The sequence below is a fragment of the Ovis aries genome, chromosome 2, assembly GCF_016772045.2.
Source record: "Ovis aries strain OAR_USU_Benz2616 breed Rambouillet chromosome 2, ARS-UI_Ramb_v3.0, whole genome shotgun sequence".
In the NCBI taxonomy this organism is placed as follows: domain Eukaryota; kingdom Metazoa; phylum Chordata; class Mammalia; order Artiodactyla; family Bovidae; genus Ovis; species Ovis aries.
Window position 1 is genome coordinate 245745854 of NC_056055.1, and position 68631 is coordinate 245814484.

The 68631-nt window shown below is 50.5% G+C and overlaps 2 protein-coding genes across 3 annotated transcripts; both read right to left on the bottom strand.

Annotated features, from left to right (window-relative positions):
- Positions 1–367: 367 nt before the first annotated feature.
- Positions 368–26964, bottom strand: CDA (cytidine deaminase). 2 transcript variants are annotated; one of them, XM_027965575.3, is made up of 4 exons: positions 26770–26964; positions 15280–15391; positions 10291–10348; positions 368–4497 (listed from the first exon to the last, which is right to left on the bottom strand). In XM_027965575.3, the coding sequence occupies exons 1-4, from the start codon at positions 26921–26923 to the stop codon at positions 4381–4383; spliced, it is 441 nt and encodes a 146-aa protein (XP_027821376.1). In that variant the 5' UTR covers positions 26924–26964; the 3' UTR covers positions 368–4380. The 2 variants fall into 2 exon arrangements, with proteins under 2 accessions (XP_027821376.1, XP_060266727.1); XM_060410744.1 differs by lacking the exon at positions 368–4497 and adding an exon at positions 6870–8497.
- Positions 26965–59849: 32885 nt separating this feature from the next.
- On the bottom strand, positions 59850–62407 carry FAM43B (family with sequence similarity 43 member B). Its single transcript, XM_015093730.4, has one exon. The coding sequence runs from the start codon at positions 61917–61919 to the stop codon at positions 60948–60950; it is 972 nt and encodes a 323-aa protein (XP_014949216.2). The 5' UTR covers positions 61920–62407; the 3' UTR covers positions 59850–60947.
- Positions 62408–68631: the final 6224 nt, after the last annotated feature.

Below are 68631 nucleotides of genomic sequence, written 5' to 3' on the forward strand. Positions count from 1 at the left end.
GGTCACACAGAGTCAGACTCGACTGAAGTGCTTAGCATGCACTCATGCATGTGAGACTTATTAGGTCATTCCATTATTTATTCTTGAACAGCATTTTCTGGCTTTCATTTCAGACACAGGCACCCAAAGTACCCCTGGCACCTGGGAATCCCATTTGTTCCCTCCTCCCTGCCAAAAGGAAATCCTAAAGAACCTTGTAGTTTACATAAGAAGTTAGCAGCAGCTGGCAAGAGCGGCAGAGATATACATGCTTCTATTTATGTCCACAGGAATCTGGGACTTAGCTTTAGGGTCCTAAAAAACACAGACAGCCGTAAACAATAGAACATGTGCCGCTCTGAAATCACAGCCCTCAGGACAGCAGGACTGCAAAATGAAAGTGCTTTTATTTAAAACAAACATCCCAGCCTCTCTGCAGCCAAATGAGTGCCGTTCTTCCAAGGGGACATTGTTCGAACAATTTCTGGAATCCTTTGAAAAGTGCTTTCCCCAGTGTGTTCCCATGAAGTGGTAAAGAACCTGCCTGCTGATGCAGGGCATGTGAGAGATGAGGCTTCGATCCCTGGGTCAGGAAACTCTGCTGGAGGAGGGCGTGGCAACCCACTCCAGTATCCTTGCCTGAAGAGTCCCACGGACAGGGGAGCCTGATGGGCTACAGTCCACGGGGTTGCAAAGAGTTGGACACGACTGAAGCGACTTAGCATGCACGTACCCACAAAACAACACTAGGCTTGGTCCTCCAGTCTTCATTCTTTGCCTCCCCTCCTATCCCACTCCCTAACTGGCTCACCTTTCTTGTACCCCCACTGAAATATCTCCTCCTTAGGGTTGCCCTGCCCATTCTCAGGCTAGCTCCATTGCCCCTGCGACTTGCTCCCAGAGCACTTACTTCCCCTTGGGTGGCCCTTGTCATGATGGACAGAATCATTTATTTTTTAAAGATTTTTTAAAAATGTGGATGGATTTTTAAAAGTATTTTTTAAAATTTGTTACACTATTGTATCTTTTTTTATGGTTTGTTTTTTTTTTTGGCTGCAAGGCATGTGGGAATCTCAGCTCCCCGATCAAGGACTGAACTTGCACCCCTTGCACTGGAAGGTGAAGTCTTAACCACTGGATCACCAGGAAAGTCCCTGGAATCATTTAGATCAGGGATCTAATGCCTAATGATCTGAGGTGAAACTGATGAAATAGTAACAGAAATAAGTGCAGTGCATGCCTGCTCAGTTGTATCCGACCCCATGAACTGTAGCCCACCAAGCTCCTCTGTCCATGAGATTTTCCAGGCAAGAATTCTGGAGTGGGTTGCCATTTTCTACTCCAGGGGATCTTCTCGACCCAGGGATTGAACCCGAATCTCTTGGGTCTCCTGGCAATCGAAGGCAGTTTCTTGACCACTGCCCTATCTGGGAATTCCCAATAGAAATAAAGTGCACAGTAAATGTAATGGGCTTGGCCCATCTCCCACCCTCCTACCCCCTGGTCCAGGGAAGAACTGTCTTCCATGAAACTGGTCCCTGGTGCCCGAAAGGTTGGGAACCGCTGACTTAGATGTCTTTCCCACAGGTAGTCAGAGCCCCGTGGGGACAGTGATTTTATCTGTCTTTACTGCTGCAACCCCAGGGTGTGGCCCCAGCCCTCCAACACAGTAGGAACTCAATTAAAAAATTATTAAACAAGTGTAAAAGACTCTTTGCAAAAATCACATCCATCTGCAAAGGACCCAGGTTTGTCACCCTTCATAAGAGGAACAGCTGGCATGTATCAAGAGCTTACAGAGGGCCCAGCACAGGGCTCTCAATAAGGCATTCTTTCCTTTGATCCATAGACAATGCTGTTCCCTGGGAGCTGTCACCGCTGCTTTACAGATGAGGAAATTGAGACTCGGGGTAATGAAATCACAGTTTGGTGGTCACACAGTTTGGAGGCTATTTAACTCCATTGTGCCATGCCATCTTTTTTGTTGTTTTTGTTAAATGAAAAAGAAATATTTGGGGAATTTGAAAAATCTAGGTATGTACAAAGGAAAATAACCCACTACTCTAGATTCCCATTGATCAGAATTTTAACTGATGTTAATGTCTTGGCCCATTTTCTTCCTGCTTTCTCTCTTCTTCTTTCTTCACTTCTCCTGGTTGAGAACACTCAGAAGAGTGTGCTGAGGTTCTCGGCAACCATTTCTAGAGAAAGGCAGGGTGCAATCTTGCATCATGCAGAATGTTGGAAATATGACTTTTCTGTCCCTCGAGATGGCAGCAGGTAAGTCCGGGTGGGTAACGGAAAAGCCAGTCTTACCAGACAGTAGGGCTTCCTAGGTGGCGCTAGTGGTAAAGAACTAGCTTGCCAATATAGGCAGGTGTAAGAGACACGGGTTCGATCCCTGGATTGGGAAGATCCCCTGGAGGTGGGCATGGCAACCCACTCCAGTATTCTTGCCTGGAGAATCCTGACAGAGGAGCCTGGTGGGCTATAGTCCATGGGGTCACAAAGAGTCAGACACAATGGAAATGACTTAGCACGCATGCACCAGTAATCCCTGCAGATGCTCTGATCTCAAAAGAAAGGACTCCCAGGGAAGGGGTGAAACAGGAAACCCATGCTGTATTCTTACCCCAGCCACAAAGGCTGGCCCCAAGGCCAGTTCCTCCAGGGAGGATACCCAGAGGTGCCAGCCCCTTTTACAGAGCCAGCCCAGCTCCTTCCCTTTTCAGTCCTCACCTTCCTAATTGCACTAATGAAACAGACTCCCTCTCTGACCCTCTTCACTCCCCAGAAGGCAGCGTGCTGCCCCCCTGCACTTGCTACCAGCCTAGATCACAGTATAATTTCTGGCGTGAGTCCTGTTCACACCTCTCTCCCTATCAGATTGCAAATTCCTCAAAGGCAGAGACTGTTTCTTATACATCTTTCTCTGCAGTATTTGGCATGTAGAAAAGACTCAGTAAATAAAGGCAGCCAGACGTCAGCTGCGGGAAAAGTGGGAAAAGACACTCATAGTCAGGCCTGGTTCAGATTCCAGGTTTGCTACATCACAGCACATGGCAAAGAGCAGGCCCTGTTTCTAGATCCTAGGGGTGAAGGAGTCTTTGGGCCTAGAAAAGAAAACAACAGTCTCAAAGGCCCTTGCTGAATCATCTAACTTCGGAGAAAACAAAACAGAACTTCAGGTCCCGCCCTGATGCTCCAGGCTGGTTGTATCTATCTGGGACTTATCACCCCCTGTCCAGAAACCTTCCACCCCCTACACCTGCCCAGAAGACTTATCAACCCCTGCCCAACTACAAGTGCCACCTCAACTAAAGAATACCCAAAACATCCCGCCTGATTAACGTTTCCCTTATCGCTTCCACAAACCTCCCTATAAATACGGAGCCTCCCTGATCCCTCTTGGGGCTCAGCCTGGTCGACTGTCGCCCCTCCTTGCCTAATAAAGGTAACCTACTTCCGTTGAGGTCATCTTTCCTTTTCTGCCTCGGCCCGAACTATACCTTACAAAGGGGAAGTGATGGGACCTGGATTTTGGTTTAAACTTTGCTGTGGTCCTAAAGCAAGTTACTCAACCTCTCTGAGGCCCAGGGCCCCCAAACTGTAAGAAGGGGGAGATAGCTACTTTACTGAGTACTTTAAATACAAAATAATCCAGGTAAAAACACTGGACACACAGTAGGTCCTCATAGAGATGTTTGCTCTGCCATCTAGACAAACAGCATCCCCCTTTATACATGCGGGGGTGACGGCCTGCAGGGCCCAGGTCTGACTTGGCTCAGAACAGATTCTAGAAATGGCTGTTTGCAGTAAGACCCAGCCCAGCGGCCCCCATCGGAAGAAGGCACGAACGAGAGACCTAAAGACTTATCTCTCCACACCAGCTACACAGATCCAAGGTGCCTGATTCTTTTCCTGGCAGAAAGAGTCCAGGTCTTTCTATTTAATATAAAGACTGCCCCTCCTGAGAGCTATAGCAAGGATTGAGATGGAGCTAAATGCCTCTCTGGAATGTTTTGTGATGTTTATCATTAGAAAAGTCACCCAGAGCAGGACAGAACCTTGGGAAGGCAGATGGTGAAGCAGTCCAGACTAGGTTGTAATTTGAAAGAGGGCCCACGGGAAGGAAAGAGAGGGACGGGGTGCCCTGAGTTCTGGGGAGGACGAGATGGGTTGCAAGGAGGGCTGGAATGGAAACCCTGTATCACTTCAGTAGAAACCTGGTGCTCCAGTGTTAACTGGAAAAATAGTCTCTGCCCAGTGCCTGGGGGTTTGGGGCCCATTTGGCAGGTGCCCAGGTCTGTGAGAATGTCTTCATGAAGTCCTCCAGGTGGTTGTCCCCTTTAGCCCGTGTAGGAACGCAGGGGCTCCTCGGCAGAGGGTGCTCTCCGTCCCTCACTGGATCTTCTGCAGGTCTTCGGGCCCAAAAGATTCAGGCAGCAGCTCCCGGACTGTCCTGACAACATACGTGCCGTCCAGCTTGGTCATGTAGACAGCCCAGTCGGTGCCAAACTGGAAAAAAGGCAAAGCCAGCGTGAGCGAGGCGGTGTGGCTGAGGGGTGAGGGCTGCCCTGGCGTGAATCTGGCCTGGATTGAGTGCCTCTTACTGTCTAATGTACCTCTCTGTGCCTCGGTTTTTCTCTCCTGTAAAATGGGAATGATAATAATCATACCTGGTTGATAGGGCCTGAGGGAGGAGCCAGTGAAAGATGGCATAAGCAGTTAGCACAGTGCTTGGCACATTGCTAAGGGGCAGTAAATGCTCTGTTCTATGATTAGGACTCAATACTTTGGCCACCTGATATGAAGAGTTGACTCATTGGAAAAGACCCTGAAGCAAAAGGTGAAGTGGGTGGCAGAGGATGAAATGGCTAGATAGTATCACTGACTCAATGGACATGAGTTTGAGCAAACTCTGGGACATAGTGAAGGACAGGGAAGCCTGGTGTGCTGCAGTCATGGGGTCACAAAAAGTCTGATTCGATTTAGCAACTGAACAACAATAGGGCTTTATAAGAACAGTATCTAACCCCTGGGGCCAGAGCCCCTCCTGTTGTGACAAACAACAACTCATATCTTCCTCCCTTGGGGCCTCTCGATAACTCCTGAGAACCTGGAGAGGTTGCATTCCTGCCCCGTCACACACTGTACAGTGAACATGCAGGATTGCACCATTTGCCCTTTGAGGCAGGTAGATATTATTCCCATTTCACGGACAAGAAAACTCAGGCTTTGCAGAGTAACATAGGGCAAATGATGAAACTCTTTGGGTCTCACTGTCTTTTGATATGTGAAATGGCTTTAGAGACAAAAGACTTATCAGGCAGGAAGATAGGTGTCCTGGGTGGACAGTTAAGTTAGCAGTGTAATGGAGAATATCCTGGGGAGTTGGAGTCAACAGCCTGAGGCTCTGTCTGGCTAGATGCTGTGAATACTGGAGGTAATGGGTGGAAAGGGCCTGCACGAAGTGCCTGGCATATAGTAAGTACCCAATGGGAGCCATTTTTACTGACAACTAGCAGTTCCTAGTGACTGCTCAGGTCTGCAGCCTGCTGTTGATGCTTTGGCCTGAATCACCAAGTTATTATTGGGCACAATGCATCTTTTTAAAGCTAATGTTTTAAGGAAGTAATTTTTCTGCTAGGCGGGCTCTGCCTGAGGGTGTGGGTAAAAGTTGAGTGGAGGCGATTTAAGTGCCAGGCCTCCAGCCCCCAAGCTTCAGCTCTTATTATTTGCATTTTGGTTTCCGTTTTGCTTCTCTCTCCTTCAGCTTTTCCATTTGCCATCTCTCATTTGCCAACATCTGATCTGCGTGGAGAAAACAGCCTTGAGCAATTAGATGGAGGCAGGGCCTGGGGACTCAGGGAGCTGGCGTCCTGATGTGCTTGCTGTCTGTGGCCTGGGACACGCCATGGTGCTGAGCGGCCATTTGCGCCCCTCTAATGGGGGGTGAATCAAGTCCCTCATGTGAATTCAGAGCCTTCCCAGTGGCACTTTTCATTTAGATTTGGGAAATGAGTCCTGCTAACTGTGCCTGATTTGCAGGCCTGGCGAGCAGCAGGAGGATGAAGATGTCTGTGTGTTCTAGAGATGCTAGTGACCCCTCAAGACGCAACAGCAAAACTGAAACACCCCCTGCCTCCCCCCAGATTTCAGCAGCTCCCAAAGCAGAAACCCCCGTGGAACAAGCCACTCCGATTCTGCACAGCATCAATTAATCTCCACTGTGGCCAAAAATAATTCGTCCCTTTTGTAGGACCGTAAAGGGAGGGAGGAGGCCTTTACGAGGGGAGTGTGGGCTTTGCTGTTGGCGGGAATGGCTACCGTGAGTGCCGGCTTGCCACTGACTGGCTGGCTGTGTGTTCTTCCCCAGGTCACTTGCTTCTCTGACAAATGGGGGTAACGACCCACCCTGCCCTCCAGGCGGGGCGTGGGGATTAAATGAGATGCTATATTTAGAGGGGTCAAGGATGTCTCATCAGAGCTCAAGGCCTGGGGACTCTTCAAGTTGGTGGCTTTAGCCTTTGGCGGCTCTGGTGGGCACAGGCCCCTTGAGAGTCCACCAGAGCTATTGACATCCCTCTTCCTCAAATGTATGTATACACATCAAAAACCTCACTGAGCCCAGATTCAGCAGAAAGGATTGAATTCAGCCCCTTGCTTTTTAGAATTGAAGAGACTGAAGGCTTCCAACCAAGATCTTTGTAAAAAGTACATCAGATCCTTTGAGTCTCTTCTTAAAAATAGCCACTGAATTCCCTTTATTCTTTTCTTCCCCCCGTTTGTGTTTTAATATCACAAAATATACATAAGATTTATCATTCTTGTTATGCACCGAGCCCGTATCTCCAAACCAACCGAGAGAGCGAACAAGTCCACCGTGGTAATGCAAAGGCAAGAAGGGAATTTTTTATTTCTAGCGCGCTAGGGCTCAAGCCTCATCCGACGCAGCGGAATCAGACGAGAGCCCCGAACAAAGCAGTATGGCGGTTTATATACAGTCAGCTCTTTGTCTCAGTTACAGGGTACTTGGCGATACCTGATTGGACAGGCAGAATGAGCTCATGCAACGCCTTCCTTATGCTATCACGTATAGAAATTTTTCCTTATTTGGTTAAGGAATGTTCTTCAAGAAAACAAGAAACATGACTCAGGTCCCCGGCGCTGTTATGTACCTCATTGAGCCGACCACCCTGCCTAACATTCCCCCCTGTTCTTAGATCATACAGAGGAATCCTCCTCTGGGTCCTGAGATACTGTTTGATATTGCTGCCGAAGCACGAACAGCTGTACTGTATTAATGCGCTCTTTTACAAAGGCTACAAGTCTACTGATAATACAAGGGCCGAACGTAAGCATTATTAGAAGGATTATCAGGGGTCCTAGCAAGGTAGAGATTAAAGTAGTCAGCCAGGGGGATTGTTGAAACCAGGACTCAAACCATCCCTGTTGAGCCTCACGCTCTCGTTTACGCTGGGCTAGCCCCTCTCTCACTTTGGCCATGGATTCCCTAACTATTCCAGTATGGTCTGCATAAAAACAACATTCTTCTCCTAGGGCGGCACAAAGTCCCCCCTGTTGCAGAAATAGCAGATCTAGCCCTCTTCTATTTTGCAAAACTACTTCAGACAGAGAAGTTAAAGATGACTCTAAATGACTAATAGACTGTTCTATACGAGTGATGCCTTCATCTATGGCTGCTCTTAAAGAGTTAAATCCTTGACTTTGCACGGACAAAGCTGTTATTCCAGTTCCGGCCCCGGCTATTCCCAGACTGAACATAGTTGCTATGGTTATGGCAGTAATGGGCTCTCTCTTAACTTTATAAGCTCTTTCTTGTTGATTAAGAGTCAATTTGTAGGCCCAATAATCATATACAGCTTCTTCTGGTCGATACAGTATCTTTGGTATCACAGCCACCATAACACAAAATTCTTTTCTCTAGGATCAAAAATGGAGCGATGTACACAGGGAGTCAACCCAGTGTGAGAGCACACCCACCATCCTCCCATCTGTGGAACTGACCACCTGGCTACAGGCAGACTCATGAGTTCAACAGTCAGGGCACACAATGAGGATCCGTCTGGCAGCACTCTGCCCATACATAGTCCCTTTCCCCACACGTCTCTCATTGTAAGGCCTACTTTTCGTCCTGTTTTTCTTCTTTTTCTTCAGAAGCTTTCATGACTAACACCTGTGGGTTTAGCGAGGTTGGAGTCGGGGAAGAGGGACGGGGGGGGGGGGGTTTAGGAGGTTTAGAAGGAGCGAGAACAAAGGGTTTAAGCCATTCCCGCGGGTTTCTCACTAGATCCTGCCAGACCAGAATGTAGGGAGTCTGGTCTGGGTGCCCGGCAGGACTAGGGGTAAGCACCCTCTCTTTAACTGCCTGGATAATTTGGGGATTGAAGGTTCCCTCTTGTGGCCATCCGACGTCAAAGGTGGGCCACTCAGCGGAACAGAAAGTCACCAATTTGCTCTTCTTCACCAGTAACGAAAGATTCTGAGCTCTAGACTTAAAATCAGAAAAATGGTCTGTCATCAGAGACAGCGGAGTAGAAGTAGATTGCCCCATGGGTACAGAGAACACGGACAATGACAACAAGACTCACACGGACAGTGCCCGCACACAGAGTCACAAAAATGACCCAACAAACAGATTCCAACTCTCAATATTACTTTCAGTCTCCTTTATAGCACTAGAGACCCCTTCTCTACTTGCAAGTGTCTTACCGTCAGGACGTCCTCAGTGCCAGCTGCCCTCCCGGTTTGCTACCGGGGACCCGGCCTTACGCTGGGCTTGCCTTTTCACTTTACACCTAGATGCCTCCCCAGTACGATACTGGGCCCCGGACTTAATCTAGGCCTCTGCACTGCTAGCACCGGTGCTCAGAGCTCTCAACTCCTAACGAGATTATTCCCTTCTACCAGGAGAGTTGTCCTCCCCGGTAGGCCGGAGCCTCCCGGACGAGCCCCCAAATGTTATGCACCGAGCCCGTATCTCCAAACCAACCGAGAGAGCGAACAAGTCCACCATGGTAATGCAAAGGCAAGAAGGGAATTTTTTATTTCTAGCGCGCTAGGGCTCAAGCCTCATCCGACGCAGCGGAATCAGACGAGAGCCCCGAACAAAGCAGTATGGCGGTTTATATACAGTCAGCTCTTTGTCTCAGTTACAGGGTACTTGGCGATACCTGATTGGACAGGCAGAATGAGCTCATGCAACGCCTTCCTTATGCTATCGCATATAGAAATTTTTCCTTATTTGGTTAAGGAATGTTCTTCAAGAAAACAGGAAACATGACTCAGATCCCCGGCGCTGTTATGTACCTCATTGAGCCGACCAGCCTGCCTAACAATTCTGACCGTTTTTAAGCGTACGATTCAGTTCCCTTTATTCCTGGATGAAATATACCCCCCATCCACGGACCACTGGAGCCTGCGTGATGCGGCCCTGACCGCCTCTCTGTCTTCACCCGTCACCACCCCCTAGCCTTGCCCCGTGTTCCAGCCTCTTTGGCTTTCATACTGCTCATGCAACTCACCAGGCGTGTGGGCATTAAACTTGCTGCTCCCTCCACCTGCAAATCTCGAGCTCTTGGTCTGCCTCATCTTTTCTCCTTAATTATATCTCTGATCAAATGTTATCTTCAAAGAGAGGCCCTTCTCGGCCATCTAAAAGCAGGGGTTGGCAAGCTTTTTCCCATAAAGGGCCAGATAGTAAATATTTTATGCCTTTAGGTCCATGTTGTAACCCCTCTCTCTCCCGTGGTAGGACCCAAGCAGCCGGAGGGAACGTGTGAATTGGTGTGTGTGGATGCATGCCAGAAACACTATTTGCAAGCAGAAGTCTGGATTTGCCTGTGGGCTGTTGTTTGCTGACCTTTGACCTAGAGTCAGCTCCACCTTCAGTCACTCTCAGCTCCTTTCCTCTGCATTTTTTCCCTCTGTAGCCCTCATCACTCTCAGCAACTCTAACTGTTGATTTATTTTGCTCCTTATTCGTCTGTCTTCCACACTAGACTATAATGCCTGTGAGTGTAGGGCTTGGCCTGTCTTTTCACCACTGTCTCGCCAGAGCAAGGTCAATGCCTAGCACAGAACAGACACTCACTCAGTAAGTATTTGCTGAATGAAAGAATAATTTCCAGTGATTCATGCAAGCTTGGGAAGGCCTTAGGAGTCAGCCAACCCAGCTAACAGGAAAGTCGCTGTGTCTCTTCACTTGGCCTGGCTTGGCTCCCGGGGCCCGGAAGAACAGGGAAGAGTCTGGGAGATCCATTCCAGAAATAAAGAGAAGTCGCTTACCTCTCTCATGACCTGTCTGCAAGCCCCGCAGGGTGAGATAAAATCATCTTGCAAGTCACTGCGGAAGCAGAGAAAGCATGGATCAGTCTCTTTGGAAACATGAGAATAATTGCTTAAATTCAGGAGTCCTTCCTGCCTGCAGATTAAGTCAAATCCCTCCAGGCAGTTCCTGGTTCACAGATGAGCCATGGCCTAGAGGCTGAGAAGAAGTAGACAGAACTTTCCACACTTGCAAGAGGCAAGACCATGGGTAGGACTATTCTTTCCATTGGTGTGTTCAATGAATGTTTAGTGAACACTTACTGTCACCCACAACCCAGGGACACAAAGGTTAAAGCGAATTTGTCTCTGGCCTTCAGCCCAGTGGGTGACAAAGAAAACTAGATGAGTTATCATTTCAAACAACACACGGTAAGAACACACAGTAAGCAGGAGCTGATTCTTGACTAGGGAGGGAGAGAGAGTGTTCCATGGAGGAGGTGACATTGACCTGGTCCTTGGAGGAAGCGTAGAGTTCGTAAGTCATCATTAGTGAGCACCTGATCTGCTCCAAGCTCTGGACCAGGCACTTACAGACATTATCTCATTTAATTCTCAGTATAACCTGAGCATCCAGATGACCATTTCATCATCAAGGACACAGGTTCACTAAGATGAAGCAACAGTGCTATTCTGAAGCTCTGGGTTGTCCTCTGTTGCAGACAGGATGTAGTAAAGGTCCTGAGGCATAAAAAAATAAGACACATGCGAGTCCTTGAAAGAACTGGGCAGCTTGCATCTGAGAAAGTTGGAGAAGAGAGGCTTACAGCCAAGGGGTTGTCTCTGAGAATGAAGGCACCCGCAGGCAGCCCTCCAGTTCTGAGCAGGACAAAGGATGGTGTTTAAAGAAAGAGGAAACTGTAGGAACCTCCAAGCCTGATGAAGCATCAGAGGTTAAGCCAGTGGTCACCATCACCTTTGCGCTTCTAAGACCCACAGTTCTCTGATGTCTCTGGAAGATCGCAGGATTTAAAATCCAGTTCTTGATCAGTTCCTCCTTTTGTTAATTATGTGTGATTTTGACCAAGTCAGTTTAACCCGTGCAAGGGTCATTTCTTTGCCTATAAAATGTGGGGAATGTCATCCACATTGTAGAAATGCTAGGATAAAATGTGCCAAGAACTTCCTAAACTTTAGAATGCTATACACACATTATTACTGCCTATACTAGTCTCTGGGCATTATTCCTTTAGATAGATAAGCTCTGTCATAAATTTCATACCTTGTCATATATAGTTTTTTATACACTATGTGCTTTATGTGGTATAATATTATATAATTAATTTACCTATTTTGTATTAATAATAATTATCATATTGTTTAATAGATGCCTAGAATGTGCCAGAATCCCTCCAAAGCATCTTATAGTGTTTCTCATGTTAACTGACAAACAGTTATTTACTGAGCACCTACTATACATCAGGGACTGTGCCGGGGATAGAGTGGTGAGCAAAACAGGTGAAATTCACTGCACTCGGGAGGTTTTGACTAATCAGGTGAACCAGATAACCAGCAAAACCATCAGCCTATCAGCCAACCACATACCAATTACAGCTAGAGACAGATACTGTGAATTGAATAAAGCAGCTGAGGGGAGAGAGAGTGGAGGGCTGCTGCTTTATTTAACCCTCATGACAACTCCCTTTTACCTGTGGGGGTCTAGGCAAAGAAAGTGTCTGCTCATGGAAAGGTGGGTCCTCACTGAGCACACTCACACTCCTAGCTATAGAGGGATCCCTTGGGGACCTGAGAGGGTGGGGACCCCTGTCCAGGATGCACGCTGAGCCAGATGAACCCTTCTGGTTACCAAGCGGCTGATGTTGCAGCCAGAGCCTCTCGTTAGCTCTTTGGAGGCTGTGCTTGGGTTTTTTTGGCGGCATCGTACAGCGTTCAGGATCTTCCCCCGACCAGGGACCGAACCCGTGCCCCCTGCATTAGAAGCACAGAACGTTGACCACTGCACTGCCAGGGAAGTCCTGGACTCTGTTACTTTGGATTTATTTATTTCTGGCCGTGCTGGGTCTTTGTTGCTGCATGGGCTCTCCTCTAGTCGTGGGGCGGGCTCTAGTCGTGGGGCGGGCTTCTCCCCGCGGGGCTGCTCTTGTTGTGGAGCACAGGCTCTGGGGCGCCCGGGCTTCAGCAGCTGTGGCTCCCGGGCTCTGGAACACAGGCTCAATAGTTGTGACGCGGGCTCAGTGGCTCCAGGGCGTGTGGGATCTCCCGGGATCAGGGATCAAACCTGTGTCTCTTGCATTGGCAAGCAGATTCTTTACCACTGAGTCACAGGGAAGTCCACCAAGTTTTTTTTTTTTTAAATTAATTAATTTGGCTGTGTGGGGTCTCAGCTATGGCATATGGGATCTAGCTCCCTGAACGAAAGTGAAAGTGAAGTCACTCAGTCGTGTCTGACTCTGCAGCCCCATGGACTGGGGTCTGTAGACCGTAACCAGGCTCCTCCGTCCATGGGATTTTCCAGGCAAGAACACTGGAGTGGGTTGCCATTTCCTTCTCCAGGAGATCTTCCCGACCCAGGGATTGAACCCGGGTCTCCCACATTGTAAGCAGACGCTTTACCGTCTGAGCCACCAGGAAAGTTCCCTGACCAGGGATCAAATCCAGGCCCCCTGCATTGGGAGCACAGAGTCTTAGTTACTAGACAACCAGGGATGTCTCTGCTTTTTATTTCATTGCACGCATGTTGGCTGAGAGCTTGCTCTACACTAGGCAAGCCTGGGAGGGAGCAACAAAGACCCGTCAGAGAATCCCAGCCTGCAGGGACCTTGATGTCTCAAAGGGAGATCAAATCTGTGTGTAAATGTCACAACTACAGGCAGACAGTGGTTAAGCTCAGGGGAGAGCTGGGACAAGAAGCATCCCAGAAGGTGCTGGGCACACAGGGACCTTCCTTCCTCTCATCCCCCACCCCTTTCCTCCACCCTCTGCCTCCCCTGCCTCCTGCTGGGTACTGACAGTTTCCTGTGGTTTGTGCTGACCTTGGGCACACACTGAGGCCAGCTCATCAGACCTGACGGGCTGGAAACCTATCGACTTTGATGATGACAGCAGGGACCCCAGGGGGGCAAGCTCATCTCCTCGTTAGCCAAATCCCCCCTGAGCTGTGCACACCGCATTTCACAGATCTCGAGGGGGCTCTCTGAGACGGTGCACACCCATCAGCGCTAACAAGGGAGCTGGCACTTCCCATTCACTCTCTAAATCCACACTCTCAATTTAACAAATCATTAGCACAATAATGACTGCTTTTCCGGCTTGGGTATGCCAGTGCAGGCTGAGCACCCAGAGAGGAGCGGTTGGGCACTGGAAAAAATGCAGTTTTTGTGTCAACAAGGACATTTACTAATCATCACAAACAAAACCCAGTCATGTTGAAGAGCAGACAATGACCAAGAGAAAAAGTCTTTCAACTGGAACGTTCTAAACAGAGCAGGGCCACCTCACCATTCTCCTTTTGTTGACTTTGGCCTCCTTTTCCGCAGAATATCATTATTTTCTTGGATCAGCTTTGAAATTGAGTTATCCCCCCCACCTCTTTTTTTTCCCCTGAAGTGTAATTCACATCCTGATCTCTGCTCATCCGCACAGAATGTTCCCAGGGTGGCCTCATTTATTCCTCCCAAAGCCGGAGGGAAGTCAGGACAGACCTTGGTCCCAGGGAGAGCTCTCGGAAGCTGGGGCCCTCCTCCAAAAGCGCTTCCTTGGCTCCAGTTACTCAGGGGAAGAAACCTTCAATAAAGTGGATCACCTCAGGGGCCAGACCAAGCCCCACTGAGGATCTTATCAAAGAAATGGAGGCTGGTTTCTGTCATGCAGACCCCATCAGCCTTGCTCCTGGTCCTCATATTTCTGCCAGAAAAGGCCTGCATCTCCTCGACAACGAAGAGATCATTTACTCCTAGTCCATGACCCATACACCCAGATGTCTCTAAAGACCAACACCGGGTCAGCCTTGTAGTCTCTTTCTGGGTAGATTCAACATTTCCTACCTATTTTCCCTGTACCGTTATCTTGCTAAGAGAACTCTCTCTCACAGACGATGCAACGGTACACACAAGAACAATTTATCATTAAATCAGAAGTGTAATGGGGTCTGAATTAATAAGACAGCCCATTCATATCACTTGAATCCTGAAGCCACTGAGTCTGGGTCCATAGCCAGAACTCAAAGAATTCCCTTCTAGGGCACAAGCGGGAACTTGGATATTTCTGTTTGGGGCATGTAGAGAGAGTTGATAAGTGCTCTTGTTCAGCCAGAACTCAGGCTGGAATCTGATCAGTTTAGACCATAACCTGGGTTGTCTGGCTGTCACCCCAACAGCCTGTCCTTTTATCCTGGTTCTTGCACCTAGGGGTGACTGATGCCAAGCAAAGGTGTCACCTCGCACAGTGAAGACGGGATCCCTGGATCGGCTCAAGGAGAGCAGGGAAGAGGGTCTCCTTTCCCGTCACAGCACAGCAAAGTAGAATGAGCTCTGGAGTCGGCCTCTAGAGATCTATCTGTCCCAGCTTTGCCACTAATTCCTAGGAAAGCTACTCATCCTCTCTGGATCTCAGTTTCTTCAACTGTAAAATGGGCACAGTGGCCAGGAAGTCTAATCAGGTGACTTTTAGGTCCCTCTCGCTTTAGGTTTCTTAGTGGCCTTCTTATTGTATCTTGTAGGGATGCTATTGTACTTTGCACTACTATCAGAACAAGAACACACCTCCCTTTGTCTTAGAGTTGTCCTGATTGTTTACCTGCTCTTTAGGCTTACCAAGGGCAGAGTCTGTTTCTTATTTATCTTCTACTTTTAGCCCAGCCCCTAGAGTGCCTGGCACATAGGAAGTTCAGAATAAACGCCGCAGATGAATGAATGAATGAGTAACAGGTGTGTGGTGGACGCTGGCTGAAGAGATGAATGAATATTGCCACGACTGGCCTTTCTCACTCACCTGGCAATAGCGATTGCCCTGAACTCTTTGTACCCTTCCGAGATGGCCTTCTGGATGGCAGTTCGTTCAGCACAGACGCTCAGCGGGTAGCAGGCATTTTCTATGTTGCACCCTGAGAAGAGAGGAGAGCCCAGTCGTGTTACCAGCAAAACCACTTCCTGCTGCATGTATTGAGTAAGAAGCTTGCCCCATTCCAGAGCTGGGAGGGACCCGCTACTCAGAACAAGGTAGGGGAAGGAGAGGGCAATTTGACCAGAAGCCCTGGGAGGCTTGTGACTCACTGGTGTGGTGGCTTTGCCCAAGGACTTCCCACTCTCATCACTTCCTCAGTGCTGGCATTTTGAAGCAGAACCTGGGAGCAGGCGCAGCCTCACAGGGCTGATGAACCCACCCTCATTTTCCCAGCAGAGGTCAGGGCCAAGGGAGACGCTGAGGCTTAAGTAGGTGAGCAGAGCCCCCGCCTGGGTCTCAGAGACAGAAACCACAGCGTGGGGCATGGTGGCGATGCTGATTCAAAGATCGGGCCTGGGTCAAATTTTTGATGTGGATACCAGCTGTCAAAGTTCAACCAGGGTTCTCTGTGAGTTGATTTGCAAAACGGAAGTGTCAAAAGCAACAAACTAAGAAACAAAAAGCTCCCAGGCTTTGCAAAGGGTGTCTGTGATTATACAAGCCTTAAGGCCATCAATTTCCTCCAGTGAAAGGTGGGCTGCCAAGGTGGCACAGTCCGGAGTAAGGGAGTCCTCCCTGGTGGCCCTCTGTGGAGTGTCCCTGGGGACAAATGGACAAGGGCGCTTCCCAGGAGACAAAACACTGGCATAGCCAGAGTGGCTGACCAGTAGACTCCCCCTTCACAGGCAGGTGAGGCCATGAACCGATGGCCACAGGAGCTGGACTCTCCCTGGACCATCAGGGTGATAGACAGTATGTCACCCTTCACAGCTTGCCCTTCTCCCTGAGGCAGGATATTCATTGTTCCTCAGTATTCATTTTCTCCTTCTTCCTTTAAGTAATACAGGTGATTCCCATTCCAATATGGCTGACCCCATGGCCGCTCAGAGACTACATTTCCCAGCCTCCCTTGCAGCATTTTGCCTAATAGGATGTGGCACAAAGTGAGGTGGGAAACTCCTGGATCACATCTTTTGTAAAGAGACTGTTTGCCTCGTCCTCTCTCCTCTCCTGCAGAGACTGGGGTGGGGTGGGACAGCTTTGACCATGTGCTTTATGCTCATGCTCATGAGGATGGAATGGAAACAAAACAGAAGGACCTTGGAAACCTGGTCAACTCCTGGAGCAGGGTTGAGTGGCCTGCTTGCCCTGGTGCGTGTGTGCCCAGTTGCTTCAGTCGTGTCCGACTCTGCGACCCCATGGACTGTAGCCTGCCAGGCTCCTCTGTCCATGGGGATTCTCCAGGCAAGAATACTGGAGTGGGTTGCCATGCCTTCTTCCAGAGGGACCGTCCGGACCTAGGGATCGAACCCATGTCTCTTAAGTCTCCTGCACTGGCCGGCAGGTTCTTTACTACTAGCGCCACCTGGGAAGCCATAACTTGCCCTGGACCAGCTCTCATTATGGGAGAGGAAAAGAATTCGAGTCTCTGCATTTTGGGATCTTTTGGTTATAGTAACTTAACCTTTTTCCAACTAAAACAGAAATTTGCAGTAAAAATAAGATGTAGCTTTGACAAAAAGAACAAAACCAAAACTAAGTGGCCTTGGCTTAGCAGTTGGGAATGGGACTTCCCTTGTAGCTCAGTTGGTAAAGAATCTGCCTGTAATGCAGAAGGCCCGGATTTGATCCCTGGGTTGGGAAGATCCCCTGGAGAAGGAAATGGTGACCCACTCCAGTATTCTTCTCTGGAGCCCCCCATGGACAGAGGAGCCTGTCAGGCTACAGTCCGTGGGGTCACGAGAGTTGGACACGACTTAGCAACTAAACCAATGTGAAGGAAAGCAAACATATGGCAAGAAGGAAAGCTGACGGCCCTTGATACTCCTGGCAGATTATTTGATAAAGCCCCAACTTGTAATAAACTAGAAGGCAAACTATATTACTGACTCAGAGGATTTTTCTACCTGGCACCGTGAGACAGCCCTGTGGCAAAGATCTGATTAAGGCTGTCATTTCCACCTAGCCATTGTTTCGGGTGCTTCAAGGTAGCCATCGTTCAAATGAGGCAGCAGGGTAGGGCTGGGCAGGGAAACCAGTTAGTAAAACAGGGGAGTTGGCAGGCTGAAGAACTATTGCACAGAAAGGATTCTTTGGGTGAGACAATTGAATAGCCAACGAAGCCAAAGGTCTGGCCTATAAAAGCCTGCGATTGTTCAATCCCTAGAGAAATCCAGGGCCCCCCCCAGACCCTACCATCAGAAGTAAGCTGAGAGAGCTGTGTGCCCTCCAGGAGGGCATTCTCTTGGACACCCACTTTGGCTGTATGGCCGAGGATGATAAATGGTCAAGGAAGAAGCTCCCAGAGGGCAAAGCCAGCAGCCTCAGTGGACAAGGGAGTTATCCCCAGGACGGAAAAGGGAGGCAAGGTGTACTCCAGTACACCAGTCTTCACACTTCTTGCCCCACAGACTTGGTAACTGCATGGACTGGTGGTCCACAGGTGTTCTGTTTCCCTAATGGGAGATTTGATGACCGCTAGTCTTTCCTGCTCCACATTGTGTGGTGCCTGAGCGGGTATGAAGTGAGGGGCAGATGACTATTTCTTAGTTTTCAGGCCCCTGGATTATCAGGGCCACATCTCAACCTGAGAAGGGGGACTGTGCACCACCAAGGGATCCTGCTGCTAGGGATGGATGCAGCGGCTGGGTGAACTTTGGGTTGTCACCCTCAGGAAGTTGTAAGTGGGTCCAATGTGTATGAAGAAAGAAGTACACAGATACAAGCCACAGGGGGTTTTATGGCAAAGACTTAATTGTTCTCAGTGTTCACACTCCCAGTAGAACCCACTGAAGTTTAGGGATTTCTCTCTGGCAATCCTGTGGTTAAGATTCGGCACTTCCAATGCAGGGGGGATGGGTTCGATCCCTGGCTGGGAAACTAAGATCCCACAGGCCAGGAGGTGAGGCCAAAAAAAAAAAAAAATCTACTGGAGTTTAGTTGGGCACATCCCTACCTAGCTAGAAACTGCTTTCCCAGCCTCCCTGGAAGCTTCGTAGAGTCCTATAGGTTTAGCCAATGGGATGTGAGTGCAAGTGTTGGATGAAACCTGACCCGCATTGGATCAATCGGAGCAGAGCAATTGACCCACACTGGGCCAATCAGAGCTGAGCACCGGACCTACCCTGGGCCAATCAGAGCTGAGCACCTGACCTACCATGGGCCAATCAGACTATGCTTCTCTGAGGGAATTTCAGTTGTTCTAACATCGTGAGTTGGGCCTGGGTCCTGTTGGCGGCCTAGTTTCTGTTGTTTACAGAGGAGACCAATAGGAGGCAGTGAAATGAGAATCAACTCAGATGAGAGATGGTGGCAAAAGAGTCTGGCCTTCTGCTACCGGTTGCCCCTGAAGTACAGAAACACTCCACCGTTTAGCTATCGGAACCAACGTACCCTCCTTCTGCCTAAAACAGTTTACATGCCTTAGTATCATTTGCAACTGCGCAGAAATCAATTAATACAGTTGGGATACAGGACAGCGAGCAGCCAGGGAGTTGTATCGCCGAAAGGAGCGGTTGACCTTTACGGACTGCCTGATTTGGCAAAGCACGTGTTCATATTCGCATGTGAGTTACTGCAGTCTGGAAAGCCGGCGCCTGAATGCTCAGCCGCTCTGCTAGGTCAGTGAATAAATGACTGAGTCCTTCTTGCTCCCTACCTAGTCTCTCCCCAGCCAGGTTTCTGATGCCTGCTGGAAATGACTTCCTTTAAAGATGTCCTTGCCTGCTCGCACCTGCCTGTCCCTCCCACCTTTGTGACCTGTGACCTTGTTTAAACACCAACTCACCTTAAAACACAGCCTCACTGAAATGCCACAAAGAAAAAGAACCACTCCTTGTGTCTGTCAGGCCGGGTTGAGAGTGGGCTCCCTTGCGTTTGACGTTTGCTGCTCCCAGAAGCAGAAGAATTGCTCCCCACTCCACTTCGGTCTAGCAAGCTTCCCAGCCCTTGCCTTGTCCCTGACTCAGGAACACTCTTCCCATTAGACATGATTCACATACATCTTGGGTTTTGCTGAGGTGCTCTTAAAGCAAATTGTCAGACTGCCGGAGGTCCAGACTCTGAAGACAATTGCCTGCGTCTGCTTTTGAAGTTCAGAATGACCTCTTATAGAGAACCCTTCCTTCGCTGTGTGTGAAAATGTCAACAATCCAGGTAAGGAGACGGAGAGAGTGTTTTAGAAGGGAGCGTGCTCACATACCCTACTGTTCAAATAGGATTTTGTAGAAAGAGTCCGTGGGTTCTGTTCCGCCTTGGGACCCTCTGTCCTCTGGCTCTGAGAATTTGGGAAAGGGACTGAACCTCCTTCAATGTCTCATTTTCAGTTTGTAAAATGAAAATGACAGCACCTTCCTCTCAGGCCTCTAGTGGGAATGAGTTGAGTTCACGCAAGTAAAGCAATGAGCACAAGCTTTGGCACAGAGTAAATGTCCAGCAGCTGGAGCTGCTATTCCTAATCGCATGAACGTCAAGGCTCTGGTGGTGGTGGGACTGAGTTTCTGCTGCTTCTTCTCAAGGTGTGACAGTTACCCTGTCTCTGCCCTTCAGGCCACTTTGAAATCCTTTCCATGATTACAAAAGTCCCTCGTCATCTGGTGCCAACCTGCCTAACCTCTTGGACTTCATCTCCTTTTGCTTGCCAGCTGTTTCCCAAGTATACACCTGCTACAGGCCTTTGCACTGGCTGTTCCAACTGCCTGGGACTCTCTTCCCCGCTCTAAGCACATGGCTCACTCTACCTAGATCTCTGCTTAAATGTCACCTCCTCAGAGAAGCCTTCCCTGATTACTCTATCTAAAATTGCTTCCTCCCTCTACCACCTCCAGCTCTCTCAATCCATTTCTCCTGCTTTAACACTTAACACTTCCCTGGAGTGTCTCTGCTGTCTAATTTCCCCATTACTCCCCAAGTGTAAATTCTCGAGGGCAGGGACTTGGTCTGTATAGTGCATTACAGTACGATCAGGGCCTGGAACAGTCACTGGGCCCAGAGCCTAAAACAGGGATGCTCAGTTACTTACGATCAAAGGACTGGATTTTTGCACTTTGATGCTAAGTCTCTGAGGTCCAAAGGAATAAGTGTATTTGAGGCCTCTAGCAAGTTCAAGTGTAATTTCCCAGTCTTGCTTTAAAAAACAAAAAGAGGAAGAAGGGAGGAAGAAAATCCTTGGCTGGGAACTGTAATCCTGAAAGGCCAGACAATTTTGTTTTGCTTCCCTGAGCCCAAAGAACAAAAACGTCATCTATCCAGGCAAACCAACTCCATTCCTGGTGTTCGCCTCACTGACTCAAACATACAGGAGAGACGGCCTGGGATGGTGCCAAGTTAGGGATCCATACTTAGAAAAGATTATTCCAAAAATAATACAATGAAGATAGCGCTATTACTACTAATTGCTTTCTTTTAATCTTTTCTTTTATTGCTTTCCTTTGGGCTTCCCTGGTGGCTCAGCTGGTGAAGAATCCGCCTGCAATGAGGGAGACCTGGGTTCGATCCCTGGGTTGGGAAGATCCCCTGGAGAAGGGACAGGCTACCCACTCCAGTATTCTGGCCTGGAGAATTCCATGGACTGTGTAGTCCATGGGGTCGCAAAGAGTCGGACATGACTGAGCGACTTTCACTTTCACTTTATCTGCCAGGCACTCCGTGGAATTTTTAACAGTTCTGTAGGGCAAATGCTATTACAACCCCATTTTACAGAAGGTAAAAGCTGAGACTAGGGGCAGGAAGCCAACTCATGTCCTGGCCTGACAGACACAGAGAGTGTTCTTTTTCCTTGTGGTATTTCAGTGAGGCTGTGTTCTGAGGTGTTTTGGTACTTAAGGTACTTTGGTACTTAAGGTAGAGCTGGGGTTGGATATCATCAAGACAACAGCAGGGAAAAGAATTCACAAGGAGGTGACTGGGACCAGTCCCCAGAGAAGCGAGCACTGTCCCCACTCTCTGCATCCGCTCTGCCTTCTGAGGGATCTTCAGATTAGAGCAGGGCTTCCCACATTCAAGCAAGTGGGCATCTCCTGGAGGGCTTCCTAAAAGATTTCTGAAGGACTTCCCTGGCGGTCTGGCGGCTAAGACTCTGTGCTCCTGGTGCAGGGACCCGGGTTCAATCCCTGGTCAGGGAACTAGATCCCACATGTCGGGAGGAAGAGCAAAGATTCCTCGAGCTGCAACTAAGACCCTGCACAGCCAAACAAATAAACATTTTTTTTAATTAAAAAAACAACAAGATTTCTGAGCCCCACCCCCTTGAATTTCTGCTTAGCATTCTTGATCAGAGCCCATGAACTGAAACTTCTAACAAATTCCCAGGAGGTGTCAGAGGCTGTGGGTCTGGGCCACGCGTGAGAACCGCTGCACTCGGCAAGTGTCACGGCCACATGTTTGCGCACTCCTCTCTCTCCGTGTTCCCGCCTCCCTGCCCACTGCAAATGCAACGCGGCGGTTTCACTAATGAATTCTATCCTAACTCAACCAGAAAGCTGAGGGGTGTTAGCCAAGCCTGTCTTTGTGATAAGCTGCTTTTGAGTGACAGTGGAAAGGACCAGTGGATGAGGCTGGGATGGGAACGGGTGGGCAGGGCTATACGGAGAGAAAGCTGGTTAGGGAACCTGGAGGCCTGGGGAGCAGGCGGTATAAAGCATAAAGAGTGGTCCTGAGGGAGAAAGGGAGCCCCGGGAGGGAATCTGGAGGGCAGGAACTGGATGGGGGAAGACAGATGAAGGATCAGGTTTAAAGGTTAAGTCAAGACAAGCTGCATTCAGCAGTTAACCAGAATGTCCTTAAGTTTTTTTTTTAACATGGTTTGTCCCTCCCAAATTAATTACAGCTGATCCAGTAAAGTGACTCCATGACCTCCCCGCCTCCATCCGCAGCAACGACACATATAGAGTGCTACAGTCGCTCTAAGAGAGGAGGAAAGGCAGGGGCAGACCGTCATTCCAAGAGCTTGAGCTGAAGAAGAGGAAGTCCCCCATCCGTTGGGTGGTGCCCGCCGGGTGGTCCTCCGTGAGTCTCCCCCAGCCCCTCCCGCCTGGCCAGCCACAAATGCTGGCTGAGCACTTAACTCCAGGGCAGCCCTGGCTGGCCCCACCCCCGCCCCCTTGTGTTCCATCCTAGCTCTTCTCCGGGTCCTCACTGCCCCAGTCCCCCAGCAGCTCTCTCTCCCCCACGAGCACCTCCTCCTCTCCTCTCCCCATGGCAACGACAGAAGGTAATTGTTGGAGTTATTAATTACCATCCTGGTGGCCCAGCTGCAAGGGGCACAAGGCCCTGGCCGGGGTCAGGGGTAACAGAGGAAATAAAGCCATAATGACGAGATCATGATGGCAAGGCTATCAGACTTGCTTTTGAGTTGGCCAAGACACCGGCTGCCCCTGAGGGTGGTAACTCCACGGAGGGCTAGTCTTTGGTGAGGCTGGAGAAAGTCACAGAACTGGGCCGACCCATCCCGCTCTGAGCTATAAACTCACAGTGTCTGAGTTCAGCTGTGCCCTGTCTTCTCAGTTCAGTCGCTCAGTCCTGTCTGACTCTCCGTGACCCCACGGACGGCAGCCCACCAGGCTTCCCTGTCCACCACCAACTCCCAGAGCTTGCTCAAACCCATTTCCAGTGAGTCGGTGATGCCATCCAACCATCTCATCCTCTGTCATCCCCTTCTCCTCCTGCCTTCAGTCTTTCCCAGCATCAGGGTCTTTTCCAAAGAGTGAGCTCTTCGCATTAGGTGGCCAAAGTATTGGAGCTTCAGCGTCTGTGTCCCAATCATCTCTGATTCACCCCCTGATGCCCTACCAAGTTTCCTCTGGTTGTTCAAGGTCCCCTCCTCTCCAAGCCTGGCCTTCCTGCCATCTGCTCTCCCTTTCCTTCTAAGTAAGGAGACCCAGGGGTTCTGGTGAATCCCCTCCATCGGTCCCCTCTCCTCAGCACAATTCTCTCTGCCCCCTTCTGCACACCCATGCTGCGGTGAGGGGCAGCAGAAGGAGCAAGGAACTGATCCTCCGTTATCCCATTTGTAAATGTGCATTTGGCTCTTGGTTAGGTCTGCTTGTTACCTCCACACTCCTTCTTGTAGTAACAGATCAACCCCTCTGCATCGAGGAGGAACGTGTGTATGAATCAGATGGCCCCATCATACTATCCCACTGTGACAACAGTGATTGGCCCAGGGATGTGCATGTGACTGGAGAGGGACCAATCAGAGCCCTTCCCTGGAATTTTTCCATCTTGAGCTAGTGGGAAAGAATTCTTCCCTCTCTGCTTTTAAGACTGGAAGAATGTAAACTAGGGATGCCTGAGCTCATGTTCCCTGATGCCTGGAGAAAGCCTACCTTTAGATGAGAGAAAGGAACCAGCATCCAGGATAAAGAAGGGCATGGTGGTGTTTGAATTCCTGGATCCAGCTGTCCCTGAGGCAGGATCTACTTGTGCCCATTATGGTTCTGGTTGGTTTCTGGCATTTGCAACTCGAAGTGCTCTAATGCATGCAACACTCATTGTCTCCTCTCGTGTGGTGGCTGTGAAATTGCAAAAGATCTTTCATAGAAGTGTTTGTGTGTGAGTGTGTGTGTGTGCTCAGTCACTCAGTTGGGTCTGACTCTTTGTGACCCCATGGACTGCAGCCCACCAGGCTCCTCTGTCCATGGGATTTTCCAGGCAAGAATACTGGAGTAGGTTGCCATTTCCTCCTCTAGGGATCTTCCTGACGCAGGGATAGAACCCACCTCTCCTGCATCTCTTGCACTGGCAGGCAGATTCTTTACCCCTAAGCCACCTGGGAAGCCCCATAGAAGTACTTAGAGAAGGCTTAATCCACTGTAGTTATTAATATGACTGTTGGTTCCTGCCCACGATGTCCCGAGCACCACTGAACTCTGTCTTATCCTTCCCCTGGTCTCCCTGGCTGGAAACCCTAGAATGCTATTTTTTCCTTTTATTCTCATATGGCCCACCCTAGGTCCAGTCCATGTGCCCCATACAACCCTCCCAGATAATTCCTTCCTCTTCACCCCACTTGCCAGTGACCTAGGCCAAACCACTCTCTCATACATTCAACGAACCTGAACCACAGGCCAGGCAACATGCAGTCAGCGAGCAAGACATACATCACCCCCTTGACACTCTTTCCTCTGCCCCCGCCTCCTTGGGTACCTGTCAGACGCACTGTCCTCAAACCCCACTTTCATGTTACTTTTCTTGGCTCCCTACTTTCTACCTCATCAAATCTCAGTGTCTCCACTTGGCCTTCCAAAGCCCTCCACAATCTGCCTCTAAACCGTCACCATCATGCCATTAATGGTAGTAGTAGCAGAAGCAGTCACCAGTGGTGACAGTCCTATCGTGGGCCAGAAACTGTGTGCTAAGCACTTTCGACCCCTTAAAGGCATTAGCTCATGGAAAGCTTCACACCCAGGGGTGAAATCCGACATCCTTCATGACTGAGGCGGCAGGGGCGCCACCCATCAGGGAGGACCGCTGGGCCAGGAACACCAGCTCTGCTCACAGCCATCCTGAAAGGCAGGCCCTGTGATCCTCCATTTACAGATGTGTAAGCTGAGACTCAGGAGGGTTAGCCCAGGGTCACACATAGCCAAGAAACAGCAGTGCCAGGATGTAAACTCAGGAGTCTCTAACTCCTCCAGGGCCTGTACCCCATCCCATGATGCCTCCACGAATGCCCACCGCACCACCCTTTTCCTGGTGACGTCAGCTCCTTCCCTGCCATTTAAACAGGTCACACCTCTGCTCACTTCATCTGTTCCCTCCTACAGTCATTGGCTGAGGCTCCCGCTTGGAGCCATGGCCTGTACAAGAGGAGGGGAGACCTCTGTGGGGGCAGGGACCGTCATTTCTGCTCCCAGGGGCATCTCTAGCACCTGATACATTACCTAGCACATAATTGGTGCTTGGTAAACATGTGTTGAATGAATAGATCAATGCAAGGATGGGGAGGGCCCCTCTCTGTACACCATCCAGAGGGGATATGGAGGTGCTGGGGGAATCAATAGTGGATTGCACGTTCAAGGCCCTGAGCCTGTGGGTTGCAGTGTTGTTTGAGGTAGCGGTTAATGTTTAATGCTCATCTGAGCCACTGGGCCAGGCCTGAATTTCCACATGATATTCAGAGATTTTTGTATCCCCCACAGGAAAGCAAACTTGGGAGTCAGGGAAACTCTAAGTTCCAATCTCAAAAGGGAAGGGATGAGATGAACTTCAAGGACAGCCCAGAAGGGCCACCATAGAAGGGGAGGTGTGGGTCTCCAGCCAGGCTCCCAGCTGAACAGCGGTGGGGGCAAGAGGCTCACATTTGACCCGGGGGGTGCTTGGGGTGGGTGTGGGCTACCAATGAGATTACACATGTGAGCCTCTGGTCCTTCAAATGGCTGCTGCCAGGTGGAAGGGGGAGTCTGGGCGGCAGGACTGGGGATTCGCATCTATTGTCTGGAACAGTCCTCATCTGTGTGGGGCAGCGGTGGGAAAGTGGGGGGAGGGGCAACTGGCGTTTCCGCTTACCCGCCACCTCCACGCCCCGTTCCCCACTGTCATTAAAGGGGATGTCCCTAAGCTTAGCAAAAACAAGTCTGAATTATTGTTCAAGTTAGTTTTTCTATGAAGCCAGCAAACCAAAGAAAAGTCGCTTAGGAACAGATTAGTGCCGGCTCAGATTCCTGTCTCTCTCTCCCCAGGCAGGCATTCAATACTGGCCACCCGAACCCCACCTGGCTCCTTTTCTGCAAGGCCCACGCTCGACTAAGGAGTCAGCCCTGGATTCCTCGATCTCACTCCCAGCCAGCCCCCTGGGTGGTGGGTGACAGGAAAAAAGCAGGGTTTGGGGCGCCCTTAGCCCTGGTCACCGAAACCCGTGAGACCTCGAGCAAACCATGTCACCTCTCTGGACCTCAGTTTCTTCACTACAAAAAATAGGCATAACTCTTAGGTTGATGAGTGGGGTGTGGGGTGGTGAGGACTTGCTGATGTAGCCTTGAAGTCTTTGCAGGGTGCCAGACACAGAGGAGGGGCTCAGGAAGTGTTAACCCTCTCCCTCCCGGCTCCAGCGGGAGCTGCCCGAGGCTCTGCATGTGTGGCCTCCCCTTCCCCGCTTCCTTCCCCATCTTGCCTCCGCTTCCCAGGCCCCCCAGGAATGGAAAGCCGTGGGGCTTGAGCAGTATATTCATCCCGGCCGTCTGGAACAGCAGGCAGGGCCGGGGGGCGTGGCGGCCTTGTCCAGCGGAGGGGGGAGACGGAGCACCCCTGTCGCCCGTCCGCGTCCTCCTCTGACCTCCCGCCCAGGCTGCCGCGAAGGGGACCCCCAGGCGCCGCCCTTACCGGAGAAGATCCTGCCGTCCCCGGTGAGGAGAGCAGCTCCCACGGGGAAGCGGCTGTAGGGGCAGTAGGCGGACTTCTTGGCCTCTTGGCAGGACAGCAGCAACCGCTGGACGTGCTGGGGCTCCAGGACGAGGCTCGGACGCTCCTGGGCCATGTCGATCCCCCGGGGCCGGCGGAGAAGCGGAAAGCGAGCTCGCAGCCGGTGTGGGCTGGGCCCCACCGCGACGGCAGCTCCTCCCCGCGGGGTGTGTCCTTGCCGGGAGGCGGCCAGGTGCGCGCCCCTGGGGGTGCTGGGCGGGGCGGGTGAGGGAGAGGGCTGGGGACAGGGTGTGTGTGTGTCTGTTCGTCCCAGCGTGGATGCCCAGGGTCCACGGGTGCTTTATACGCTCCCTTGGGGACCACTCCCATTGCTGATGAGTCAGAGGGTCAGGGGACGGGTGCCACTGTGTAGGACGTGACTGTGGGCACTCTGGCTTCAGGGAAGAGGCCCTGGCGTGGTCAGTTTGTGGTCTGGGAAATCCAAGCTCCAAGTGTTGACCACCCTGTTTGCTGAATAACTCCCTCAATGAGGGGTGTGGTGAGACTGAAAGGGCAGGGCTGGAGCAGCCCCACTGGCTTCCTGAGTCAGGGAGTGTGAGGCGGAGCCGTAAGGCCAAGTTGCTCCTTTATTTACACTCATCCTCCTTCCAATTCCTCTTTGTCTCAACCCAGAGTGTAAAAAGATCTCAGCTGGAGAGAACCTCTGAGCTCATCTACTTAGGATGCCTCACTTTTTGGTTGTTGTTGTTGGCAAAATAGACATCGGGCTGCTGGTAAAAGAAGTGAGTTTGCATCCTGGCTCCACCACTTCCCATTGGTACAACCACTGGCAGTGACTTGACCTCTCCGAATCAGTTTCCTCATCTGTACGGTGAGGATAGTGATCATCTCTTTCCTCCATTCTGGGGTTATAGCAGAACTCACATTCTGGAGCTGAGTTGAATTCCAGCTCTGCCATTAATCAGTTGTATGACCTTGAGAAGTTAACCCCATCTAAGTCTCAGTTTTCTCCTCTGTAAACTGGGCGCACTAACAGAATCTTGTAGGGTTGTAATGAGGATTGAATGAGATATAATGTGTTACGGTGAGCATGGCTGGAGGACCCCATGAGGTCATGAAGTGAACACCCATGCAAACTGGGTTTCTATCCTTAAGTGATTTGATCAGGATGACGCAGGAGGGGCAGAATGCAGCTGGGGTATTCAGAGGCATTCACGTGTCCCCAGACCCCCAGCAAACAGGAGTGAATCTGCGTCTTCTCTCAGCTTAGATGGGTGGTGTGGGGAAAAGGAAAAGGAAAGGGGAGGGGAGGGGGGAAATGAGGCAGCATCTTCACGCTCCGCCTGCTGACATATCTGGTTCTGTGGCTCAGCATCTCTGTGTCCTAGGTCTGGGGCGCTCAGCCTCATGAAAGCACAGGACCCCCAGCCACAGGGACTCCTCTTCCCCTCCCCCTCCCCTTCTTCTGGTCCCCCACCCCCTCCTACACATCCACCTTTGCATCTGGAGTGGCCTCTAGATCTGAGCCAAGGCTGGCCCAGAGAAAAGAGCAGGTGGGCTCCCGTGCCCCCTCTATCCCTGTGCAGCCCAGGCGCCCCAAGGCCCTACCCTCAAGGCTGGAGGGAAGAAAGCAAAGCTGTTCTGAGACCATGTGTGCCCACTTGATGTGGGAGTAATTCTAAAACTTGTGGTGGCCAAGTAGAATCCCAATTGGGAAAAGAGTTATGCGCCCTGCTGGCCTGCCAGGCCTGTTAGAGACCTCATCCCTGTTCCTGTCTCCCACCCTGTCTTAACTCACCCCAGCTCAGCATTTTTGGCCCTACCCAGGCCAGGGGCTGGACTCCTAGGCTCCACAGTTCCAAGAGACCGTGGATGACCTCCAGCTACTTATGGCTCTTGGAGCCTCCAAAGCTCATTGCCTACCCATGGTCATAAACGGAGTCAGTGACCATTCATACCCAGCTGTGTGGAGCTTGGCGGTTCTAGAATTCCTTATAGAAGGGGCTTGGGGTGATCAACTAGATAGAAGCGGGGAGTAGGACTGGAAATTTGCTTAGAGTTAAGTTCTAGATCAACAATATATGTTTTTGACTGTGCCACGGAGGTTGCAGGATCTTTGCTCCTCAACCAGAGATCGAACCCAGGGCCCTGGCAGTGAAAATGCTGAGTCCTAAGCACTGTGCTTGGAAGAAAAGCTATGAACAACCTTGACAGCGTATTAAAAAGTAAATATATTACTTTATCCATCTAGTCAAAGCTATGGTTTTTCCAGTGGTCATGTATGGATGTGAGAGCTGGCCATAAAGAAAGCTGAGCATCAAAGAATTGATACTTTTGAACTGTAATGTTGGAGAAGACTCTTGAGAGTCCCTTGGACTGCAAGGAGATCCAACCACTCCATCCTAAAAGAAATCTGTCCTGAATATTCATTGGAAGGACTGATGCTGAAGCTGAAACTCCAATACTTTGGCCACCTGATGTGAAGAGCCAACTCATTTGAAAAGACCCTGATGCTGGGAAAGATTGAGGGCAGAAGGAGAGGGGGATGACAGAGGATGAGATGGTTGGATAACATCACGACTCAGTGGACATGAGTTTGGGTAAACTCTGGGAGTTGGAGATGGACAGGGAGGCCTGGTGTGCTGCAGTCCATGGGGTCGCAAAGAGTCAGACACGACTGAGTTCCTAAACAACAAGGCCATACCAGAGTAGGGTGGACTCCTAATCCAAAATGACTGGCATTCTTTTTTTCACATTGTGTTTATTTATTTATTTTTGGCTGCGCTGGGTCTTTGTTGCTGCGAGCAAGCTCTCTCTGGTTGTGGACAGCGGGCTGCTCCTCCAGTTGCGGTGTGAGGGCATCTTCCTGTGGCGGCCCCTCTTGTTGCAGATCACAGGCTCTAGAGCGCAGGCACAGTCGTTGCGATGCAGGGGCTTAGTTGCTCTGTGGCAGGTGGAGTCTTCCTGGGCCAGGAATCGAACCTGTGTCCCCTGCATTGACATAGGTGTATTCTTAAATCACTGGACCATTTTAGGGAAGTTCTAAAATGACTGGTCTTCTTATAAGAAGCTGATCATGTGAAGATACAGAGACACATGGAGAATACCACGTATAGATGGAGACAGAGATTGGAGTAAGGCTCCTACAAGCCAGGGATTGCTGGGCATCACCAGAAGGTGGGGGAGAGGCATGGAACAGATTCTTCATCCTAGCCCTCAAAGGAACCAACACTGCTGACACCTTGAGTTTGGACTTCTAGCCTCCAGAAGTGTGAAGGGTTGCGTTTCCTTTGTTTCAAGCCGCCCAGTTTCTGGTACTTTGTTATGGTGGCCCTAGGAAACTAATAACAGGGTATAGCAAATGCTGCCAGTGCTTCCCCCTACTTAGCCACCCCGAAGGTCACCTCCAGCTTTAGTGGAGAGGTCCTGGCTGCCAAGCTTAAGCATACCCTGGGCTCAGCCTATACTCAACACCTTAAGAAATGTTAGGGAATTAGCACCCTTAGAGGGATTAGGATCCATAATTTATCAAGGATCCCTAAAATCAGTAAGAAAAAGATGAATGTTTCAAGATAGTAAGATAGTATGCAGAAGACTTGAACAATTTTACAGAAGAAATGGGGGTGAAAAGTCTATAAGTTTCTAAGATTTCTGTTCAGTTCGGTTCAGTCGCTCAGTCGTGTCCGACTCTTTGCGACCCCATGGACTGCAGCACACCAGGCTTCCCTGTCTATCACCAACTCCTAGAGCTTGCTCAAACTCATGTCCATCGAGTCGGTGATGCCATCCAACCATCTCATCCTCTGTCCTCCCCTTCTCCTCCTGCCTTCAATCTTTCCCAGCATCAGGGTCTTTTCTAATGAGTGGGCTCTTCTCATCAGGTGGCCAAAATATTGACGCTTCAGTTTCATCATTGTACAAATTAACTGGGGGCTTCCCTGGTGGTCCAGAGGTTAAGGATCTGCCTGCAGCAGGTCGATCCCAGGTCCGAGAAGATTCCACATGTGGCAGGGCAATGAAGCCAGCACACCATAGCTACTGAGCCTGCATGCCTAGAGCCTGTGCTCTACAGCAAGAGAAGCCGCTGCAATGGGAAGCCCCTGCTCACCGCGATTAGAGAAGGCCTGTGAGCAACAGCAAAGACCCAGCTCTTCCATCCATGGAATTTTCCAGGCAAGAATACTGAAGTGGGTTGCCATTTCCTTCTCCAGGGGATCTTCCTGACGCAGGGATCGAACAGGGGTCTCCCACATTATGGGCAGACGCTTTACCATCTGAGCCACAACGGAAGCCTGGCACAGCCAAAAGCCTTCTGACGGTCTTGTCCATGAAGTTAACTGAACAAAACTCCTTAATTTTTAAAAAAGATTTATTTATTTAACTTTTTTAAAAGCACAGCCAAAAATAATTAAGCAAATCTTTTTTAAGAAATTGAAGAGTTTTTTTCAATTAATTTCGTAGACAAGGCTATCAGAAGATAAAAAACTGGGAAAGAAAAAAAAGAAAAAAGGTGGGAAAGAACTATCTTTTCCATGGCTGCTACTAAGTTGCTAAGTTGCTTCAGTCGTGTCAGACTCTGTGCAACCCCATAGACGGCAGCCCACCAGGCTCCCCTGTCCCTGGGATCTCCAGGCAAGAACACTGGAGTGGGTTGCCAGTTCCTTCTCCGATGCATGAAAGTGAAAAGTCAAAGTGAAGTCACTCAGTCGTGTCCGACTCGTAGCAACCCCATGGATTGCAGCCCACCAGGCTCCTCCGCCCATGGGATTTTCCAGGCAAGAGCACTGGAGTGGGGTGCCTTGCCTTTCCATGGCTAGATGGTAACAAATGAGTAACACAGTGACTGTGTGACAAAATCATGGCAAATTGACAAGAAAAAGACGGGAAATTCTGTGGAAAGATGGACAAAAATTATGACTAGGCAGTTTACACAAAGGGAACAGCACATGGCCAGGAAGTGTTTGCTCAACCTTCTTAGAGTCACAAAAATGAAATTGACATAACGAGATGTTACTTTACATCCATCAAAATGGCAAAAAGGAAAAATAAAGTAGGCAAGGAGAAGTATTGGTAAAGATAAGGTGAGACTGGGCCTCTCCGGTGTTGCTGCTGGAATTTCAAACTACTGATACTTCTGGAGAGCAATCTATGTGTGAGTTCAACCTTGAGATTCGTTGATCTCACCCTAGGTGAACTGAGACACTCTCAGATGTACCCGTAAAGGGATATGTATTAGGATATTTTCTGAAAAATCATAAAGTGTTACTTTTCACTTTCGAGTCTTTTATTCATCAGGAATTAAAATTGTTATTAGTTCTGTTGTGAGGTAGAGGTCCAATCTAACTTTTTGCCATATGGATGCCCTGTGATGCCAGTACTGCTGAAGAATCTAAGCTACTCCATTTTGTAAGGTTCTGGGGAAAAGAGCCTTTGGAAATCCCCTGACCTCACCCCACCACCTGCGAACCAATCAGAACCCTTGGCCAGCCCGGGAAATTTGAGTCAAGCCTGGGAAAGGAGAACCAATCAGAACTCAACACCTAACCCTTCACCAGAAGGTGACCAGTCAGACCCGGAGACTCTTGTTTTTTGGATTTTTCCTGTGATAATACCCTATATAAGCAATGTAACCCAGAGCTCAGGGCTCCTCCCTATAGCTGCTGCGTCGGTATCGGTGGGAGCCCCAGCTCGAGCTTGGTAATAAAAACTCTCTTGCTTTTGCATCGGATATCGGCTCCCTGGTGGTCATTGGGAGATTTCTCGACTTGGGCATAACACTGCTAATTGAATACTCCAGGTTCGATTCCTGGGTCAGGAAGATCCCCTGCAGAAGGGATGGGCTACCCACTCCGGTACTCTTGGGCTTCCCTGGTGGCTCAGATAGTAAAGAATTCGCTTGCAGTGTGGGAGACCTGGATTTGATCCCTGGGTTGGGCAGATCCCCTGGAGGAGGGCATGGCAGCCCACCCCAGATTCTTGCCTGGAGAATCCCCATGGACAGAGGAGCCTGGAAGGCTACAGTCCACGGGGTGACAAAGAGTCAGACATGACTGAGCGACTAAGCACTTCCTTTCCCCAAAGAGCCACAAGGACAGCTATGTCAAATTTCAATTCTATATGTGAGTAGGAAAGGTTTCGGACTCTATTATGTTCCACTGGTGAATTTCCCACTCCGACTCCCATACCATACCTGTCTTTGTGTGTATTTGTGTGTCTGCATTGGGTCTTAGTTGCAGGATCTTCCATCTCTGTTGCGGCATACAGGATTGTTTAGCTGAGGCAGTCGAGCTCTTAATTGTAGCATGTGGGATCTAGTTCCTCAATCAGGGATCGAACCCAGGCCCCCTGCATTGGGAGTGTGGAGTCTTATCCACTGGACCACCAGGCAAGTTCCATCATACCTGTCTTTACTATATAATTTTATAATAAAGGTTGATTTCTGGAGAAGGAAATGGCAACCCACTCCAGTATTCTTGCCTAGAGAATCCCAAGGACAGAGGAGCCTGGTGGGCTGCCATCTGTGGGGTTGCACAGCGTTGGACACGACTGAAGTGACTTAGCAGCAGCAGCTGCAGATTTCTGGAGTCCCAATACCCTCACCTTCCTCCACATCCCCGCCATTTGGGCCTTTGCTCTCCTCTATACATTTTATAATTAATTTTTCATTATCTGCTAAAAACTCTAGCCTCTGAAGGAATTTCTAAAAAGTTGGAGTAATGTATTCTTTGACTTTTGGGAAGAATTTTCCTGTAAAACCATACTGAGCCTCATGTTTTCTTTTAAGAAAAAAAATTAAACCATCAACTGAATATCTTTAAATATATAGAGCTATCTGGGTTTTCTATTGCTTCTTGAGTCAGTTTTAGTAAACTGTGTGTTTTTTTTTTAAAGCTTTTGTCAATTTCATCTAAATTTTCAAAAGTGTCAGCATAAAGTTACACATAGTATTCTCTTATTTTTGTTGAAATTTTTGATATTTTCAGTCTTTGTCTGTGATTTAGCACATAGTTGATTTTTGTGAATGTCCCATAGGTACAGGAAAGTTTCTGTATTTTAGGTTTTGTTGGACACAAAGTTGTATATGATGTTTGGGACTTATTAATCATACTTTTAAAAAAATTATACCTTTCTTATTAGTGTCTAATTGGTTTATCAATTTGGGGGAGAGGCCTAACTACAATTATTCATTATATATGTGTTTACTATATATACTTTTCATATATTCCTATCAGTTTTTGCTTTATTTTTGAAGCATCTTATATCATCTTTTGGTGATATATATTTGTGATCATTATATCTTTTTGATTTATTGCATATTTATGTGTAATGTCCATTTTGGTTTCTCATAATTTAAAAAAACACCATATATCCTTTGTCCTGATATTAATGTTACTGTTCTAGAGATCCTCCTTATTTTCGGGGTTTGCTGTGCCGTAGATGCCGTTGGCAGCCTGGTGAGTCTGTAAACCTCTTTTCCCCTTCTTTGGTCACGTTTCACAGCTTACGGGACCTCAGCTCCCTGACCGGAGACTGGACCGGGGCCATGGCAGTGATGGCAATGAAAGCCTGGTATTCTAACCACTAGTCATCCAGGGAATTTCCCTACAAACTGTGGTGGCCATCCAAACCCAAGCTGGCAAAGAATTTCCTGACACAGAGTGTTTCAGAAGGGAGCCAGCTTATTAAGAGCAAGGAGCAAAGACAATGAAGGCGCTGCAAATGCAATAGCCCAACCTCCTGATGGACCAGGAAGAGTCGACACTTTTCATGGATTGGTAGCCAATGTTTATAGCCTCAAAACCAAGGAAATTCTCGCAGGAAGGCTGGCATTAGGTGATTGGTTAGGGAGCTATAGGGTGAGTCCTGGGGTGGGCATTTTTGCCTAGTATGAGGTCAGGAGAGACAAGAAAGCCTTCCTCAGTGATCAGTGCAAATAAATAGAGGAAAACAATAGAATGAGAAAGACTAGAGAGCTCTTCAAGAAAATTAAAGATACCAAGGAAACATTTCATGCAAAGATGGGCTCAATAAAGGACAGAAATGGTAGGGACCTAACAGAAGCAGAAGATATTATGAAGAGGTGGCAAGAATACACAGAAGAACCGTACAAAAAAGATCTTCACAGCCCAGATAATCATGATGGTGTGATCACTCACACTCACCTAGAGCCAGACATCCTGGAATGTGAAGTCAAGTGTGCCTTAGGAAGCATCACTATGAAAAAAGCTAGTGGAGGTGATGGAATTCCAGTTGAGCTCTTTCAAATCCTAAAAGATGATGCTGTGAAAGTGCTGCACTCAATATGCCAGCAAATTTGGAAAACTCAGCAGTGGCCACAGGACTGGAAAATGTCAGTTTTCATTCCAATCCCAAAGAAAGGCAATGCCAAAGAATGCTTAAACTACCGCACAATTGCACTCATCTCACATGCTAGCAAAGTAATGCTCAAGTTCTGAAAGAGATGGGAACACCAGACCACCTGATCGCCCTCTTGAGAAATCTGTATGTAGGTCAGGAAGCAACAGTTAGAACTGGACGTGGAACAACAGACTGGTTCCAAATTGAAAAAAGAGTACGTCAAGGCTGTATATTGTCACCCTGCTTATTTAACTTATATGCAGAGTGCATCATGAGAAATGCTGGGCTAGATGGAACAAGCTGGAATCAAGATTGCCAGGAGAAATATCAATAACCTCAGATATGCAGATGATGCCACACTTATGGCAGAAAGCGAAGAAGAACTAGAGCCTCTTGATGAAAGTGAAAGAGGAGACTGAAAAAAATTGGCTTTAAAGCTCAACATTCAGAAAACTAAGATCATGGCATCTGGTCCCATTACTTCATGGCAAATAAATGGGGAAACAGTGGAAACGGTGACAGACTTTATTTTGTGGGGCTCCAAAATCACTGCAGATGGTGATTGCAGCCATGAAATTAAAAGATGTTTACTCCTTGGAAGGCAAGTTATGACCAACCTAGATAGCATATTAAAAAGCAGAGACATTACTTTGCCAACAAAGGTCCATGTAGTCAAGGCTATGGTTTTTCCAGTAGTCACGTATTGATATGAGAGTTGGACTATAAAGAAGGCTGAGTGCCAAAGAATTGATGCTTTTGAACTGTGATGTTGGAGAAGACTCTTGAGAGTCCCTTGGACTGCAAGGAGATCCAACCAGTCCATGCTGAAGGAGATCAGTCCTGGGTGTTCATTGGAAGGACTGATGCTGAAGCTGAAACTACAATCCTTTGGCCACCTCATGCGAAGACCTGACTCACTGGAAAAGACCCTGATGCTGGGAAAGATTGAGGGCAGGAGGAGAAGGGGACAACAGAGGATGAGATGGCTGGATGGCATCACTGACTCAATGGACATGAGTTTGAGCAAATTTCAGGAACGCTGCAGTCCAGGGGGTCACAAAGAGTCGGGCACGACTGAGCGACCGAACTGAACTGAGCTGATGAAGTCAGGAAGCCTGTGGGTGATGATCAGGGGGCTTTTGGCAGCGGGGACACAGGAGCTGAGTCAGCCTCAGAGGCGACCTTGTTTCTGCTCTTTGTGTTCATGGCTTTGGCGCAAGGCCTTGCGGGATTTGCAGGGCAGGACTCCACATAAATCTCTTTTCAAATTTTTTTTAAAAATATTTTTATTTGTTTATTTATTTGGCTGCCCAGGATCTTTAGTTTCAGCATGCGAGATCCTTTTAGTTGTTGTGTGTGGGATCTAGTTCCCTGACCAGGGCTAGAACCTAGGCCCCCTGCATTGGGAGCATGGAGTCTTAGCCACTAGACCACCAGGAAAGTTCCTCAAAATGTTTTAAATGTTTAGAATTATAAGCAAGCTGAAAAGTGAACGTGTTAGTTGCTCAGCCATGTCTGACTCTTGGCGACCCCATGAACCATCACCTACCAGGCTCCTCTGTCCATGCAATTTCCCAGGCGAGAATACTGGAGTGGGTTGCCGTTTCCTTCTCCATGGGATCTTCCTGACCCAGGGATTGAACTCAGGTCCCCTCTGTTGCAGACAGATTCTTTACCATCTGAGCCACCAGGGAAGCCACAAAGCAAGCTAGTTGTAAAATACAGGTACCAGAAATACAGTTACCAGAATAGTTAAAATATTTGTTTGCTTTTAAGTTAATATATTAAATAGCAAGTTCTAACAGTAAACGTAATAGCTATTGTCATTTTTGAAGTCATGATAGGAATAAAATGTATTTGGGAACATTGTAATAAAATGATGTGAAAACATATATAGTTTATATTGGTGACAAAGTCACAGGAACTGTAACGCTTCCGTGATTTCTTGTCTACCTTTATAAATGATGAGAGTGCTAAATTTTATTAATAGTTAGAAGTGAGTGAAAATAAGGGCATAATTTTTCTTTCCTAGTTTACAGACTTCCTGCATTCTATCCAGTGACTCAGTAGACCGGCGGGGTGGGGTCTATGTGTCTCACAATAAGAACCCTTGCCTTGCCTTTTAATATTTTGGTCCTTTGTTGTGTGTCTGTTATCAATATCTCTTCTATAAGTCTCTGTCTCTTGATCAGATACTTCAATCCATTTATACTGACTGTAATTATTGCTATATTTTTTATTTTCCCCGCCATCTTATTTACTATAAATATCAATTAAAATGAAGTTTAACTTATGCTCTAGAAAACTCCAAATGATAATGGTTTAATTAAGATATAATTTTATCTCTCTTTTAGCCTAGGACTGCACAGTCATCAGGAGCTCAGTTTCCACCTTCTTAGTTGTAACTTCCATCTTCAAGTTTATCTTGTGACTCAAGATTGCCGCTGGAGCTTTAGCCTTCCCAAACTCATTCCAAGCAGCAAGAAAGAAGGATGGTGGAAGATTTAAAAGAGGCACACCTCTACTTTATACTTCATTAGCCAGAACCTAGTTATTTGGTCTCACCTAGTAGCAAAGGAGGAGCCTGCAGTCCATGGGGTCATGAAGAGCTGGACACGACTGAGCGATTTCACTTTCACTTTTCACTTTCATGCATTGCAGAAGGAACTGGCAACCCACTCCAGTGTTCTTGCCTGGAGAATTCCAGGGACGGGGGAGCCTGGTGGGCTGCCGTCTATGGGGTCGCACAGAGTCGGACACGACTGAAGCGACTTCGCAGCAGCAGCAGCAGCAGAAGAAACTATGAAATGCCTCCATTTGGCTGGGCACAGTGATGACCTGAATGGTATTAGGATTATTTCATTAATACTAAGGAAGAAGAGGATAGGGGCCATTGAGCAACTATTAGCAGTCTCTACTTTAGTCTCCCAGCCACAGGTGAGTCCAGCTGTCAAGAGCAGTGGCGCTGAACCTTCAAACATGGTACTTGACCCATGGACGCCCGGCCTGCCATCTGGTGGCAGGTTGGTTACACTGGATTCCTTTCATCACACAAGCAGCATAGACTTGCCCCAGTACAACAGACATTTATTCCAGCTAAGGTTTTCCATTCTCTGCTGGCCATGCTTCTGCTAGCAACTTCATTAGTAGATTTACTGAATGTCTTATTAATAACCACGGTACTATTATACAGAGTGAAGTAAGTCAGAAAGAAAAATACCAATACAGTATATATATGGAGCTTAGAAAGATGGTAATGATGACCCTGTATGTGAGACAGCAAAAGGGACACAGATGTAAATAACAGACTTTTGGACTCTGTGGGAGAAGGCAAGGATGGGATGATTTGGGAGAATAGCACTGAAACATGTATAATATCATATGTCAAATAGATCACCAGTCCAGGTTTGATGCATGAGACAGGGATCTCAGGGCTGGTGCACTGGGACGACCCTGAGGGATGGGATGGGGAGAGAGGTGGGAGGGGGGTTCTGGATGGGGGATACATGTACACCCATGGCTGATTCATGTCAGTGTATGGCAAAAACCACCACAATATTGTAAAGTAACTAGCCTCCAATTAAAATAAATAATAATAAAAAAAAATAACCACGGTAGTCCAGAGAGCATTGCTTTTGACCAGAGACCTCATTTTTCAGCAAGAGAAATAAAGAAATTGGCAAATGAATATGAGATTCACTGGTGTTACCACACACTCTTATCACCAGAATCATCCAGCTTTATGAGTGGGTGACGTGGCCTCCTGGGACTTGGTTAGCACTGACCAGAAGGCAACCTTGCGTGAATCTGAAGTGCTGGCCCAAGTTGGCATATGCCCTGATTCAGCAACTAATGCAAGCTGATGATTCTTTCTTTCCCAGAATCCATGGGTCAGGGAATCTTGGGCTGGATGACAAAAAGTTTTCGCTCCGCTTTCCCAAGAGTGTGGACTCTGCTAGTTTAGAGGTCTTGGTATGCAAAGGAAGAGTGTTTCTATCAGGATATCACAGAAGTCCCATTGATTTGGAAATTGAGACTGTGAGTGCCAAGTCACTTCAGCTGTGTCCGACTCTTTGTGACCCCATAGACTGAAGGCCACCAGGCTCCTCTGTCCATGGGATTCTCCAGACAAGAATAGTGGAGTGGGTTGCCATCTCCTCCTCCAGGGGATGTTTCTGACCCAGGGATTGAACCAGTGTCTGCATTGGCAGGGAGGTTTTTTACCACTAGCAACACCTGGGAAGCCCAGAAATTGAGACTGACATCTGGCAGTTTCAGATTCCTCATGCCCTGGATGAGCAGGGAGGAAAAGGTGGGTGGGTGAGGATTTGTGTTGACTGGAGTGATTGATTCCAGTTATCAAGGGGAAATACACTTGCTGCTGCACAGGGGGGACAGGGAGAAGTGTGTCCCTGGGTCCCGTGAAACCCTCTGGGGCTGCCTTCTAATTCCACGGTCAGTGGTCAAAAGTAACGGGAGATGCCAGCAGCTCAGGATGAGTAGGACAACGTGGGCTCAGTTTCCTCCTGAATGAAGCTCAAGTGATCCCACCAGGGAAAAACTTTTGACCACATGAGCTGCTTGCTGAAGGCAAAGGAAAAATGGAATGGATAGCAGAGGAAGGATGTAATCAATGCCTCATGACCCATAGCAGAGATGAGAAGGATATCGCTTATCTATATATTCTTCCTTCCTTGCTGTGTCATGCATATAGTTCGTGGTGGTGGCAACTGTCTTTCTTCTTCTACCATTTACTTTGGTTATTTTTGGTGTGCTGAGTCTTTGTTGCTGTGCACAGGCTTTCTCTAGCTGTGGTGAGTGGGGTCTACTCTCCGCTGCGGTGTGCAGACTTCTCACTGACATGGCTTCTCTTGTTGGGGAGCACAGGCTCTAGGCATGCGGGCTTCAGTAGTTGGGGTGCACAGGCTTAGTTGCACCGAGGCACGTGGGATCTTCCTGGACCAGGGACTGAACCTGTGTCCCCTGACTGGCGGGTGGACTCTTATCCACTGTGCCGTCAGGGAAGTACACTTGGGCCATTTTGTAAGGTGTGGTTGTTGGTGGTGAAGCTTACAGTTCAGTGCTTCTCTCGTTGCAGAGCCAGGCCCTAGAGCTCATGCTCACTAGTTGCCGCACGTGGGCTCGGCGTGTGGGATCTTCCCGGATCAGCGATCGAACTTGTGTCTCCTGCGTTGGCAGGTGGATTCTTTACCACTGAGCCACCAGGGAACCCCCATCTGATCCTTTCTTGAGTCCCTATCCTTCCTAACCTGGGGCCCAGGGACAACAGACCCAAAGCTCCAAACATCCCAGGGGAGCTCCCAGGCCAGTCTTTCCCTGCTGGGAGCCCAGGGACAGGGGGGTTGAGGGCAGCGCTGGTGCAGGAGGGACAACTCCTTCTGGAACGCTCTGCACAGTGGCCTGCTCCGGGTAGCACCAGGCACTTGCAGATTAATTTTTAACGTGGCCCAGGGGAGTCCAAAGGGCTGAGTTCCCGCCCCTGAGATCATGAGATCCCATTCCCTTCAGGGGTCTCTGGAAGGGGCCGAGGCTGGCCTGCGGGGGAGGCGGCAGGAGCGCAGGACCCCCGGGTGCACCCTCTGCAGGGCCCCTCCGTGCACCTCTGACCAGGATGTGCCAGATTGCATCTGCGGTGTCTGCCTGCCCTCACAGGTCACGGCCGCGAGGCCAAGGGGAGGAGGAGTCTGTCTGCCCCTGGAGGGGCACTGGGTAAAGCCCCAGAGAGGACCCAGCACCGCAGCCGGTGTCAGGAGGCTGACACCGTGCAGGGCTCTGAGCTCAAGGCTGCTGCGCCCCCATTTCTTTACTTATAGAAAACAGCCTTCATTCAGCCTCCGTGAACTTCCCTGAGTTCCGATGGGCAGATGCAAGCAGCTATTAATGAGGGAAGGAAGGGGATGCGAGACCAGGGAGAAAGAGTCAAGAGCAGCCTTGGGGCAAGGTCCTGTTTCCCCACCAATGGATACACACAACAGCATCTTTGAACTGCTTTTCAGATACTGAAAGCCCGTCCACGTGGCAGAAGCTGTGGTCTGCTGCCCACAAGCACGTAGACCTCAGACCAGTTAAACCTGAGGTTGACTGCTACAAACCTCACTGCAACCCCATCAGAAGACTGTCCACGAGCTGATCACACCCTCCTTTATAATAAAGCTTGTTACTATCTTCCCCAAGTTGGGCCATGGTTTTGAGGGTTTTAGCCTGCTGGGTCTCCTTTTGCTCGGCAAAGCAATAAAACTATCTTTTTCTACTTCACCCAGAACTCCGTCTCTGAGAAGAGGGAACAGCTTGAGCAGTGGCTCAAAGATGCCGTCCACTTCTGTTTCCCTACAGCGATTAATGGTAAAATCTTTTGTTTCTGGCAATGCTGCTGAGCATATGGGATCTTAGTTCCTTGACCAGGGACGGAAACCGTGTCTCCTGCAGTGGAAGCTTGGAGCCCTAGCCACTGGACTGCTAGGGAAGTCCTTAATGGTAAACTCTTTAAAGTGCCACATGTGTGGGTTTGCTCTGGGGACTGCAGAAGAGGAGGCTGGGGAGGGTATTCTAAGCCCTGGCCTGCTGAAGGTCAAACACACCCCAAATGATTGATTGAAACAGGCAACTGTGAAAGGGGGGCCTCCCAGTTTGATGAGTGCCCGTCAAGTGTGAGGTCCTGCTCTGCCTGCTGTGACAATCTACCATCTTCACCGTCACCTTGCAAGGAAAGAGGGCTGCCCATTGTACAGATGAGGACGGAGAGGCTCTGAGAGGTGAAATCAGTGGTGCGGGGCCCTTCAATGAGCAGCACAATGGCGGAACCAAGATTTGACCCAACATTGTTATGACTCTAAATGCCATCCAGGGAGAGGAGAACAGGCGAGGAAAACAAAACATTTGGCAAAAATGCAGCTGCATTTTTCTTCTGCTCCGGGGCAGCTCAGTGGAGCTTGGGCTGTTTCCATAGCAGGGTTGATTCTTCATAGGGAGGGGCTTCCTTCTTTCCCTGGGGTGGGCTCTGGGGTGCAGAGGGTCCTCATGCTACACCAGCTAGGGGGCCCAGGACGCAAACTGCCTGCAGCCTCCACGCTCAGGGAGACCACATTCTCCCGATTCCCCCCCACCCCCACTTTGCCGTCCCCATTCTTGGCTTCTTTCCTGCTCATCTAACAAGCACGGTGGTCTCTGCCTGTCTACACTGATTCCTCTCCTCTCCCAGGTCATGCACCCGGGATTATGGCTTGAAATTCCCATGAGAGTCATGACTTCCAAACTTACCTGCCTTGTTCTTGGAAACAGTCTTGTACATCCAGCTGCCCACTTAGCCTCTCCACTTGGATGTTTATTAGCCTCGTGATTTGAGGAGATCTGAAATAAAACCTCTATCCTCAACCGACCCCCAACCTGTCCCTGCCTTGGCCCTGGTCTGTGCCTCAGTTAAAGGTCTGATCAGTGACTCAGATCACAAACCTAGAAGCGACCCTCGAAGCCTCACTTTCCTTCATCCCCCATTCACTCACCAGGCTCTGGTTCTATCTTCAAAATGTGTTTTGAGTCCAGCCATGCCTCCCATCTTCACCACTGCAGCCCTGGTCTAAGGCACCACTGGTTCACAGCTAGACTGCTGATCAGTTCTCCTCCTTCCTCTCTGACTCCATCTCCCAATTCCATCCTTTAAATAGTGGTCCGAGTGAGCTTTTGAAAACACAAACCACCCACGAGTTTCTGCTGCTTGGAATGGAACCCAAAGCCTTCCCCACGACTTAGGCAGTCCACTCTCTGGCCTCCTGCCCAGTGAATCTCTATCACAGGCTTGTCGCATCCAACACAAGAGCCATGCTCTCATCGTAAGACCTTTGCCCAGGTTGTTCTCTCTCCTCAGTGTCTCTTCCTGGGGGTCTTCAAGCAGCATCTGCTTTGAGAGCTTGTCCTGACTGCATCTCCCCTTCACTCTCTTGTTACCCTTCTTCCCTTCAGAGGGCCTATCGCTATCTGATAGTATCAGTTCTGAGTTGATTGTCCGTCTGTCTAGAATGACAGATGAATGTCTATCTTGCCTCCTGGGCACCCAGCGCCTGGTACACAGCAGAGGTTTTGAAAACATACATGTGAAAGGAAGGAGAAAGCCCCCAAAGCAGCTGCACCTGTGCTCAATCACTCATTTGCGTCCGACTCTTTGCAACCCCGTGGACTGTAGCCTGCCAGGCTCCTCTATCCGTGGGATTATCCCAGTAAGGATACTCAAGGGGATTGCCTTTTCCTCCTTCAGGGGATCTTCTGGACCCAGGGGTCGAAACCACACGTCCGGTGGCTCCTGCATCGGCCAGTGGATTCTCTACCACTGAGCCACCTGGGCATCACCACCCCCTCCCGCCCAAAGTACAGGTCAGAGCAAACTCTGGAGCTCCAGAAAGGACCCCAGAGTCCATAATAGATTTGTCAGTCTTGGTTACTTAACCTTAAATAACTGCCGGTTGGGGCCACCCAACCGAAATCCCTTTCTCTTCCCATTCAAGAGTGGTCAGGCTGACGTCCACCCAAGGCAGCCCTTAACCTCACCATCTGCCGCCACCACAGGCAGGTTTAAGGTGACCTCACAGAATTGTCCAGTGTCAGCACACTCTACGCTTAGGTAACTAGAAAGGCCAACAGAGAGGGTTCCACGAACCAAGAAACGTGGCTCCGTCATTTGACAATAACAAGGACTATATTTGACTGAGCTATCGTTTCATGCCAAACACGCTTTCACATGCTTCCCAGACATTTTCTCATTCAATCCTCAGAGACACAGTTTGAGGCTGTTACATCAGTAGTTACCTATTGCCGTGTAACAGTCCACCTTAACACGGAGTGGTTTAAGGGAACAACCATTTTATTTGCTCACAATTCTGCAGGCCAGCAATTTGGACTGGACTCGGCTGGGCTGTCCATTTGCTGGTCTTGCCTGGGGTCACTCACGTGCAATCATCCAAGGGAACAAACGGGTTCAAGAGGATTACAGTGGCCTCGCTCACATGTCTAACGGCTGAACGGTCGACCGGGCCACGTGTCTCCAGCAGCGCAGCTTGGGCTTCTTTCAGGGGCTGGCAGAGTTCCAGGACACCAAGCCCCAAAGTGCAGCATTTTTCGAGCCTTGGCTTGAGTCACGTTTGCCATTGCCAGAGGAAGTCACACAGCCAAGCCCAGAGTCAAGGTGAGAGGGGACTTACGCAAGGAGAGAGAATTCATCAGAGGCCATCGCTGAACCATCCATCAGAGAGGTTAGCATGTTCTTATCCATGGTTTTCAGGTGAGGAGACCGAGGTTCAGAAAAGGTAAGCAACACGCTCCAGATCACACAGCTACAAAGAGGCAGAGTGGAACATATATCTCTGGCTCACAGGCCTCAGAGATTTTTTTTTTTTTTTTTTTTGCAAAAGCCAGTTAAGTCCCCACCGTGAGGAACCAAGTTCCCACCAAGGAAAACGATGTTAAGTTCATCTTCACCAGGCTCCCAGATATACTCCTTTTATTATCGTCAGTCAGAATCAAACCAGCTTAAGTTATTTAACCTCTGCTCCTCAGGTTGCTCAGCTGTAAAATGGGTCTAGTAACAGAACTCCCTTTTCTCACTGTTTTGTTTATTTTCTGTTCTTGCCTTGCTAGAATGTCAGCCCCCTGAGGGGTGGGGTTCTGTTGTTGTTGTTTGATAGGTAAGAAGCAGATGTATTTAGACAGAAACACACTTCTCAGATAGAGTTGGGCCATCTCAGAAAGCGAGAGAGGCCGGGGCAGGGGGGATCTTTGTCTGTGCTCTTCACTGCTCTAACCCCAGCGCCTAGAACAGTGCTTGGAATATTCAGTTCAGTTCAGTCACTTAGTCGTGTCTGACTCTTTGTGACCACCATGGACTACAGCGTGCCAGGCCTCCCTGTCCATAACCAACTCCTGGAGTTTACCCAGGCTCACGTCCATTGAGTCGGTGATGCCATCCAACCATCTTATCCTCTGCTGTCCCCTTCTCCTCCTGCCTTCAATCCCTCCCAGCATCAGGGTCTTTTCCAGTGAGTCAGCTCTTCGAATCAGGTGGCCAAAGGATTGGAGTTTCAGCTCCAACATCAGTCCTTCCAATGAACACCCAGGACTGATCTCCTTTAGAATGGACTGGTTGGATCTCTTCGCAGTCCAAGGGACTCTCAAGAGTCTTCTCCAACATCACAGTTCAAAAGCATCAATTCTTTGGCAAATCAGCTTTCTTTATAGGTCAACTCTCACATCCATACATGACTACTGGAAAAACCATAGCCTTGACTAGATGGCAAATTAATGTCTCTGCTTTTTAATATGCTGTCTAGGTTGGTCATTGCTTTTCTTCCAAGGAGCAACCGTCTTTTAATTTTATGACTACAGTTACCATCTGCAGTGATTTTGGAGCCCAAGAAAATAAAGTCTGTCATTATTTCCACTGTTTCCCCATCTATTTGCCATGAAGTGATGGGACCAGATGCCATGATCTTCGTTTTCTGACTGTTGAGCTTTAAACCAACTTTTTCACTCTCCTCTTTCACTTTCATCAAGAGGATTTTCAGTTCCTCTTCACTTTCTGCCATAAGGGTGGTGTCATCTGCATATCTGAGGTTATTGGTACTTCTCCCAGCAATCTTGATTCCAGCTTGTGCTTCTTCCAGCCCAGCATTTCTCACGATGTACTCTGCATACAAGTTAAATAAGCAGGGTGACAATAGACAGCCTTGACATATTTTTCCTATTTGGAACCAGTCTGTTGTTCCATGTCCAGTTCTAACAGTTGTTTCCTTACCTGCATACAGATTTCTTAAAAGGCAGGTCAAGTGGTCTGGTATTCCCATCTCTTTCAGAATTTTCCACAGTTTGTGGTGATCCACACAGTCAAAGGCTTTGGCATAGTCAATAAGGCAGAAATAGATGTTTTTCTGGAAATCTCTTGCTTTTTTGATAATCCAGTGGATGTTGGCAATTGATCTCTGGTTCCTCCGTCTTTTCTAAAACCAGCTTGAACATCTGGAAGTTCGTGGTTCATGTATTGTTGAAGCCTGGCTTGGAGAATTTTGAGTATTACTTTGCTAGTGTGTGAGATGAGTGCAGTTGCTCAGTAGTCTGAGCATTCTTTGGCATTGCCTTTCTTTGGGATTGGAATGAAAAACTGACTTTTTCCAGTCTTGTGGCCACTGCTGAGTTTTCCAAATTTGCTGGCAATACCTTAGGAAGCATTACTACACACAAAGCTAGTGAAGGTGATAGAATTTCAGTTGAGCTATTTCAAATCCTAAAAGATGATGCTGTGAAAGTGCTGCACTCAATATTCCTGGAATATAGTGCATGCTAAGTTGCTTCAGTCATGTCTGACTCTTTGTGACCCCATGTACTGTAGCCCACCAGGCTCTTCTGTCCATGGGGATTCTCTAATCAAGAATACAGGAGTGAGTTGCCATGGTCTCTTCCAGGGGATCTTCCTGGCCTGGGGATCGAACTGGCATCTCATATGTTTCCTACATTGGCAGGTGGGTTCTTTACCACTGGTGCCACCCAGGAAGCCCTGGAATATAGTAGCTTCCCAATAAATCTTTGTTGAGCAAATAAGTGGATGGATGGATGAATGGGGAATTCAAAGAAGGATAGGTAGGAGAATATGAGGAAAGAATAGAGCCACGGCTTTAAGAAAGCTTAAAAAAATAAGACCGAAAAGCCACTGTATTCGCTTCTCTGCCTGGAAGCTTTTGCAAACCGCCTCCTTGGTCTTTAAGCCCTGTGGAGAAGCCCCTCATGGAAAGGCTAAGCAGGTGAGGCAGGAGCTTGCCTCTCTTCCGGGATGCCCAGGTTTGTGGCTCTGCCCTCCTCGGTGCTCAGTGGCCTCTGTGTTCAGCTGGCAGATGGGGAAGCAGAAACAGGGCTTGCTCAGGGCAGGAATGGTAAAGAGGCTCTCACACCACTGGCTAGAACAGAGTCACATGGCTGCACCCAGCAGCAAGGGGAGCTGGGAAAGGTGTAGCCCCTTCCCTGCAGGGAGAGGTGACGGCTTTGGGGAGCATCTGGCCAGTCTGCCAGGACCATTTCCAGCCCAGAGAGTTTATAACCTTGGCATTTTCCATTTCACGGCACCCACTTTCCTTATACCACTCTGCTTTTTTTTTTTTTTGTCCATACAAATGCCTCCTTCTAACAGAGGTTTATTCATTCCCGATGTTTCTTATTTCTTGTTGGCCTCTCCTCACTGGCACAGAGCTTTGGTGTTCTGTTCATCACTGTCTCCTCAGGATCCTGGACAGGGCCTGGCCTGCAGAAGGCACTTGACATTTATCAGAAGAACATGGAATGGTGTGGGTCCTTGGCTTGCAGCCTGATGGTGAGAGCACAGTCAGCCCTAGACCGACGGTCAGTTTCTCCTCTGCCTACTGGGAAGCCTGTGCTGGGGGTGGGGAATGGCCAGGCCTGGCTGGGAAAGGGCGCTGTGCGTGAACTTTGCCAGGGTCACGGCAGGTGACCTGCGCAGGCCAGCGGCCCTGTTCCCCGACACGGTCCACGCCCAGGATGCCGGATCCCTGAGTCCGTTCAGGCCAAGAGGCTCACTCCTCTGAAGAAGAGGCTGTGGCTGCTGAGTCACTTGTCATGCAGTCCTCATGCACAGGGCGGTCTGTACCAGTCGGTTTCCCCGGCCAGAACCTGATTTTTAGAAAATCAGTTTTCCCTATTTATTTATCTTTGGCTCCCTGGGTCTTGATTGCTGCACGGGCTTTTCTCTGGTCGCTGTGAGTGGGCTCGCTCTCGAGTTGCCATGCATGGGCTTCTCATTGTGGGGGATGCTCTTGCTGTGGAGCACAGGCTCCAGGCATGTGGGCTCAGGGCTTAGCTGAGATTCCCCTCGGCACATGGGATCTTCCCAGACCAAGGCGGATTGGACCCCTGTCTCCTGTATTTGGCAGGTGGATTCTTTACCACTGAGCCACCAGGGAAGGTTTGATTTTTTCTTAATTAAAAAAATGTATTTTACTTTAAATTCTGAATTTCTTTGACTGTGCTGCACGGCTTGTGGGATGTTAGGTCCCAGACCAGGGATTGAGCCTGCACCCTCTGCAGTGAAACTGCGGTGTCTTCACCATTGGACAGCCAGGGAATTCGCTAGAGCCTGATTTTTAAAAATGTAAACCACAAAAGGGAGCCCGGTTCTTCTTCTCCAATTATGAGGGACAAACATGTCCCTCTGGTGGTAACTTCAGAGCGCCTGGGTGATAGAGATGTCCAGCTTTGGGAGCCTTCCTGTGTCTCATTTTTGAGAGAAGGACACAAAGCCCAGAGAGGTGAAGAGACCTGGCCAAGGTTGCCCAGTGTTCTGGGGACTGAGGACTCCCAGAGGCCAAGGTGTCCGGGTCCCCCTTCTGACCTCCCACCTTCCCTGGGCACAACACCAGGAATGCCCATGAGCAGGAGAATGGGAAGCCGGGGCACAAAGAGACAAGAAGAGGTGGCTTGGGAAGAGGCCACTCTGAGCTCCAGCTGGAAGCACGTGGTGGGGTCAGCGACCAAGCAGAGAGGAGGGTAGAGGAAGCAGAGAGGGGCTCTGGTCCTGGCTTTGGAGGTGGAGAAGTCATCCAGATCTGTCACCTTTTAATCCTTGCAGGATTGAAGAGAGGCAATGCCAAAGAATGCTCAAACTACTGCACAATTGCACTCACCTCACACGCTAGTAAAGTCATGCTCAAAATTCTCCAAGCCAGGCTTCAACAATATGTGAACCATGAACTTTCAGATGTTCAAGCTGGTTTTAGAAAAGGCAAAGGAACCAGAGATCAAATTGCCAACATCCACTGGGTCATCGAAAAAGCAAGAGATTTCCAGAAAAACATCTGTTTCTGCTTTATTGACTATGCCAAAGCCTTTGACTGTATGGATCACCACAAACTGTGGAAAATTCTAAAAGAGATGGGAATACCAGACCACTTGACCTTCCTCTTGGGAAATTTGTATGCAGGTCAGGAAACAACTGTTAGAACTGGACGTGGAACAACAGACTGGTTCCAAATAGGAAAAGGAGTATGTCAAGGCTGTCTATTGTCACCCTGCTTATTTAACTTGTATGCAGAGTACATCGTGAGAAATGCTGGGCTGGAAGAAGCACAAGCTGGAATCAAGATTGCTGGGAAAAATATCAATAACCTCAGATATGCAGATGACACTACCTTTATGGCAGAAAGCAAAGAAGAACTAAAGAGCTTCTTGATGAAAGTGAAAGAGGAGAGTGAAAAAGTTGGCTTAAAGCTCAACATTCAGAAAACGAAGATCATGGCATCCGGTCCCATCACTTCCTGGCAAATAGTTGGGGAAACAGTGGAAACAGTGACAGGCTTTATTTTGGGGGCTCCAAAATCACTGCAGATGGTGACTGCAGCCATGAGGTTGAAAGACACTTACTCCCTGGAAGAAAAGTTATGACCAACCTAGACAGCATATTAAAAAGCAGAGATGTTACTTTGCCAACAAAAGTCCATCTATGGTTTTTCCAGTAGTCATGTATGGATGTGAGAGTTGGACTGTAAAGAAAGATGAGTGTTGAAGAATTGATGCTTTTGAACTGTGATGTTGGAGAAGACTCTTGAGAGTCCCTTGGACTGTAAGGAGATCCAACCAGTCCATTCTAAAGGAGATCAGTCTTTGGGGTTCATTGGAAGGACTGATGTTGAAGCTGAAACTCCAATCCTTTGGCCACCTGATTCGAAAAGCGGACTTATTGAAAAAAACCCTGATGCTGGAAGGGATTGAAGGCGGGAGAAGGGGACGATAGAGGATGAGGTGGTTGGATGGCATCACTGACTCAATGGAGATAAGTTTGAGCAAGCTCCAGGAGTTGGTGATGGGAGGCCTGAAGTGCTACAGTCCCTGGGGTTGCAAAGAGCTCGAAACGACTGAGGCACTGAACTGAATCCTTGTAGGATCTCTGTGCCCTTCCTCACAGAAGCTGGCAGCCAGCACTCTCTCCAGAAGCCAAGGCCAGTAGCCTCTGCAGCCCCAATGTAGCCCAGACACCTCTGGGTACAGTGGGAGCATCCCTGGACAAGCAGCCAGGAGACTTGGGCTCTGTCAATTCAAATCATTACTATCACCAGTCACGGGCCAGGCATTGTCCTCTGCAGGCAAGTTCTCTGCCTCATGGGGCTTCTCTTCTAATATAAGAGACTGTTAATGAGCAGACAAATACTCACACGCCCGAGGTCTTTACAGATGATGACAGCAAGCAGGATAATGGGATACACGATGGCTGAACAGCTTGGTTAGTTGTGGGGAGGGTGGAAACAAGGAGGGCCTCTCTGAAGAGGGGACGGTGGAGCTGAGATCTGTGTGTGAGAAGGCAGCAGTCAAGCAAAAATCTGAGGGAAATGTGGTCCCTCCCTGGGCAGTGGCAAGTGCAAAGGCCCTGAGGCAGAAATGAGCTTGTGTTTGGGCAAATTTGCCTGGAGAGAAGGGCAAGAGGCAGAGTATAAAAAGAGGCCCTGTCACTTTGTCATTATCTCTAAGGGATTTGAGTACGTCTTATCTCCTTATTCAACCCCTAAATTTTAGGCATCTGTAACTTTGTGGTTCCGTGGTAAAGAATCCGCCTGCCAATTCAGGAGATGCGAGTTTGATCCTTGGGATGGGAAGATCCCCTGGAGAAGGAAATGGAACCCACTTCAGTATTCTTGCCTGGGAAATCCCATGGAGAGATGGCCTGGTGGGCTACAGTTCATAGGGGTCACAAAGAGTAGGACACAACTTAGAGTGTCCACCAACAAGCTAAAACAAACCTTTCTTGGCCCTATTTCAAATTTTTATTTTAATGGCTTTTGTACAGAAGTCAGGATATTATTAGTCTGGGAGTCAGAAGACCTAAATTGTGGCCTCAGATTTTTCAGTAGTGAGTGGTGTGACTTTGGACAAATCCCCTTTCTCATCTTTAAACCAGGAGATTGGACCACAAGCTCTAAAGACCTTTCTGGCTGAGGGAGCCCAGCTCCGGGAATTCATGTTAACTCTTCTTGATCCTGTTTTCAGCCCACGTATGGATCTTCTCAGCACACATCTGCTCCTTCATCCAGGATCTGCACACAGCAGACATATATTAGATGTTTCTGAAAACAGGGGACAACTTGCACAGACGTTAGCAGGGGGTGTTCAGATACATCGTGCAGCTTTTAAAAGACGAATGAGTTAAGCCCGCCGCTGAGCTGGAGGGAGGCGCGTGATGTAAGTGATAAAGCTAGCTGCAGGACGTGTTAGAGAAAGACTCTTTTTTGTGAAAACCAAACAACAAAGATCTCTGTATGTACATATGTGGGTTTGTTTGTGCTCACAAGTGAGGAGAGAGGTGGGAGAGAAAAAGCTGCAGTCTGTAACATCAGTTATCTAGTGTGTGTGTGTGCACATTTTCCTTAAAGACCGCAGCACACCTCTCAGGACCCAGCCCACCATCTGAGCCTGTGTATCACTGAGATTCTGGCAGAGGGGTGCTGTGATGTCAATCTCTGAGCTTATGTCCTTTGGAGACTGAGGCAGGTAGGGAGGGACAGGCCTGGGCGGTATCCACTTGGACCTTGGAATGTCCCTCTCCTCTCCTGGCATCTGGGCCTCTATTTCAAAGGCTGCTGATCACTCATAATCTGAAGCTGGTTTTGGTGCCCGGAGATGCAGGGGAGCTGCCCAGGGCCTGTGGGATCTGAGACCACAGGTGTGATGACGCCACGAGAATCGGATGCCTCCAGCCCGCTCTTTCCTGCTCCTTCCTGCCCCTGCTTTAGGGCTTCAGGGGCAGCTTGGGCTGTAAGGGTCTTCTGGGGCCTCTCCGGCCACCCCTCTGGGTGCAGACTGATTGAAACCAGCCTTCCCGCAAGGCTGCCCTGCGGGGAGATGTGTGTGTAGCTTATTGTCTGGGATCCAGAAGCCACTTCCGTGTCATGTCACTCTCTCCTTCAGGGAACCCCTGCAGATGTCTACTTTAAATCTCCTTTGCTGCGGTCTGTGTCCACCTCCTTGGCTGTGGGCTTCTCTCCCCACATAGGAGCCCTTCAGCCTGGATGTTGCGGAGTGGCCTCCCTCCAACTTGCTCGTCCTGGCGTCAGGAAGGAAGCACCCTGCCGCTTGCGGGGCACTTGACACTTTTCAAAGCCCTCTTGTGACGCATCCCACTCGAACAGCCCCTTGCAATAGTCCTCTGCGGCAGGATCGGCTGGGAGTGTTGCCTCTGTGCTACACAGGAAATGGGGGTGCAGAGCAGTCAAGTGACTTGTCTGTGTCCCACAATGAGTAATAGGCGTTTCCAGGCCTTTGACTGCAAAGATCAACCTGTTGAGACCTTGCGCTATTGTCAGAGATGTCCCCTCCCCGGAGGTCCAGTGGTTAAGGCTCCAAGCTTTCACTGCAGGGAATGCAGGTTTGATTCCTCATAGGGCGACGAAGATCTCACAATCTCACAAACCGCACAGTGTGGCCAAAAAAATAGGAAAGGAACCTCTACCATGGAAGGTCCCCTGGGAGACTGGCTTAATCAGCCACACTTACATCTGATGAGCCGACTCTCCAGTCTCAAGAGAGCGGCCCAGGGTTTATTCGAGATCTGGGGTGACCGTTCTGGGCTGGAGCGATCAGCCTCGAGCTCTAGTGTCTGAATGAAGGCCGAGACTAGTGAGACTGAGTGCAGCGGCACGTGGGGTCAGGGTCAGACACATGCTGATCGGTGGCGTGGAGGGGCAGGCGCTGCGAGCAGGGAAGGAGGCTGCTCTGGGGAGAGGGGCCTGGGAAGGTGCGCATAGGGCAGTCCGGGTGGATGACCCAGTGACCTGAGAAGGAAAGAGCCAGGAACGTTTGGATCTGGTGAGCCGGCTGGATGTCGCACAGTCGGGCATCACGACAGACCCTGCAGCTCTTCCACAGTCCCCCGTTTCCAGAGCTGCTGAGCTGATGAGAACAGGGAACAGCTGTCAGGGCCAGAGCCATCTTAGATGCAACAGGCGAAGGCCCAGCTCCCACTGGCTTAGGCAAAAAGTAGACCTCATTGGCTCCAGGCTGGTTGGGAAAGACCCTGATGCTGGGGAAGACTGAAGGCTAACGGAGAAGGGGGCGACGGAGGGATGAGGTGGCTTGATAGCATCACTGACTCAATGGACATGAATCTGAGCACACTCCCCGAGACAGTGAAAGACAGGGGAACCGGGAGTGCTGTAGCCCACGGGGTCGCAAAGACTCGGACATGACTTGGTGACTGAATAACATCGACAACAATTGGCTCAAGGCACTGAAACTCCAGAGGCAGACCTGGGCAGGCCTGGTGAGATCCAGGGCCTCAAACAAATGCCATGGGGCTTGTGGCCCACTCTGCTTTTCCCTGCTGGCCTCTCTGCCTCTCTCTCTCTCTTCATGGTGGCAAGATAGCTGCCAGCACCACCAGACATTTCTCCCTACCTCTCAGCAACTCCAGCAGAAAGTAAGCATTTCTCTTCCCATGAGTTTCCAACGGAAGTCCCAGGATGAAGTTCTAGCGGCTCTGACCAGTCATATGCTCTTCCCAGAACCGATCTCTGGGGCTAAGGGTATGGGACATTCTGATGGGTCAGGCCTGATCACACGCCCTTCTCTGAAGCCCATATGTGTGAAGTCAAACTCCACCTGAATCCCAGGGACCAAAAGCAGAGAATGATGGTTTTACCAGGAGCGTCCCGGGAGTGGGTCTCAAGAGTGCGTTAGTCCAGGTAAGCCACGTGCTGCAATAAACACCCCAACATGTCAGCAGCCAACACAATACAACTTCACTTCTTGCTCCCATTGGTGTCAGGGCTGGGGCTCTACTTTTTATGCTCATCCAGGGATCCAGGCTGGTGGAGGCTCTCTCATCTTCAACACTTAGTTTCCAAGGACAGCCTGGGTTGATGATATCCAATAGGTTGGCGGGAGAATAAAGCAAAGGTTACATTTTGTTTGATCCAGGCCCCGGGAGAGGCGTTCATCTATTGTACTGGCCACAGCTTAGTCACATTACCTGGCACGTCTCAGTGCCAGGGAGAGAGGGGAGGCAGTCTGTACCTTAAAAGAGGGGTGAGTGAATCCTGGGCAGGCAAAAACAAGACCCACCTGTGCTTTCTAGCTCAGTCCAAGTCCTTCAGCCTTTGTCCCTGGCATGAAGCCGGACCGGCCCGATCTTCCCAGCTGAGGTCTCCTTTGTGATGGCTGGATCCACCTGCCCCCTTCGTCCCTCGCATACCCAACCTCCTTTGCGCTCTTAAATTGAGTGGCGAGGAGGCTTTTTTATCCCGGATCAGCTGCCAAGCCCATAGATTCTCTGCGAACAGGCAGGCAGTAGAACAAAGGGACAGAGAGAACGGTTTTGATTCAGAGACTCCTCAGATCCATGTGTCAACCCCTCAGTCCTTGTTAGCTACCCGAAATAGCACCCCACTCCAGTACTCTTGCCTGGAAAACCCCATGGACAGAGGAGCCTGGCAGGCTACAGACCACGGGGTCGCAAAGAGTCGGACACGACTTCACTTTCACTTTCACTGGTCGCTAAGCCAGCAGCACCTTCCTCTGCTCCACGCTTGCAGGCGTCCTAAGTCACTTCAGTCGTGTCGGACTCTTTGTGACCCCATGGACTGTATAGCCTGCCAGGCTCCTCTGTCCATGGGATTCTGCAGACAAGAATACTGGAGTGGGTTGCTGTGCCTTCCTCCAGGGGATCTTTCTGACCCAGGGCTCGAACCCGTGTCTCTTATGCCTCCTGCATTGGGAGGTGGGCTCTTTACCACTAGCTGCCACCTGCGAAGCCCTCCTCTGCCCCACAGCCCATAGCTAAGGGCAGATAGGAGCTGGAGGGAAGTTGACCCATCACCACAAAGGACTGGCATCCCAGCTTTCTGAAGAGCTTAACTGGGAAGGCTATGTGCCAGCACCGCTGTTGGCAGCAGCTAATCATTCATTCATTCATTCTTTGACCTCTGACGTGCTCTCTGTGCGCCTGGCATTGGGCCGGGTGCTCAGGCGAGGAGATGCAGAAGCATAAGATAGCAGACCTAGTCCAGTGTTAAGGCAGTCACGCTCGTGCGGCTGAACAACTGCAGATGGAAGCTAAGACAGGCTGAAGCTGGATCTTCTGCCTTGATATAGAAATGATGCCACCCCAGGGCACGAACAAGCGGCACATTCAGGGCTTCAGGGACCTGATCTCCTCATCCCAGGGCTGTCAGTGAGGAGGGCGCCAGGTAAAAATGACAATCGTCAGTGCAAGAGCGGCAGTTACAACCTATTGTGTGCATTGGGCTCTGTGCTAAATTATTCAAACGTGCAAAGCTTTCATTCTCCCAACAACTGTCTAAAATCTCGAACTCACCCACCCCTGTTTTTACAGATGGAAAATCAAGGCGCCGAAAGCTTTCAGAAACCTGCTCCAAGTTATAAAGCCATCATCAAGTGGCAGCTCTGGGACTGGCAGTCAGGTCCATTCTGTGCCCAAGCCCGGTCTGACCGCCTGTGTTAAATCAGAGACGGCATCTGTCTGGATCATCTTCCGGCTGCCCAGACTGCGAACCCGGAGGGTGGCTGGTGTCTGCCAGGAGCTGCTCTGTATTGTGAGTGGCAGCCCTCTGCCGGGGCTGGACTAGATCCAAGAGCGAGAAGGCCCCAACCTGGGGCTTTGGAGCTCAGAGCGGACCCCAGGGACAGGGGCTGCAGTCTCTTCCACGGGCCTCATCTCTTGGGCCACGGTTTTCCTCCCCAAGAATAGCCATCCCTCTGAGCAGGGCATCTGAGGATAGCTCCCCTTCAGCCTCCCCAGGCAGAAGCCTGGCAGAAGGAGCGCTCCTCCACCCACTCGGTCTTCTATTCCGTGATGGCTCTTCCATCTGGCTCATTCATTCTCGCATTCATTCAACAAGTTAATATTGAGCCTCACTCTCTGCTCGGCGGTGGTCAAGGTACTGAAGGTGGTACAAGGTTCAGTTCAGTCGCTCAGTCGTGTCCGACTCTTTGTGACCCCAAGGACTGTAGCACGGCAGGCCTCCCTGTCCGTCACCAACCCCCAGAGCTTACCCAAACTCATGTCCATTGACTTGGTGATGCCATCCAACCATCTTATCCTCTGTTGTCCCCTTCTCCTCCTGCCTTCAATCCCTCCCAGCATCAGGGTCTTTTCCAATGAGTCAGCTCTTCGAATCAGGTGGCCAAAGGATTGGAATTTCAGCTTCAGCATCAGTCCTTCCAATGAACACCCAGGACTGATTTCCTTCAGAATGGACTGGTTGGATCTCCTTGCAGTCCAAGGGACTCTCAAGAGTCTTCTCCAACACCACAGTTCTAAAGCATCAATTCTTCAGCACTCAACTTTCTTTACAGTCCAACTCTCACATCCATACATGACCACTGGAAAAACCATAGCCTTGACCAGATGGACCTTTGTTGGCAAAGCAATGTCTGCTTTTCAATATGCTGTCTGGGTTGGTCATAACTTTCCTGCCAAGGAGTACTGAAGGGGCGGGGAAACGAATACGAATCTAGGAAGCAGTATGAGAGGTGAGACGCTTCCGTACAAACAGGAATCCGAGGCGTCACCTGATGAGGGCCACGAGCGCAGCGCAGGCCCCGTTCTGTGCGGCCGAGAGGAGAGGTGGCCGTGGCTCTGGCAGGAGCAGAGCAGGGGTGTGCATTAGGGAAAGTTCCGAGGAGGTAGGATTGAGCCTGTGAGAGGGTAGGGCTGAACACGTGCGGGCAAAGGAAAGGACATTCGAGGTGGTGAGGATGGCAGGGCCCGGGCCTGGACGTGGGTGCACACGGTGAGGTCTGGGGACCTGGGAGCATGTCTGTGTAAGAAGGGGAGGAGCAGGAGTCAGGATGGCACGGGTGGCTGGAGCTGTGAGCTGTGGCCCAGTCACGCCAGTCACGGCCCAGCCCCTCCCGAGTGGGGTCAGGAGAGCAGGAGGTAAGGCCCCAGAGGTCCCGGGAAGAGGCTGGGCCCCGTGGGACATGCTGCCTGAGTTGTCCCTGACTGCGTGTTGTTTCTGGAAAGCCCTCTATTGCCACATTCACATCCCAGCATTGCTTCTCAGGCCCAGGTGGTTAGGACTCCATGGTTCCAATGCAGCGGACACAGGTTCCATCCCTGGTTGAGGAACTAAGATCCCACATGCTGCATGGTATGGCCAACCTCCACCCCCTCCCCCCAAAAAAGACCTCAGAAGAAAAATCTGTAGGGTTCCATGAACTTGGGCAAACTCTGGGAGATGGCAAGAGACAGGGAAGCCTGATGTGCTACAGTCCACGGGGCAGCAAAGAGTTGGACGTGATGTGGCGACGTAGGCTCCCATTATTCAACTGGAACCCCATAAACCCCAAAGGGAAAACAGAGAAGACGTTCCAGTTACAGCAGGTTGGGGTGCCCTCCCCATTCCATCTCCCCATCACTCCCCACAGCAGCTCCTGGGGCACATCTGGGAAACCCAAAACTCAGAGAACACTCCCATTTTTATTTTACAGGTGGGGGACAGGATGCCGGAATCGAGACATGGGGGCGCTGGATGGCTTGCTCAGCGGTTCAGGGATCTTCTTGAGCTTGCATCTAAGCCCACGGGATAAAGGCAAAGTCAGTGCAGAGAAGGAGGGGGTGTTTCCTAGGCTGGATCTCCCTTCCTTGGGAGCAATAGGGCCTGGGGCCTGGGGGGCTAGAGCTGCCCCCAACACCCCCTCTGTGGCCTGGTGGCTGCTGGCACTGTACTGGCCAGCCTGTGGCTTATCTCCTCCTCGACTGGGAGAGGGAAGGTGGGCCAGAGCCTTCCTCCATCACACATACTGGGAGTGGAGGTGTGGGAGTTCCCTAGTGGCCTAGTGGTCAGGATTCCGTGCTTTCACTGCCTTGGCCTGGGTTCAATCCCTGGTTGTGGGGAGCTGAGAAGTCACAAGCCATGCAGTGTGGCAAAGAGAGAGAGAGAAATAAAAACAACTTATAATCACCATCGCCAGGGGTGAGTGGAGTAGGGGTCGGGACGGGACTAAAAATCCTAAACTAAACAGAAGAATCCTATGGGTGAAATAGGAAAAGATCCTAATGCTGGGAAAGGTTAAGGGCAGGAGAAGGGGCGGCAGGGAATGAGATGGTTGGATGGCATCACCCACTCAACAGACACAAGGTGGAGCAGACTCCGGGAGACGGTGAAGGACAGGGAGGCCTGGCGTGCCAGGGGGCCTTGGGGTCTCAGAGACTCAGACACGACTTAGCGACTGAACAGCAGGAAACCGGTAAAATGGTGCTTCTTCACATGGGCATTGTCTTATTTGCCAAAGCTTTTCTACAGACGTGATTCTGTTTCATTCTTACAATCAGACTGTGAAGTAGGAATCAGCCCCTTCCCACTTTACCATCGATAAAGGCGGGGCCCAGAGAGGCTGAATGAGTTACCCAGCATCACACAGCTGGAAGGAGGCAGAGACAGTCCTTTCAGTCTGGTCCTGTAACTCCAGATCTAGAGAACAGAGCGTGAACGAGGGAAGGAGGGCAGTCGTGTGTGTGTGTGTGTGTGTGTGTGTGTGTGTCTATTGGGAGGCTGCCAGAGACAAAAGGAGGAGCAGAGGCTAAGGTTGGGAGTCTGCTTGTGAATTATTACATTGCAACTGTTCCTTTAATTATGTGCATCTCACTTGAGAATGTATGAGCCACGGGGGAGGGACTCAGGGACCGCTAGGACCTAGCTCAGTGTCTGTCCCAAGGCAGGCGCTCAGTAAATTTCTGCTGCACACATCTGATTAAAGAGGGTGTGCTTGTGACCTTGTCTCTGGGTGAGAGTGCCTCCAACACCAGAGGCTGCCTTGCAGCCCCTCCTCCACTCCCCTGTCTTTCCTTTTTCCCCTTATGGGGAGAAACCCCAGCAAATCCTCGGCTGTGGATAAGAGGGAAGCAATGAACACGTAGTGAGTGGCAGCGGGCCCCTGTCACTCCCCAAACGTGTTATGAAGTCAAGCCCAGCTTGCCCCTTCAAAGTCCCTTGACCTTGCCTGCATCCCGCCAGGCTGAAGTGACAGGGGTGCCCTCTGTTCCAGCAGCAGCGGGACACAGAACTGTCCTGATGGTGGGTGACTGCAGAGGCCGCTTGTCTCGGCTCTGGACAACCCTGGGATCAGTGCCCAGCTCAGCACAGAAATAAAGAAGATATCTGAGCTCAGGACTCAGGCTGTCCTAAAGGTCTGGCTAGACCTCTTCAGCTCCTCTGAAAGCAAACTGAATTGTTCACCCCTCTCTTTTACATCCCCAAGGAGACCCAGCAAATACCATTTGCCTAGACACACACCCACACGAATCTTCTCAAAGGTACACGGCTCATGAGAAGGCCCTGGCCCCCTGCCCCATCCCTGCCCAAATGCTCCAGACACTTGCGTTTGGTGCCCAGGCAGACAGACATTCCGGGAGGCCGAGACAGACAGCTGACACCCCTCCCAGGCTTAGCCCATGTGATTTGCAGGCAAGGGACCTGCTACTGTCTCCTCTCCTGACATGCAGGGAACAGCATCCTGGCAGCAACTCCCTTGTCCCCCCCAGCCCCAAGAGTTGGCCCCAGCTGCTACAGGGAATGCTTCCCGGGACCTCTCCTGCCCTTCAAGAGCCTGACGATCATCTTTTCACTGTCCACAGGCCTGGCATCAAGCACAACACAAGAGTGGTGACAGGCTGAAAAAGCAGGAATGGTTTATTTACAGTGATCATTTGGTGACACATAGATCTTTGGGCTTTTAGTGACCTTGTTAAAAGACGCGTGGGCAGGGGCCCGCTCCCCTGGTGGGGTCACCACACTCTCTGGCCTCATCTTCCTGTGAGAACCCGGGTGCTGTCAGGACCCTCCGGCTCTGACAAGCCTTGGCTTGGGGACATCTCTCCCCTGTCCATTTGCTGGGTGGTCAGTGCCTCAAACACCTGCCAGAAGCGCTCTTACCTCCGTTGGAGGCCACCTCTTGGTCCTAGCTGTGGGGCACCAAGCAGGGACTCACATTTGTATGCAGAAAGACAGAGTGGGTGAGGAGTCCTGCGGGTGCCAGGACACAGGCTTGGGCAGCGGCCTTGTGCAGAGAGCTGTTCCCCGGGCCGTATGTTGTTGGGGGTGGTAGGAACATCCCTGTTTTCTCCACAGGCAGAGCAGCGAAGTCCCAGAAGTCCTCCAAGGGGTGGAGAGGCCAGGCGTAGAGGCTGGGCACTCTTCCTTATGTGGATTGGCAGTAGACTCAGATGCCACTTGGGGCCTGGCCTCAGCTCTCCGGGGCCACTATTCTTCCCGGTGTAAGAATGCCTGCCCAGGGCTGGTCTCCCCAGGAAGGCAAGCCTGGCTACAGGCAGACCCACTGTCTCCCCCAGGGGCCAAGATCCAAGGCCACCCTCCTGGTTTTCTGGGAGAGTCTCCTCCCCAAGCCCCCTTCTCTAGAGAGGATGTTTGGGGAGGGAGGGCGTGGCCTATGGGCAAAGCAACTTGGTGTTAAGCATCAGGGGCAATTCCACAGTGGAGGGCACCGACAGGCTCCGGGGGTGGGGGTCGAACACGGAATACTGCTGCTCCCCCAGCTCGCCGCCTCGCATACTCAAGGGCATGTCAGGCGTCACCCTGAGCCAGGATGAGGCGCGGGGCGGACAGCCACAGAGACCACGAGGGAGGCAAGGGCAGGGTGAGGGGACCACGGGGGAGCCCTAGCGGGCAGGGCCGAGGCCGGAGGCTCTACGTCAGGCCGGCCGGGTCTGGGGCCTAGGCCTGTCCATTCCCCCCGCGCCCCCGCCTCGGCTCTCAGCGCGCCTGGCCCGCTCGCTCCCGGGGACCGGCCTTCCAGCGGCGGGGCTGCGAGGGCGGCGGAGGCGCCGGGGCGGCCCGCAGGCTGCACGTCCTCAGCTCGCGGGCCAGGCTGAGCACCTCCGGCCGCTCGCGCGGCCCCGCGTCCTCGTCCTGGTCCTCGTCCTCCTCCTGGATGCTGCTGAGGCGCGGCGCCCCGCGGCCGCGCTCGGCGGCGGGGGGCGGCCGGTAGGCGCACTTGGCGTTGAGGAGCCGGCGCAGCGGGGCGCGGGGCAGCGAGGCGGCGGGGGCGCCCCCTGCGCGGAGATGCTGCTGGCGCACGTGGCGCGCGTCGCTCTGGCGCTGCAGGCGCTTGAAGTCGCTGAAGGCCGCCAGCGCGGTCTGGCGGAGCAGGCGAGCCAGGGCGCGCGCCTTGTGCGCCCGCGCCAGCAGCACGGCGTGGCAGCGCAGCACCACGGCCTTGTGGCGCGCCTGGTGGCGGTAGACCCAGGCGAAGACGCGCGGGTGGCGCGCGTCCGCCGCGCAGTAGGTGATGCGCGGCAGCAGGTAGGCGTGCGCCGGTCGGCGGCCCCCGGGGCCCCCTGAGCTGCTGCGCTCGCACGGCTGCATGCGGAGGCCGTGCGGCCCCAGCGTCAGCTTCATCTTGGTGCCCCCGCCCGGCCCGCAGCGCGCCCAGATCTTGCCCACGGCGTCGTCGGTGCAGCCGTCGCCCTTGGCGTGCAGGGTGACGGCGTTGCCCAGGTACCACACGGTGTAGGTCGGGTCCTCTTTGTTGAGCTCCACTTTCTGGCGCCGGCTGCGGAACACGCGGCCCAGGCGCTCCAGCGGCCAGTCGGGCAGCAGGTCCGGGCAGGAGCGCAGGAAGCTGGAGAGCAGCGACGTGTAGGCGAGCCCCGGGCTCAGGCTCTTGGCCTTGCGCTTGGCGTCGTCCTCCACCAGCACGAATTTGTTACGCCTCCAGGGCAGCATCGCGGCGGCGGCGGCGGCCCGCGGGGCTGGGGGCGCCGGGAGCTCGCGGGCGGCCGGCCCAGCGGCCGGGGGAGGGGAGCGCGCCCAGAAGCCCGCGGCCCAGGGCGTTCGAGAAGCTGGGCGGCGCCGGGGACAATCGGTGCCCGCAGATCCCCAGTGCCAGGCAGGGCTAGCTGGCTTCGCAGATGCCCGGTGCCCAGCCGGGCTGGCAGCCGAGATGCCCGGGCGACGGCCCCGAGCCTCCGGGAACAGCTTCCCCCGGGAGTCGCTCCAGCCGTCCGGGAAGCCAGGAGGAGCAGGGGCTGGGCGGGGTGGAGACGCGCCCCCTCCAGATCCGAATAGGGGGGCACCCCGCGGTCCCTGCCGCCGCAGTTTGGGCGGCAGGGAGGTCGCCGGAGCCGGGGCTGGAGGCTGGCTGCTCGGAGGGGTAGACCGAGAGCCGCGACTGCGGTGGGGACTCCTCCAGGCGTCGCGGCTCCACCTCCCCCGGCTGCCTACATCACCGGGCGGGACCGCTAGCTCTCTCGTCCCCTCCTCTGTCTCCTCCCCCCGCGCCGGCTAGCGGGGCTCTTCGCCCGAGACCCAGCACAGGCGCGGTGGATCGGGTTTAATCATTATTGTCGGAGATCAAGGAGCAGGAAGCTTTGAAATCGACCCAAGGGCTTTGCCAGTGCAAGTTTCTCAGGCCGCCCTGGTGGTCTCTCAGCCCCTCTGGGAGGGTTCGGTACCTCCCTCCGTTTTCTTGGATGCCCCCTGCCCCTCACCCTCAGCTCCTGCCTCCCCGCATCTCTGAGCGCGAGTTCGGGTGGGTTCCTCCCGGGGCCGGCCTGGCTCCCTTCGCCTCCTATCTGCAGAGCAGAAAGCCAGCCGAGGTGGCCGAGCAGTGCAGTGGAAAAGTACTGTCTCTCGGTGAAGCTTTCTCTCCCGGGTTCCTCCAAGGTCGTGGGCCAGCCCGGCGCGCCGGAGCTGGGAGACCAGTCCCCCCGCTGCAGCGGCTGGTAGTGGCCCTCGCCTGGACTAAGGCCGGAGGGTACGCTCTGCGGGTAGGGAACCTTCCAGAGCCGGCCGGGGTCTGTGGGGGAATTCCAGATTAAAAGCTCCTTTCGCCAAAGGGCAGCCTCTGGACCCTCCCAGGATTAAACAGATTACACTGCGGTTTGTGACACCTCTCCTGCTCCCCACCACCTGGGCGGGGCGGCGAGGTTGGGGGTGGGGGAGCGGTGGGTGGGTGGGCGCTGCATTCATGACCTCTTTATTTTAGGATAGCCTAGCCTCAGCTAAGCGGTTTGCCCAAGGTCACAGGGCTGATAGGAGGTGGAACTAGAGTTCCACTCAGGCTTGAGTGACCCATCTGGGCGCCCTCACTCTTCTGTGAGTTCATCATATACTGGGTATGGATGGGGGATGTTCTATCCTGCCCTGAGACCCTCCAGTGGGGACTCTTACTAAGGAGGGGGTTCTCCTGCACTGGGAAAGAGGCAGTGGTCCCTGGGCGTGGGGCCACATCTCCCCTCTTCCAGGATTTGTTAAACCACAACAAATTCCCTAGAACCCCAGGACTGCTCCGATGGGGGTCCAGGAGTCTCCCACAGAGCCCACCCCCAAGCCCTTTCTGTGGTTTTTAGAATAGGTCATTTGGGGAATCTTCCAGGCCAGGAATGAGCCCAGAGCTTTGGGCTAGGCCCGGTCACACCAGGTGACCTCCCAGAGTGGGGACATTGGGAAGATGATATGTCCCACAGCCTGGCAACATACATCCGGGGCCAGCCGGCTGGGCTCAGCATCCATGAGGGGAATACAAGCGTACCCGCCACCCCCGACACAAGACTGGTTCACCAAATGCTCCTCACATACAGGATGTGCAAATAAAGAACAGGAAATTACTTGGAATTGCAGCATCTTAGCTTTGGAGGGGGCCTCAGAGATGGGCTGGTCTCCTGCAGCCTCGTTTTATTTTCAACTTAGAAATGTCTTTATTCTTTGTTGCTCATTATAAAAGTAGTATGTGCTTGTGGTTAAAAAAAAAAAAATCACTGAAGAAGGACATGGGAGCCTCCTACTATCCCCCTCTGTCCTTTCTTTGTGAGAGAACAGGCTCTGGGAGACAGGAGGAGCCACCCCGTTAACCTCGCTGCCTCTGGGGTCCTCCTCCCCACGAGCATCATGAGGCAGGTGGGAGCAGCTGGCAGCAAAGTCTCCACTTGTGCGGGGAGGCTGGTGACTCCACAGGCTTTGGGGAAGGCAGAGCCTCCTGGGGTGGCTGGAGTTCCCCTATCGTGACACGGGAAGCCCAGTTCAGTTTAGGTCTCTGCTAACCAACCATTGCTTTAATGTCGAGTGTATCCCAAGCATGGCCTGCCTCTGATCCAGTAGCTGAGTGTCCTGCCTCCCAGAGAAGGAATGGGGCGCTGCGGGCGGAAGTGTGCTGCGCTTGGGAGCTGAGTGTAGACGCCCTCACCGGGTCCTGTCCCTTCTCGTTGCTTCTGGAACAGCCTCATGTTGGGCGCGGGGGGGTTGGGGGGGGAGTCACCCGGGCTGGTGTGAGATCACAGAGGCAGTGCTCTGTTTCTGTGCTAAGTCCTCGGGCCACAAAGCAGCATTTGACATCGCTTAGCCACCTTGCTACCTTGCGGACAGCTCACCCTGGCCTCCATGGCTGGGATTCCTTCCTCCCACAGCCTCCTTGGGACCTCTCCTCCCTCCAGGGGCCTTCTTACACCCTTGAGCTTGGTGTCCGCCCCTCCTCCCTCCTTCAGCTCTTCCGCCTCTAAACTTGTTCCTTGGAAGGGTGCAGTCGCCCAAGAACTTCCACCGTTCTTTGTATTCAGAAGGCTGGAGAGGCCAGCCTGGTCCCATTCATCCAGGCAGAGTTCAAGGCTGTCTCTCCCCTTGTCCTCCTTCCCTTCTCTCCTGTCCCTGGCTGTTGTTCTTTAGTCACCAAGTTGTGTCTGACTCTTTGCCACCCCGTGGACTGCAGCATGTCAGGCTTCCCTGTCCTTCCCCATCTCTCGGGAGTTTGTTCCAACTCATGTCCACTGAGTCAGTGATGCCATCAGCCATCTCATCCTCTGCCGTCCCCTTCTTATCCTGCCCTCAGTCTTTCTCAGCATCAGAGTCTTTTCCAGTGAGTCGACTTTTCGCATCAGGTGCCCAAAGTGTTGGAGCTTCAGCTTCAGCATCAGTCCTTCCAGTGAATATTCCGGGCTGATTCAGCAGACAAAACCCTGCTTGAGACTTGAACCCACCTGGCTGGGACTCGAACCCAGCCAAAAGCCACAGAACTGCAAGGAGATCCAGCCAGTCCATCCTAAAGGAGATCAGTCCTGAGTGCTCATTGGAAGGACTGATGTTGAAGCTGAAACTCCAATACTTTGGCCACCTGATGCAAAGAACTGACTCATCTGAAAAGACCCTGGTGCTGGGAAAGATTGAGGGCAGGAGGAGAAGGGGACAACAGAGGATGAGACAGTTGGATGGCATCACTGACTCAATGGACATGAGTTTGAGTAAGCTCCAGGAGCTGGTGATGGACAGGGAGGACTGGTGTGCTGTGGTCCATGGGGTCGCAAAGAGTTGGACATGACTGAGCGACTGAACTGAACTGAACACCTCCAGTGAACATTCAGGGTTGATTTCCTTTAGGATTGACTGATTTGATCTCCTTGTCCAAGGGACTCTCAAGAGTCTTCTCCAACAGCACAGTTTAAAAGCATCAGTTCTTTGTTGCTCAGCCTTCTTTATCTGCATAACAATAACCTCAGATATGCAGATGATACCAGCCAAATGGCAGAAAGCAAAAAGGAACTAAAGAGCCTCTTAATGAAGGTGAAAGAGGAGAGTGAAAACCTGCCTTAGAACTCAACATTCAAAAAACTAAGATAATCGAACCTGGTCCCATCACTTCATGGCAAAATAGATAGGGAAACAATGGAAACAGTGACAGGCTTTCTTTTCTGGGCTCCAAAATTGTCGCAGACAGTGACTGTAGCCATGAAATTAAAAGACACTTGCCCCTTGGAACAAAAGCTATGACAAACCTAGACAGCATATTCAAAAGCAGAGATATTACTTTGCCAACAAAGATCCATGTAGTCAAAGCTATGGTTTTTCCAGTAGTCATGTATGGATGTGAGAGTTGGACCATAAAGAAGGCTGAGTGCCAAAGAATTGATGCTTTTGAACTGTGGTGCAGGAGAAGGCTCTTACGAGTCCCTTGGACTCCAAAGAGATCAAACCAGTCAATCCTAAAGGAAATCAAACCTGAATATTCATTGGAAGGTCTGGTGCTGAAGCTGAAGCTTCAGTACTTTGGCCACCTGATGCGAAGAGCCGACTCATTGGAAAAGACCCTGATGCTGGGAAAGATTGAAGGCAGGAGAACAGGATGACAGAGGATGAGATCGTTGGATGGCATCACTGATTCAATGGACATGAGTGGAAGCCTGATGTGCTGCAGTCCATGGGTTGCAAAATGTTGGACATGACTGAGGGACGGAAGAACAACAGCCTTCTTTATGGTCCAACTCTCACATCCATACATGACTACTGGAAAAACCATAGCTTCGATTTATGGATCTTTGTCATCAAAGTGATGTCTCTGCTTTTTAATATGTTGTCTAGGTTTGTCATAGCTTTTCTTCCAAGGAGCAAGCGTCTTTTAATTTTGTGGCTGCAGTCACAGTCCAAAGTGATTTTGGAGCCCAAGAAAATAAAGCCTGTCACTGTTTCCGTTATTTTCCCATCTATTTGCTTTGAAGTGATGTGACTGACCAGATGCCATAATCTTAGTGTTTTGAATGTTGAGTCTTAATCCAATTTTTATTACTTTCCTCTTTCACCTTCCTCAAGAGGCTCTTTAGTTCCTCTTTGCTTTGTGCCATTAGGGTGGTGTCATCTGTATATCTGAGGTCGTTGATATTTCTTCCAGCAATCTTGATTCCAGCTTGTGTTACACATCCAACCCAGCACTTCTCATGATGTACTCTGCATAGAAGTTAAGTAGGCAGCATGACAATATAGAGCCTTGACGTACTCCTTTCCCAATTTGGAACCAGTCTGTTGTTCTTGTCTGGTTCTAACTGCTGCTTCTTGTCCTGCATACAGGTTTCAAAGCAGTATCATCACTGCTTCATAGACTTTCGTGTAGTTGGAATTTTTTTTTTCTTTTTTCAGTTTAATTTTTTGTACTTAATAGAGCATAATTTTATTTTCTAAGCAATAAAAAAGTGATGTGTGCTTTTTTGTAAATGGATTTACAGATGACAGTGATAATCTAAGTGTTTATAGGAAAAGTAACTGTTTTTACAGCCGTCTGCTGCTTGAGCATCTAAACTTTTTACAAAGCAATCTCTACCTTCAATTTCTTTCTATAATTGATTTATTTTGGGCTGTGCTAGGTGTTCACTGCTGCAGGGATTTTTGTCTAGTGTGGCCAGTGCGGGCTCCTCTCTAGTTGCTTGCATGGGCTGCTCGTAGCGATGGCTTCTCTAGGCGCCCACCCTCAGTCGTGGCCCCTCCAGGGCTCCAGAGCACAGACTCAGGTGTTGTGGTCCACGGGCGTGGCTGCTCCGCCGCCTGTGGGATCTTTCCAAACCAGAAGAACCATTCTGTGCCTCCTGCACTGGCAGGTGGATTCTTTATCCCTGAGCTACCAGGGAAACCCATCTATCATATTTACACTTGTATTAGTTGAAGAAGTCAGGTAACTGACTTATTGTAGGCGTATAATTAAAAAATCAGTCGCTTGCCCCATCCTTTCCCCAATCTCAGGTCTCACTTCCAAAGACAGCCCCTCTTTTACACATTCTAGATGGCACTTCTGCCACATGCCTTCTTATTTTTAAATAACGCACCTAATCCAGACTTTCCACTTTTTGAAACTGTGTCTATTGCCTCCCTTCTATGGAAGATGAAGATATAATTCCCTCCATCCATCTCATCCCACACATTATTTTCCCTCCCTGCCTCTCAGTTTAGCTATAGCATTGTACTGCTGTTGCTTCAGTGTTTAAATATAATGTTAATAACTATGGAACTATTGTTCATAGCTCAGCCTTGAAGTATGTTATGATTTCATTTTTTCCTTATTGGGCAACATTTTTGCTTTTCTGGAGATATTTAATCACCTCATTAAAAACAAACAAACAAACAGGGACTTCCCTGGTGGCTCAGTGGCCAAGACTGCAAGCTCCCCATGTAGGGGGCCCAGGTTCCATCCCTGGCCAAGGAATTAGATCCTACATGCTGCAATAAACAGTTTGCATGCTCCAACTAAAGACCCAGCATGCCACAGTGAAGAATGAATTTTGCTTCCCGCCAGCCAGAATTTATTTCCTTGTTTTTGGCAGAACATGTATTCCAATAGCTTTGACTGATAGTTTTGCTAGGCTAGAAATAAATTGCCCCCACAGTTTTGGGGAGATGATCTATTGTTGCTATTGAAGTCAGCTGACACTCTGACATCTGATCCTGTGTGTGTATATGTGTGACTTGATTTTTCTCTCTGGACTTTCTCAGGATCTCTCAGAGCTCTAAAGTTTCAAATGTGCGTTTATCATGGGCACTGGGTGAACCTGTCAATGTGGAAATCAATCTCTTAATCTAAAAATAAATTTGGGGGACATTTCTGTGTGCTAATTTCCTCCATTCCATTTCTGTTTTTTTTTTTTTTTCTGTTTTGGTTGGATGTTGGACCCCTTGGGTTGATCCTCTA

Excerpts from the sequence above, each read along its gene's own strand:
- CDA (XM_060410744.1), bottom strand. The coding sequence starts at position 26,923 with ATGGCCCAGGAGCGTCCGAGCCTCGTCCTGGAGCCCCAGCACGTCCAG. Across the intron at positions 10,349-15,279 it reads AGGGCAATCGCTATTGCCAG|TGACTTGCAAGATGATTTTA; the intron begins GTGAGTGAGAAA and ends CTGCTTCCGCAG. Across the intron at positions 8,498-10,290 it reads GCAGACAGGTCATGAGAGAG|TCTAGAGCTCAGAATCTTTC; the intron begins GTAAGCGACTTC and ends TCTGATTTTAAG.
- FAM43B (XM_015093730.4), bottom strand. The coding sequence starts at position 61,919 with ATGCTGCCCTGGAGGCGTAACAAATTCGTGCTGGTGGAGGACGACGCC.